We start from the raw sequence: 72,089 nt of genomic DNA on the forward strand, positions 1-72,089 counted from the left end.
AATCTTTGCGTTGGTAACCACATTACAACAGTTTAACATCATTTTAAGCAGACATAAAATACATGTGTGTAGTCAAGTCTTTTTTCTGAGGAATGGAGTGAGTGATGACAAACACTGTGAATTCCAAATCTCCTGGGGAACTTCCAAAAAGGATGACTTTAAGGTCACACAAAAGGTAAATGCAAACAGACCCAATATCGTATTAAGAATGAATCTCCAATTTTCCCATGCATCTTAGTGGTTTCAACAATACACTTAGCATTACAGTTATCTAAATACACATTTTATTTTATTTTATTTATTATTATTATTTTTAGAGAGAGAGCGAGCACAGGTGGGGGAAGAGGGAGGGAGAGAAAGAATCTTAAGCAAACTCCATGCCTAGCACCGTGCCCCATGCGGGGCTCAATTTCACAACCCTGAGATCATGACCTGGGCTGAAATCAAGAGTCAGACGCTTAACCTGCTGAGCCACCCTGGCACCCCTAAATACACATTTTAAATCCCAGCATCATTCATGGATATCAGTGGAAACCATGTTTGTGAACATGAACTTTCTTGACTCCACACATGCCATTAAATCCAAGGGCAGATAATAGACACACTTCGAGGCGGCTATAGCCTGAATCTTGGCAAGCAGTGTGGAAATGTTTTCTCTCCAAATATCTTAAATCCACTTTATTTTAATTAATAAAAAAAATATCTTAAAACTGCAAACTTTTAGCTATGGCATCTTGCATTTTGCACTTTATGGAGTACATGTGAAAAGAAAAGAAGCTTCTCAGTTTTCAAGGTAACACTTTATGAGGAATTGCATTGTGGATAATAAAAACCATAGTACTTTCTGAGTCTCATTTGTGGAAGGAAAATAAATATCTCTCCCAGAACAGTCATGGACATTCCTGTAATACATAGCAGAAACAAGAAAATATATAGAGGTTATTGCTGTGCTGGTTTTCCACATGATCCCTAACTTCTTAGGCTTTTATTTTCTGAAAATTCTCATTCATATCAGATGGTTGTCAGGTGGCAAATATATGTGGGAACTGAAAAAGAATTGCATGCAAATATTGAGAGTTGTACCTCTTATTTCTGACCTCTAGACTCACTATATCAGTCTTCAGTGATTTTTCATCGCTACTTGGTATTCTGAATAAGAAATTTAATTGTAATCAATGGAAAGGAGGTTAGGTTGCTCAACTTAACAAAAGGTTCAAGGAGAAAGGCACAAAGCAGAAAAACACTCTTGTGAAACAAGATTGATATTATTGAGTTGAGATTAAGATAGATGAGAAGTTTCAGAAGATATGTGTCAAAAAGTTAGAAAAAGGCAAATTTTGAAAAACTTTGACATGGATTTTGAATTAGATATACCTTTTACTAATCTTTCATAGATACAGGCAAAGTATATAATTCCATTTTAATTCTTTTCTGTGTGCTTCTTTAGTAATTCAGAGTAGAGGTTTAGACATTTGTCCCCTCAAGATTTTAGAACTTAAGTGTAATACCAACTTATTGATTAAACTTTTGCTTTTCAATAATTCAGAAATCTAAAGTATCTCCCTCATAAAATAGCACACTATTTTCCCCCACAACTTCAAGAACATAAATTCACTTAGGAATTTGGACTTCTTTTTGGATGATGAAATAAGGTCAATATTTAAGATAATTTTAGTTTTCTGCCTTGCTTTGTCAGTCAATACCATAAATTCTAGGATTTGGGAAGCTGCTCTGAAAATCATGATGAGGACACCTGGGTGGCTCAGTCGATTAAGTGTCTGCCTTCGGCTCAGGTCATGATCCCAGGGTCCTGGGGTCGAGTCCCACATCGGGCTCCTTGCTGGGCAGGGAGCCTGCTTCTCCCTCTGCCTGCCGCTCGCCCTGTTTGTGTTCTCTCTCTCTCTCTCTTTCTGACAAATAAATAAATAAAATCTTAAAAAAAAAAGAAAGAAAATCATGATGAAGTTGCCAGTATTATTATTAGAAATTTGGGTAGAAGTGCCTACCTGGAAGTCTGTGGAGCATGCAAATTTTGAGCTCAGGGTCCTGAGTTCCAGGCGCACACTGGGTGTGGAGCCTACTTAGAAAAACAAAAAACAAAACAAAACAAATGAAAAAACCCAAAACATTTGGGTAACTTTTATTACATGATGTCCCATGAATTACATGAATTGGTATGTACACATACTACTATGGTTAGGAAGTAGTTTTGCAATTGTTTACATATGAGCTAGTTTAGAACATAAAAATTCACTGACTATGTGAAAATTTGTAAGGTCCATAGTAGTGGATGTTTAAAGACTTGAGGCCACAAAATGTGTTAATATGTAACACATTTTACTCCTCGGTCCAGAAAATATATATCACTTTGCTTAAGTCAAAGTACATGACAAAACCTGTGTCATAATTCTGCTCCACATTCCTACTCTTCAGTGTCTAGAAGTGTGTTAAAAAAAATGAAAAGAAATGATTGCGATTTTGGTGGATTTTACGTGAAGAATTTATTATCACATGCTGAGGGAAGGGCTCAGACAAACACCATCAGGTATCATATTTAGCAATTAGAATTATAAGAATAAAGTTACTGGGGCGCCTGGGTGGCTCAGTTGGTTAAGCGACTGCCTTCGGCTCAGGTCATGATCCTGGAGTCCCCGGATCGAGTCCCGCATCGGGCTCCCTGCTCGGCGGGGAGCCTGCTTCTCCCTCTCCCACTCCTCCCTCTTGTGCTCTCTCTCTCTCTCACTCTCTCTCTCAAATAAATAAATAAAATCTTTAAAAAAAAAAGAATAAAGTTACTGACAAATTGAAAAAAAAAAATGTTCCTGCTCTCTTGGTATCTTTTGGAGAAGAATGTTTGGGCCAGACTACTAGAAATAACATTGTGCTCTAGGAAAGAAATTTTTTTCTAAAATATGTTCTAGACAGTTTTTATACAGAAAATATTTGAGTGTTCTTAAAAATGGTAAAATGATAGTCTGAACTTGGGTACCAGCTGCTCAGTAGTTGCACAGATATCATTGGAAAATCTAGAAGGATGCTGAGATTCTTTACAGATTCTCGTAGTGCCTGGTAATAGAGCAAGCTGACATTACTGCACAATACAAAGAGAATTGTGATGGTCATTAATCTTACAGAAAACTTTATCTTTTCCCAGTCAACCCTTAATCTTAAAGAATAATCAAATACAAGTCCTTCTATCAGGAGATATAATTAATTGAATTAAGAATAAGAAGGGCGCCTGGGTGGCTCAGTTGGTTAAGCGACTACCTTCGGCTCAGGTCATGATCCTGGAGTCCCGGGATCGAGTCCCGCATCGGGCTCCCTGCTCGGCAGGGGGTCTGCTTCTCCCTCTGCCCTCTTCCCTCTCATGCTCTCTGTCTCTCATTCTCTCTCTCTCAAATAAATAAATAAAATCTTTAAAAAAAAAAGAATAAGAAAAGAGAGAGAGATATTATACCTTCTATCCACTTCCTGGGGTTGGCAGTGCTTGACTAATCCATGGGGCTTTTATTCCTCGTTGACTATTAACCTTCTTTCATACCCACCCAGAACACAGCATTCTGTCACCATATGTGATCTCTGAAAACACAAGAGAGTAGCTTTGGAGGCACCTAAAATGAAATCAGTGTCTAAGTTCTGTCCATTCCTCTATCCTCCCTCTAGGCAATGGAAACCATCCATCTACGTACTTTATTCAAAGAAGTTCTGAAAACAGAGAAGCAGAAATTCACTATTCCTCAAGATTCTCCACCCTCCCAAACTCCTAGACTTTCAGTTTTGCCAGGGTAGAGGACCTGAATATTGGTTGCCTTTCTTTGGTGGAATTTTTTACTAGCATTTTTGTTAGCCTTCAGCAAAGATCATAACAAGAAATTCCAGTTGCTGTTTTGGCACATTCACACTGAGCCAATAGAACAGCAGTTACCCTCCACCCCAAGGAACTTTGTATGGTAGGTATTTGGAATGAGAATTAACAATTTTGATCTTTAAGAGGCAGTCCTCTCTAGTGACTACTCATTCCAATCTCCTAGCTAGTTACTTCTAAAGACTATCTATTCTGCTACTATACCAACAACATGCTCATCCTTATAAAACTCCCAACTCTACTTTCAGTTTTAGCCTCAGTTCTCTGGTTTTTCTGCAATCTCTGTCCCAGAGAATTAGCTATTGGCAAGCTCCCAAGGAGATTATACCACATTAAGGATCATTCCAGAAACTTTCCTCAGCCCCATCCAGCTTCTTTATATGTTCTTTCACACCCATAGGCTTCCACGTGTTTCTCCCATAGACAAAGCTACTGATAAGTTCTTGGGGAGCATACCTGTGAGGAATACGACAAGCAAGTGGGAGCACACTACAAAGATACAGTGCTCAATACTCCCAGCTTCACGGAACTCAACTGTTTTTTAGGTTTGTAACTGCAAACCTAAAGTATTTAGCTAGACTTGGATAACTAAAATAAATTAGATACCTCATCCACTGGATTCTTAAAGGCAAGGACTAATGGGTTGAAGGAAACATCTTCTATATTCTTGACCTGATTCCCTGTATCCAGGGAAGAGTTGAAGTTTGGGAATATAACCACGGATTTTCTCTCTATGAACAGGATATGATGCCACAGAGGAACTACTTTGGCTATTGGGCCTATCAACACTGGGTTATTTTGTCACCAGTGTCATGTAATCACAAATTCTTTGGAGGCTAGAGATGGTTTTGCTCTTGCTTTGTTTGAAATAAGGAAGCTTATCCAATGACCATTGTTACGTGAACAATTTACCTCCTTATGTTTGAGTTGCTTACTTTAGGAGAAAGTGTATGTATATAAATTTTATAGTTTTCTTGTTCATTCCTCAGCAAGTCTACTCCCATTCACTAGTCTCTAAATTTTATCTAAATGATTCTAAGGGACCAGTCAAATTCCTCCTAGTAGTGTCATTAAAGGTGCTCCAGAGAAATCATACAAAATCCCGGTAGGAAGACAAATGCGAAGGAGCTAGAATATAAACAGAATAGTCTTTGGGTGATGCATTTAAATATGAAACATCTCTGTGTTTGCATACTGGCTAATAGAAAAGAGTGCTGATAAAGAAATTAATATGATATTCAAATATTTAACAACTGATCGAATGTGAACATCACAGTGACAAAGCTGGTTCTAGAGGTTTCATTTTATGCTAACCCATTAACTCCTTAAGAATAATAATATTAAGGGCACCTGGGTGGCTCAGATGGTTAAGCGTCTGCCTTCGGCTCAGGTCATGATCCCAGGATCCTGGGATCGAGTCCCGCATCGGGCTCCCTGCTCCGCGGGAGCCTGCTTCTCCCTCTGCCTCTCTCTCTCTCTGTGTGTCTCTCATGAATAAATAAATAAAATCTTAAAAAAAAAAGAATAATAATATTAAGCATGTCAAAACCCTTATATAGAGTCAGAGTATTGTATGATACACAATTTTCCTGTTATCATGCACTAAAATAAAAGTAACCAATGGAAATCAAACAGTAATATGCATAGTTTATACTTATGTTGAGTACTAAAAGTGATTTTTGTATTTGAATTAAGTCATAAATGTGATCTTTCAATAATTTTAAGCAAGAATGCCATCAACAAGAGGTTGTCCTGTATCATTGATTATTCTTGAAATTTGATATGATACAAATGACCTAAGAAGCTTCCGGTTGTCATTTTATGATAACATTATTAAAAAATAGTAGTCAAATGATTGGATTTCTCTAGGGTCTTTGACTTAAAATTTTTGTTTAATGAAAATATAATAAATTACACATGAAAATAACAAGTTCAGTTTATTTTCTGCATACTCCTAATTATCAAAGAGATTACACTTGCTTTAAAACCAAAAAATAAAAATGTGGATAACTGGATTAATTTTAAGATAAGAGAAATATAGAAGTAACAATTTTTTTACATTTTTATATTATTGATCAATGTATTTTCAGAATATTGAAATCATGTTAAATCATTCCTTACAACTTGGATTTAACTTCTATTTTGGTTTATTTTTTAATGGGTATAAATGGGTATAAATAAAAATAATACCACCACCACTGGCATTTGCAAAATACCTACCTCTATTTTGTTCTTTCTCATCGAATATGCCAACATATCATTCAGCATGACATTTTCATGGTTATTTGGAAAGCAAAAATCAATTTTATGTTTTTGCCATTAAAGAAGAATATCTTATAAACTTATGGAAATCACACATTTGAAAAGGAAAAATAACATCTGCAAGTAGTTTGGCTGAGGTGCTGTCTATGAACTTAAGGAAGGAATCCCACCATCCACCACACAATTAAAAACTATCTAGACTCTGTAGGCACCAAACTATTTTTATAATTTGCTTGCTCTAACCAGGGAGCCTCAACTGAGTAAGAAAAAGTTTGGCATAGATATTGGGTAAGGTTCAACCAAAGAAGCAGAATTAATGGGGCAAAAGTTTAGGGTATTTATGATGTAGAGACACAATTTTATATAGATTTATTGCAAGGGATTGGCATATTTTGTAATTGTGAGCTCTGGCTAAGCAAATCCAAAACTCACAGGATTTTTTGTGGACTGAAGTCCTTGTCCTCTTCTTTATTTGTAACCATATTTCAAAGTATACACCTAGAATTTTCTTTATATGAATAATAGTTCTCCGAAGGTGTGCAAGTTCTAGCCTTTCATGCCACTTCCTTCGATCTTCAGTTTACTTCAAAGCTATCAAAAAACTGCAACAGTTTAAGAACTCTGATTGCTTCTAAGGACATTAAGAAGGAGGAGATATTTGTCTTTTAAACTTTCCACCTATTTAGTATTTCTACTTGAAATATGAAAGCTGCAATTCATAATCGTACATTGTAACACCCAGGAAAATTCTTCTCAGAGTAGATGTGAATGTGGCAATTTATGTTGGTGGGAGCAATTCTTGAACATATAAACCTGGCTTTATTTGCTGGACCCAAAGGGGGGTAGTGTTGCTTTATGATTATATTATAAACTTTAGAGTAGGAGAGACACGGTTTCAAGTATTGGATCTTTTGCACATTGGTTGCCTGATCATAAACAAATCACTGTCCCCTGTGATCCATTTCCTCACTGTAAAATAAAAAGGAATAATACCAGTTGTTCAGGATGATCTGAAAATTAAGTGGGATAATTCTTTTTACTGTGCCAAGAAGAGAGAGAAAGTAACTGTTAAATGATAATTTTATTGTGACGTGCACTAAAATTGTAAACTTAATCTTCTTTATGTGAACAACCTGTCCATTTTCTACACAATGAGCTGTACAGTGCATGGGCAAAACACTCATTGCCTAAAAGACACCAAAAAATAAGAAGTGGACAAAAGTATAATATAATAAAAAAACAATAGGTTTAAAGTTTTGGGTTCAGATAACCTTAACTGGCTGCATAACTTCAGTCAAGTCATTTTAATTTTCTGGACTTTACTTTTCTTAATTCGTATAATAAGGATATATATATATATTATGTCTCTGGTTTGCTGGGAAGAGTAAACAAAATAGTAATGAAGTAATGATATAAAGTACTTTATCAAGTATATTGTAGACACTTAAAGTTTTTGTATATTATTTAATACAGAAATCACTTAAGGTAGCGATAGTATTATTTCTACTTTACACTTGAGGGAATGGTGCTTGAAGAGAAGTAAAAAACTTGCCTAACACCACCATACAAGGTAGCTCAGATTTGAATTATGTCTGACTCCAAAGCCTATGGATTTAAGCCCTCCACTAACATTTCTGGCACACTATACTTGATATTTGATAAGCACCTGGCATTTGGTAAGTACTTAATTATTTTTATTAGCATTCCTTTTTCCCTAACTTCACGTCCCGAAAAAAGAAGAATCTTCTGTGTTTGTTGGAAAAAAAAAAATTGGTCTCTCATTATGTTGAGAAAAGAACAACATAACAGACTATTTTTCTGTGGCTGAATCAATAGTCTTTTAATCACTAGCTTTGTATACATACACAAAGATGTATAAATTAAGTGAATGAATTCAAACATTAGCTATTTCTTCGGCATGGAGACAAAACACTTGGTTTAGGTTTACTTTCCCGCTTTAATTTGTTCAACTGTGGTGGCAATGATTATTTTTCTATCATAAATAATGCCATATATTTTAATTCAAGGTCAACCTCCTTATTTTTAATATTTTACATATTAACAAACCAAAATAAAGCTGAACATGAGTAGGAATAGATGCATTTAATTCATTTATAGATAAATGTGTTTTTATTTCTTTAATATATTTCTGGAAGCCAACATAAACAAGTTTCCATAATCTTTACTAATACATGGCATCTTTTTGAGTAATATTGTGTAATGAACTTGTTTTTACATATTTAGTGGTACTTTACCAAACACAGCAAATGGACAGATGGTATTGAAAAAGGCAATTAGGATATATTTGACTCTAACCCTTCATTTACATTTTACAGCTGTTCTGTGTTTGACCAGAACAAGTCTTTTGATGGATGTAACGTTGAAAAATAAGGCATTAAGTTTTTGGTTGGTGTTTTATTTTTATTTTCTTTTTACACCAGAAGTGGCTCCCTCAAGTGAAAAGTGTAAAATTGCTGGACTCTCCGAGGATCCAAAGGAAATTACGTGTGGCACGAAGTGTAGTGATAAAGCACTTTTACTTTTGATCAAGATGTAATCCAAGAAGTCAGTGGGGATACATATGTTTTCGCCATTGCTATTAAAACATAAAACAAAATATCACAGTGACCAGCTATTTATATGCAACTATAAAGAGACCAACGAGAGTGGACTTTCCTGAGGTCTCTAGGCTTCTAAATTGCTCTAGAAATATAACCATATTCCACAGAGGAATGAGAAAAACTCCTTTGATATCTCAGTATTTTAAGACCCTGGAAGTAACTCACATTTAGCAAATTTTAGCTAAAATATAACTTGACATTTATGAGATGCTACATTTGAACCCTAATTTTTATTGAAATCAACTTTCTCCTGTAACACCGCAAGCAATTATCTATTTTACATCTGTAGTGTCATAGCAGTTAAAACACACCTCAGTTTTGTCTATATATAGCGTGACGATATTTCCCAAATTGGCATGTTTAGGGAGACATTGCATCATATTCTTTATGTTATTAAAAAAAATAAACTCTAGCGAAATAAGAGACTGGATGAAGGCTATTTAGTATGATTATTCCTCAGAAACATGATTTCAATTTCATGGTTTGCTGAGGCATTTATGGATTTCAAAATATTTCTATAGTTTCTGGCTACTAGTGTGAAGATGAGGGCAAAAATAACACCAATTCTAATTAACTATAATATCATAGAGTTTAGATTTTACATTATGCAAGCAATTATGTAGTGACAGATGCCATTTTAAGTACTCTTTGTATTGCCTTATAAGGCAACAGTGTAAGGTGAATAGTATCACAATCCAGGATTTTGCAATAATGAAACAGAAGCAGCGAGATTTTAAGTAAATTGATAAAACACAGAGTAAATAAATTGCAAAACTTGCTTTTGTATCCATCCAGGCTTCGTAGTTTCTACTTTCCACATTATGCTGTCTCAGTGTGGAATGATGTGTCTGATAGTCGTTTTGTTGTAATTAGTGTCTCCATCATCTATTTTCCTGGTGTTGAAAATCGATTCCATATGATTTATGTGAAGATAATCCTACCCACTGTCCATGCCGTATAGCTAGACAGTCAAGCTCGGTCTAGTTTTTCGACAGATGTTTTGGCATATGTACCCTGGGAAATAAAAGGTCTCTCTTTCTTGAAGATGAATACTTGTGTCAGTAAGTGGATTGCCACAAATTTCCCTGGTCTGATGAAGGAGTCAGAAAGAAAGAACGTGCAAAGAAAAGCAAAGTCCATGGACAGAGGAAAATATGAGCCAAAAAGACCGTATTTTTGGTCTCGAAATCCAGGAATACCTGAAGTCAGAGTAGCTCTATGTTTTTGTTTCATGAATAATGAATTCTTCTACTTAGTTTAAGGTTAAGAGGGTGCTTACCAGCATCACACTCTCCTACAGATGAGGAGGCAAATTAATAAATGCCAACATAAAAAAAAAGGGAAATGCCAACATTAGCTCCACTATCAGCTCTTTAAAGACAGGGATTATGTCCTGTTCAACTCTGATGTATCAGCACATGAAGTCACTCAAAAATATCTGTGGAGTGAAGGAAGGAAGGAGAAGCTCAAAGCTACTATTTGCCAGTATCATCAGAGGCGAAGTGAGGACACAGCCAAGCCCTCACTTTCAAGGCTGTCAGTAATTGATTACTATGAGACAGTCACTCTATGCTTGCTGGAAATTATACTGAGTATTTTTATCATCATCACCTTTTAAACATCACTGAGGTATCATTTGCATAAATGAAATTAAGAGATATTAGGGACAAACTGATAATTTCTGACAAATGCATCCATCTTTTCAACTCATATCGTGATATAGAACATTCCCTCACCAGAAACATCTTACTGTTTTTTTTTTTCCAGTCAATCCCTAATACTAAAGTTATCTATTTTGATTTCCTCCAGAGGTTCATTTCATTTGGCCTGCCACATATAAACTGTTTCATGTCTTTTTTTTTTCTATCCATATGCTATTAATATCCCTCTTTCACAGAGAAGGAAAGTGAAATAAGGAGAATACATAACTAGTGGCTAATAATTATTAGACAAAGGTCATCCAGAGAGTACATGTCAGAGCTCAGGTTCAAACTTAGCAATTTGATTCCAGAGTTTGTGTCTTTAGTTGTATGTATGTTCAATGCCCCCCGGCTTAAGTTTCCATGTATTTACATTTAATAACAAAATATATTGTCAAAGGTTTAAGGTTTGAATTATTATTCTATATGTATTCTATATTTACCATATGTATAATATGTATAACTGACATGTAGAATATATTTTTTAAAGTATCTAAATAATATTAAATCATGTTTTTTCCCCTCTTATGTTACTTTAGCATATTTTACATATACCAATGAGTACAAAACCAAAACAACTGTCTAAAATTTAAACAACAAAAAAATTGCCTTCAGTTGAATGATCTTACTGTTTCAGGAATTGTGTTTATGAAGGTATTGAAAATTAGTCTCTAGGGCGCCTGGGTGGCTCAGTTGGTTAAGCAGCTGCCTTCGGCTCAGGTCATGATCCTGGAGTCCCTGGATCGAGTCCCACATCAGGCTCCCTGCTCGGCGGGGAGTCTGCTTCTCCCTCTGACCCTCCTCCCTCTCATGCTCTCTGTCTCTCATTCTCTCTGTCTCAAGTAAATAAATAAAATCTTAAAAAAAAAAAAAAAAGAAAATTAGTCTCTAAATATCCTATTATACACCGCATATGTAGACCAGACTTTGTGGGAAAGTACTACGAATAGAAAAGAGTCAAATTATATGTTAAAAAGATAAATGTATGTCACAATATAATTTAAAATGACATTAATAAGCTCATGAATGACAATGACATTAATAAGCTCATTTAATTATTCTGACTGAAGCATTGATATAATGAAATTATTGAAAACAACTGGATTCAACAACATATTATTGTGGGAAGATTTTTTAAAAGACTGCCATTAATTAATTGATGCTATAAAGATCAAGAAAACAGTTTACAGAGGTATTTTCTTATTGAATTATTTGAGTGAAATTACTTGGTGAAAATTTTGGTATAATGATGCCATAAAATATTGTCTGGGAATGAACTGCTGCAAACTCTTCCTGAGTTCCCAAATGGAAGAATATTCTTTATTGAAATTTAAAGTCTCTCACTAAGAACTCAGAAGAAGTGTGAGGTGAAGTAGTCTGTGTGGAGGCCACTATGCTCTTCCCCCAACCCCCTGTGACTCGCCACCATGAGCAGCACCTTAGCCAAGATTGCGGAGATCGAAGCCGAGATGTCTCGGACTCAAAAGAACAAGGCCACAGCACACCACCTAGGGCTGCTTAAGGCTCGCCTTAATAAGCTTCGTAGAGAGCTCATTACCCCAAAAGGTGGTAGTGGTGGTGGGCCAGGAGAAGGTTTTGATGTGGCCAAGACAAGTGATGCTCGAATTGGGTGTGTGGGTTTTCCATCAGTGGGGAAGTCAACACTGCTTAGTAACCTGGCAAGGGTATATTCTGAGATGAGTTCACTACTCTGACCACTGTGCCTGGTGACATCAGATACAAAGGTGCCAAGATCCAGCTCCTGGATCTTCCAGGTATCATTGAGGCTACTAAGGATGGGAAAGGTAGAGGCCGTCAAGTCATTGCAGTGGCCCGAACATGTAACTTGATCATGATTGTTCTGGATGTCCTGAAACCCTTGGGACACAAAAAAGATAATTGAAAATGAGCTGGAACCGCAAACCCCCCGACACTGGCTTTAAGAAGAAGGATAAAGGAGGCATTAATCTCACGGCCACTTGCCCTCAGAGTGAGCTGGATGCTGAAACTGTGAAGAGCATTCTGGCTGAATACAAAATTCACAATGTTGATGTGACACTACGTAGTGATGCCACAGTGGATGACCTCATCGATGTGGTAGAAGGAAACAGAGTTTATATCCCTTGTATCTATGTGTTGAATAAGATTGATCAGATCTCCACCGAGGAATTGGATATCATCTATAAGGTGCCTCACTGTGTACCCATCTCTGCCCATCACCACTGGAATTTTGATGACCTCTTGGAAAAGATCTGGGACTATCTGAAACTAGTGAGGATTTACACCAAACCCAAAAGCCAGGAGCCAGATTATACATCCCCAGTGGTGCTGCCTTACTCTAGGACTACGGTGGAGGATTTCTGCGTGAAGATTCACAAAAATCTTATCAAAGAATTTAAATATGCTCTGGTCTGGCGTCTGTCTATGAAACACAGTCCTCAAAAAGTGGGTAAAGATCATACATTGGAGGACGAGGTTGTCATTCAGATTGTGAAGAAATGAAACCTTCCCCTCTACCCATGTGCTGGGACAACCATAGCAGCTTTTCCCATGACCAAGCACCCTATCCCAAACCCCTTCGAGATTTGGCAGCCAGTGGACCAGGGTTCAGGGGAGGGAGATGAAGGCATCCAAGCTGGAACTTTGTCTTAACTTGGTGTCACCTTGTAAATTCAACTGCATAAAGGACCTGGTAGGCCATCCAGCTATGTGCAAAAAAAAAAAAAAAAAAAAAAAAGAACTCAGAAGAAAATTATTGACATGCTGTGGGACTTTCCAGGGTGAATAGAAATTTATCTGTTTTTCTTCAACATCGTATAAAAAGACATATATAATGAAACAGATGTGAATGAGGATAATAATGAATGCACAAAGCTGCTTTTTAGGGAATTAATTATTCCTTTCAATATTTCTTCAGTCCTTTTAACTACTTTTATTATGGTCATTATCATTTATATATAGATTCATTTAGGTAATATTTTCTAGGCATAAACATATTAAATTATGTCCTACCCAAGTGTGATCTGAAACTCTGTCACCTCCCCCACAAACTGCCCTCTCACTTTCTCCTGTCTGACTCTAATTAACTAAGATGGCATTTTAAATTGGTGAAAGTAATGATGTTTATATAATATATGTGTCAATTAATTGGCAGAGATAGATTTTGCTTTTGTATTAGTCATATTATATAGTGTGATTTGTACCTCATCAAAGGAATTATTTAAACCATGCATTATTTTTTTAACTTCTGTATGTTTTTATTTTTTTCTTTTATTTTTTACAATTTTATTTTATTATGTTAATCACCATACATTGCATTATTAGGTTTTTTTTTTTTACATCATTAGTTTTTGATGTAGTGTTCCATGACTCATTGTTTGTGTATAACACCCAGTGCTCCATTCAATATATGCCCTCTTTAATACCCATCACCGGGTTAGCCCATCCCCCCATCCCCCTCCCCCCCAGAACCCTCACTTTGTTTCTCAGAATTCATAGTCTCTCATGGTTCGTCTCCCCCTCCGATTCCCCCACCTTCATTTTTCCCTTCCTACTATCTTCTTCTTCTTCTTTTTTTTTTTTTTAACATATAATGTATTATTTGTTTCAGAGGTACAGGTCTGAGACATTGGGGAGGGTATGTGCTATGGTCAGCGCTGTAAACCATGCATTCTTAAAGGGAGTCCTATCACCTTTAAGGGAATAAGAATTAGTTCTCTGGAGCCATCATATCTTAGCTATTACAATGGTTTATGGCCTTCCAAAGCACCACAGTACATAAATAGATATACAGTATCTCTGTGGTATTAAAATTTCTTGATGGAAACTGGACAATTAGGGAAAAAGACATATAAAAAGGCTCTGTAGGGTACGGGAGTGGTAATGAACTTTTGTTGCAAAACACTAAACAATGATAGTATGTCAATTCCCACACGAAGGGCAGTTTTTAAAATATTTCTTTATAAAATTATCGTAAGAAGTTTTGGTTTTACAGAAATATATTGACAATTCTTAGCCTTTAGATGGAGGTCAAATTGGGCCACATCTCTCTTAATTCCAAAAAAGGAAGCATCAAAGAAAGATTGTGGAGTTAAATAGGTAAGGAAGATTTTATTTAAGACTATAGCAATAGGGAAGACATATTGAATCTAACTCTGGTGAAACCAAAGGCGGGAGAATTTTTAAGCACTGAGGTAAACTAGTGGAAAAGTACAGGAGAACGTTAGAGGGAGGTTGGTCAATGTGATTAGGTCATCCGATTTTTGCTAATTGGTACTTACCAAATTTAGGCTCCTACTCTCCATTAAACAGGGAGATAGGGGCCCTATTTTCTTGATGATTACATTAAGCAGTTTGCTCCCAACTCTTTGAGAAAGACATAATTGTGTGGCAAACTAGCAAGAGGCTATGAGAAGATTTACATTTCAAAGAAGCATTAAAGGAATTTACATTTGCAAGATTTCTAAAATAAAAGCCCTAAGAAAATGGAGATCAGGGCCTATAATCAGAAGCAAAGCTGTCTAAAGTTTAGTCAGACTGAAGGAAATATTAAGGCCATGTCAGTCAGAAGACTATTAATGATGGGATCCATGACCTAATTAGACCATATTTAACACAGGGATGGAGTTACTATTCAGAGAAAAAAGTCTAAAGTTAATCTTGTTTGTGGTTTTCACTCTCTTTTTGAGACCATGTTTGTTGGTTAATTTATTCTAATCTGCTAACATGGTAAAATGAGTTTGAAGATTTTTTTGTGTTTTGTTTTTGTCCTTTGTTTTATTTGTTTGCTTTTTCATTTCATTGTTTTTCCTCATTGACTAATACAACTCTGCTTTAGGGCCTCATAATAAATATTTTTTTCCTCTGCTACATCAATTTTTAGATTACAGTTTTCTTATGCTTAAGATTTGTCAAGAATTTAGTGAAAAGGAAAAAAATAGTGAAAAGGGATCTAAAGGCCATTCGGTTGGATTTTTGGTACAGGCCTAAGCTAGACAGGCTAAAAGGCCTTTGTCACTCACACATGGCTTGGTCCACGTAGCAAGGAAAGTACAGGGAGCGTGATTATAGTTAGGTGATTATTAAAAGTGCATCAGGTTTTTGTGTTTTTTTTCCAGATATTTTTCCATCTCTACATTATAAATATCATAGTATTTTATATTTCTACTGAGAAACTTTGAAGAAGATATTCTAGATATACCTAGATATATATTCTAAGTAATAAAGTAATAAAGAACACTAAATGTTTTCTTTTGCAAGAAAATATCATGAGACTTTGGAAAGCAAAGTGAAACTTTAAATTATAAACTCATTTACAAACTACACAGTTTTCTGTGATCTAGATTTTCAATAATTTTTTTTAAAGATTTATTTATTCATTTGAGAGAGTGAGAATGAGAGAGGGGAAGGTCAGAGGGAGAAGCAGACCCCACGCTGAGCAGGGAGCCCGATGCGGGACTCGATCCCGGGACTCCAGGATCATGACCTGAGCCGAAGGCAGCTGCTCAACCAACTGAGCCACCCAGGCACCCTAGATCTTCAGTAATTTTAACCAAGTGGTTTGGGTTTCAGTATAGAATTAGCAAGTATAAAAAAGTCATGTTTATGCAAGATAGCTGTGTGGCAAAAGTAACTAGAGATTAGTTGAATATTGGTTAAATGAAATTTAAAGCGTTCTTGTGTTTATTCTTACATATATTCTGATTTTCAAAGAATCACATTTAGTTTGACCATAATCTTCTTTTGATTAGTAGTGACATTGTAGTTACAGTGCTTTATTATAAGCCCATTTGAGTATTTTCTTCGTTTCCGGCATAGTGATTGTTTCCACAAAAGTAAAAGCTCAACTGAAGATTAAAGATAAGGGGGTATCAACAATAGCCAAATTATGGAAAGAGTCCCAAAGTCCGATGAATGGATAAAGAAGATGTGGCGCACACAAACACACACACATACACACACACACAATGGAATATTACTCCACCATCGGAAAGAATGAAATCTTGCCATTTGCAATGATGTGGATGGAACTTATTATGCTAAATGAAATGTCAGTCAGAGGAAGACAAATACCATATGATTTCACTCATATGTGGAATTTAAGGAACAAAACAGATGAACATAAGGGAAGAGAGAAAAAAAGAGAGGGAAGCAAACCATAAGAGACCCTTAACAATAGAGAACAAACTGAGGATTGGTGGAGGGGAGGTGGGCAGGGGATGGGCTAAATGAGTGATGGGCATGAAGGAGGACACTTGTTGTGATGACCACTGGGTGTTCTATGTAAGTGATGAATCAGTAAATTCTACTCCTGAAAACCAAAATTCCCTATATGTTAACAAACTAGAATATAAATAAAAACTTGAAAGAACAACAACAAAAAGATAAGGGGGATACCTCCACAATAAATTTCCCTATTTACAGGATGGGGAATTCAAGTGAAAGAAAAGCAAAGTCACATCCCAGGGAGGCCAAGTTTAACTGGCAGAACAAATACAGATGTTATAGAAGAGGGTGGTCCTGACACCAAACCTCCTCTAACCCCACTACTGTGTTATAGGGATTCATGTTGTGTCAAAAGTGATATCCAACTCCTTCGGTCTATCAGTTGTTCAGTTCTCCACTCCAACAGTATATGATTTGAGAGTTAAGCTTTTGAATTAAATTATCATACTACACTTTCCAAAGTGTGTTTCATCAGTTAAGAATTGCGAAACAAAGGGGTGCCTGGGTGGCTCAGTCGCTTAAGTGTCTGACTCTTGATTCTGGCTCACATCATGATCTCTGGGTGGTGAGATCCAGCCTCTTGTCAGGCTCCAGTCTGGGCACGAAGCGTGCTTTAGATTTTCTCTCTCCCACTCCATCTGCCTCACCCCATCCCCATCCCCCACCCCCCGCTCAAGTGTGTGCATTCTCTCTCTCTCACTAAAAAAAAATTGTGAAGCAAAAATCAGGAAGGGAAAACCTTGAATTGCATAAAATTATTATTATTTTTTTCTTTTTTAACTGAAGGACTTCTGGGACATTTTATACTGTATTCATCCTAAATCTTCATGATGGTGTAACATAATGTGTTTCACTAACATACTTGATTTTTTTTCATGAAACAATGCAAGTAGCACGATGCAATTAAAATCCTATGCTGCACAGTGCCATTTAATATGAATTTAAATTAATTATATTTTCACTTATAGGTTATAAGTCGTTAGAGATAGTACTTCCATATTTTAAGAGTATTTTATATGGTAATTTTTTTTTTTTAAAGTTATACATTCTTGGGGCGCCTGGGTGGCTCAGTTGGTTAAGCGACTGCCTTCGGCTCAGGTCATGATCCTGGAGTCCCAGGATCGAGTCCCGCATCGGGCTCCCTGCTCGGCGGGGAGTCTGCTTCTCCCTCTCATGCTCTCTGTCTCTCATTCTCTCTGTCTCAGATAAATAAATAAAATCTTTAAAAAAAAAAGTTATACATTCTTGGCATACTTTAAGGACCCTCACTAAAGACCCATCTGCCTATTATTTGTCATGAACCTACCCTTGCACTTCTCAAATATCCTGTTGCCATCAAATTCAATTGACTTGACTACCGGAAAAGTGTAATGTGAATTTATTAATATAAGATGACATTTTTTTTTCTTTCTTTTAAAAATTTACTTCTCTCTTGGAGCACCTGGGTGGCTCAGTCGGTTAAGCATCTGCCTTCAGCTCAGGTCATGATCCCAGGGTCCTGGGATTGAACCCCGCATGGGGCTCCCTGCTCCACGGGAAGCCTGCTTCTCCCTCTCCCACTCCTCCTGCTTGTGTTCCCTTTCTTGCTGTGTCTCTCTGTCAAATAAATAAATAAAACCTTTAAAAAAAATAAAAATTTACTTCTCTCTTGATTTAGAGCTATAAATAGTAAATACCTTAAAATACAGTAATATAATAGTAAATACCTTACAGTAATATAATACAGTAATATAAACCTACTCTTCATAGCTCTCAAAAGAAATTTTAATGAAAATCATGTGTTTTTATTTAATGAGTTTTGCCCTTAGCACAGATTTTTATATATTTATATATAAGAATATTTGCAAATTAATTTCCTTTTGATGTAGTTCTTGATTGTGGCAATTGTGAAAATAATGATGGCAGAAAATAGAACCAGCCCAATTCAAGAGTACCCCCTAGAAATCTCCTGATTTAGTTTCAAATTTCAGTCTAGCTTTCATGAGGTAATCAATACCTTTAAGAGAATTAGAATGCACACTTACTCAGTTGATAAATTTCAAATAAATCCCAGGAAGACTGCAGATCAAAACAAACAAATGCAGATGTCTGCCATTAATTACCCCTTCTCATCATTATCCATCTTTTTAATGAAATTACAGAAGGTTAATTGTTCATGTTGTGAATAAGGATCACAACATGTGAGATACTCTGGCCCCTAATGTTGAATGCTTCCAACCTGTTTTGTAGCATTTAATATACTCCTTTACTTTGAATCACTTAGGCTTGTAAATTATTTTGAAGGAATAAACTTAGTCCTTCTTCAAAATTGACAAAAGTTTTAAGGGATATCCAAGGGTCTTCTATTAAAAATTAATTTTTAATTGAATAAAGACCTTCACTATAGACATCCCTGGATGTTCTAGAGCTCTTTTTTTTTCCTTTTTAAATTTCCTAATATGCAGAAGTTCTCCACTTTTTTCTGACTCTGAAATTGTTCTTTAGAAATGTGATGATCTGTGGAACGTTAGAAAGAGAACATATTTATTTATGAATAAACTTGGGTATGCCCATAATGTTTGGAAGTAAGAAAAGTCACACCCCAAAGCCATAAGGAAATCTTATTACCAGTATGATGATACATACCTAACAGAGTTCAGAGTATGCTGCAAAGTCTTTCTTTAAATATCTTTTGAGTAAGCTCTCAACCCATAAAATATCTACCTCAGCTAAATGACAAGAAACTCTCCATCTTTTTCACATCCTTAAAAATACTAGGTCTTCTAGGGGCGCCTGGGTGGCTCAGTCGTTGGGCGTCTGCCTTCGGCTCGGGTCATGATCCCAAGGTCCTGGAATGGAGCCCTGCATTGGGCCCCCTGCTCGGCCAGGAGCCTGCTTCTCCCTCTCCCACTCCCCCTGCTTGTGTTTTCTCTCTCGTTGTCTCTCTCTCTGTCAAATAAATAAATAAAATCTTTAAAAAAAATACTAGGTCTTCTAGTATTTTTATACCACTACTCTCCCTTACCTACCTGGTCCTGGTTCTCCCACAGTGGATCAGATGTAGGAATGGTGGGAATGTTTCAGTTTTGTTTTGTTTTTTTTTTTTTCAGGTCTATCAAATCTTTTTTTTTTTTTTTTTTTTTTTTTTTTTGCCTTTTACCTATTTTATTTTTAGGAATGCTGAACAACAAAGAATATTGTGGAAGATTCCTGATATTTCTCAGAAGTCAGAAAATGGAGGTAATGTAATCACAGGCTTACTTTATTTAATATATAAAGCTGAAATAACTTTCAGGTATTAGAAAACTATTAAAATATACAGCGTTAGAAGCAAGCAAAATATTTCACTTTGCTTTGGTGTATACTCATTTCAACCAATAAAAAGCAAATAATTCCTCAGTGAATCCTCTACTTCCCCTTTTCTGCCCAACCCCACATCAAACAGACCATACTTCAAAAAGAGAAGAGCTTTTTTTTTATTCTTATGTTAATCCCCATACATTACATCATTAGTTTTAGATGTAGTGTTCCATGATTCATTGTTTGTGCATAACACCCAGTGCTCCATGCAGAATGTGCCCTCCTCAATACCCACCACCAGGCTAACCCATCCTCCCACCCCCCTCCCCTCTAGAACCCTCAGTTTGTTTTTCAGAGTCCATCGTCTCTCATGGTTCGTCTACCCCTCCGATTTCCCCTGCTTCATTCTTCTCAGGTCTATCAAATCTTAAAATATTTTTAAACTTAAAAGCTACTAGAATTTCAGGTCCATCTGGTGCATAAATGCTTCTTATGATAAATCTTCATTTCTCTTGTTATTTTTGAACATCTCTTTCATCTGAACTCTTTGCATCATGGAAGTAACAGAGTGCTTCTCTCTTTTTGTTTCCCTACCAAAGATTTACTGAGACTTCCATTTCCTATATTGGCATGGGTTAGGGCACTGAAGTTGGGAGGAAGTGAGGAAAGTGGACTAAATTCCCAGAAAGGAGGTAGGGAAAATTCTGACCTTTAAAAGACTCTCCCTGGAGAAATGCTTTGAATATATCCAAAGTGAGGATACTCTTCCCTCCCAGGTAAGTGAGTGGAGAAGACTAGAGAGTACCTGTAGGCAGCTTCCAGCCACATGTGGGGTGGTGGGGAGGGGTCTCTTACCAGGATCATCATCTCATTTCAAGTCAGAAAAGTGAGTGAGTAGATTTTATGATGGTTTATACATGGAACACTTACTTGTTCCTTATCTTTGGACACCAGGAATCACATATTCTATTTCACTCCCCTCTTTTATATTCCTACATCATATTCCACAACACATTTTGCCACATATTGACCCTTGATGTCCTGAAGTTCTGTGACTGGCCTGTCACTTCAGGTGTTTCTACTAAATTTTTCCCACCAAGTCCATTGATAGACTGAGCAGGGTGAGATTGGGTGGGGGGAGACTCTTTGTAGTTACGTTTGGAGAACTGCTGGGGTATTTGAGCATGGTTATTAGGGTCTGAATTCTAATGTAGGTAGGGTTGGATCTACTCCACTACCCACCATTTCCCTTACTCTTTTAAACAGTCACCATCATAAACCTGTAACTTCTATCTAGTAAGGGTTCACCTTAAGAATGTGGATGATTCTTGCTAACTATAACACTTTGGGAAAATACACATGCTCAAATCTTCTGTTTATTGGAATAGGTTCAAGCCAGGAACCTCAAAATACAGAATCTATTTTTCTTCCTACTATAATCCCATCAAAGTGTTTTGGTTCTATCCCAGACAAATATAGTATAGGTTCTTATGCCTCTTCAAAGAAAGGGGGAACAAAAAGAGTGCTGATGTTGGGGCGCCTGGGTGGCTCAGTTGGTTAAGCGACTGCCTTCGGCTCAGGTCACGATCCTGGAGTCCCGGGATCGAGTCCCGCATCGGGCTCCCTGCTCGGCAGGGGGTCTGCTTCTCCCTCTGCCCTCTTCCCTCTCGTGCTCTCTGTCTCTCATTCTCTCTCTCTCAAATAAATAAATAAAATCTTAAAAAAAAAGAGTGCTGATGCATGTTAATTCTAGTAGCTCTTTAGTTTGAAAATATTTTAAATAGGCGATCTTAGTGTGAAAAATTTTCCTCTGAAGCCAAGTTGAACCAAATTTTGTCTAAGCATTTGCAGCCACTTAGGATGAGAAGAACCATATCCTTATAATTTCTACTTTTTATTCTTTCTGAAAGTGTCCAATGTCCCCTGCATGATCACTAGGATCATACGGAGTTTTTCTTTTTGTTTGTTTGTTTTTGGTGAAACAGCACCCATATCTTTCTTAGCTCATTTAAAGAGCATAGTAAAAATCTACAATCTGCATTTACATAAGTCTTTTTTTTAAGATTTCATTTATTTATTTGTCAGAGAGAGAGAGCAAGAATGAGCAGGGGGGAGGAGGCAGAGGGAGAGGGAGAAGCAGGCTCCCCGCTGAGCAAGGAGCCGGATGTGAAACTCAATCCCAGGACTCTGGGGTCATGACCTGAGCAGAAGGCAGATGCTTAACCAACTGAGCCACCCAGGCGTCCCTACATAAGTCTTTATCTATAAATCTTATAAAAATCTTTATCTATAAATCTTGTATGTATGGGGAATGTTTGCACATTTCAAATTTCACATTTCAAACTTTTATCCAGGTGTTGTCCCACCCTATGCCTACTTTCATTACTCTCTTCAATTCTATCTTTTCCCATTGATCAAACTTTAATCCCCATCTACAAAAACTTTTATTCCCGGGCACCTGGGTGGCTCAGTTGGTTAAGCGACTGCCTTCGGCTCAGGTCATGATCCTGGAGTCCCTGGATCGAGTCCCGCATCGGGCTCCCTGCTCGGCGGGGAGTCTGCTTTGCCCTCTGACCCTATCCCCTTTCATGTGTTCTCTCTCATTCTCTCTCTCTCAAAATAAATAAATAAAATTAAAAAACAAAACAAACAAACAAAAAAAAAACACTTTTTTTCCTGTCAGCAGTGCTTTAAGGCTATATAATTTACATCTACTGTGGCTGTAGCCTCTAAGTAAAGTCATAGTTTGTCAGACTGGGTTCTTTGAATATTTGGATTGGTTCCTCTCTTGCTCAGCCTACATTCCACTCATGGAGTAAAAAAGAATACCTTTCCTGTGATGTCATATTCAATTATCTGAAAACTAGAAATGATTGCATTGCAAGTATAGAGACTTCCTTATTTTGTATTGAACATAAACAGAAAATAAGAAACATGACTGATTATCCCTCCCTTACCTACATACAACTGGAACTAATCAAATTATAATTTTCTGATAGATAATCTTAATGAGTTTATCCCATGTGCTGATATTTAATGGGAATGGATTAGAGTCAGTAGGGGAGTTTAACTCTAATGCTGTGTGGGGCTCATTGATTCTATCTGACATACTAAGACATTTACCCTCAGTTCTAAAGCCTTCCCAATAGTAAGGAGGGGTTGCTTAAAATAGGAAGGAGGGGTGTGGTCCAGGGGAAGGCCAAGATTGAAATGGTGGGAGATATCTTCCTTACTTGGGTGCAGACAACAAAGGTATGACATATTTTATAGAGAATTTATGAACACAAATAAAACTAGCTGAACATTGGTTAGCCTTATATTATCAACATGCACTGGCAATTTTAAATAAAGTAAGTGACAAAATTAATGTGCTATTTTAAAACAAACACATATATACCTATATGTGTACATATACTTGTGTGCGTGTTGTGTGTTTTAAATAACACATTTGTTTTGTTACATATGCCTTAATAATTTGGAAAATTCCCAGTTATACAGTTAGTCCTTGAATCGCACATATTCTGCTTTTTAAAGAGTATGTACATTTTTTAAAGAGTAAATTCATCAAGGTGTAGCTGGGTGGCTCAGCTGGTTAAGCGTCTGGTTTTGGCTCAGGTCATGATCCTGGAGTCCTGGGATCAAGCCCCACACTGGGGCTCCCTGCTCAATGTGTAGTCTGATTATCCCTCTCCCTCTCTGCTCTCTTGTGATTTCTCTCTCTCACTCACTCTCTCTCTCAAATAAATAAAATCTTTTTTTATTTTTTTAAAGATTTTATTTATTTTTTATTTATTTGACAGAGAGAGACACAGCAAGAGAGGGAACACAAGCAGGGGGAGTGGGAGAGGAAGAAGCAGGCTTCCCGCTGAGCAGGGAGCCCGATGTGGGGCTCGATCCCAGGACCCTGGGATCATGACCTGAGCCGAAGGCAGACGCTTAACGACTGAGCCACCCAGGGGCCCCAATAAAATCTTTTTTTAAAAAAAGAGTAAATTCATCAAGATTTGAACTTGTTTTGGCTCACTTAAGACTCACTTTTATCTCCAGCCCCTTTGGTGCTACATTTTCCTACATTTAAACAGTGGATTTAAAGTAAACAGCGATAGGGCAGTGATTATAAAGATAATGAAACAGAAACTTGAGTTATTTCAATTCTATGGACCACTTGGAAATTACGTTTAAAATTTAAAACCATGAATAAGATTGTGGATTATGAAGTGTAATAAATGTGTTTGGTAAGTGCACATTTTATTTTTTTATTTATTTTTTATTTATTTATTTTTTTAAGATTTTATTTATTTATTTGAGAGAGAGAGAATGAGAGACAGAGAGCATGAGAGGGGGGAGGGTCAGAGGGAGAAGCAGGCTTCCCGCCGAGCAGGGAGCCCGATGCAGGACTCGATCCAGGGACTCCAGAATCATGACCTGAGCCGAAGGCAGTCGCTTAACCAACTGAGCCACCCAGGCGCCCCTGGTAAGTGCACATTTTAGATCATATGTTTAATCTATTTATGTTATCTATGAATGGGAGTTTGTCTGTATTGTTCACTGCTTTACCACACAGTGTCTGCCATGTAATAGATTCTCCATAAATACTTACTGAGTGAACAAATAAATAATTGAATGAATGAGTGTCTCTTTACTCTTCTAAGTGTCTACCCTGCTGAAGTAAGATTTAAAAATGACTAAAATATAACGCTAGAGCTCTGTGACAATTTAAGCCTTTAATTTTTAGTGTCTGTCTCATTGTCTTTTAGTAAACTAAGATATTTTACTTTGGAATCCTATGTGATTATATTAGGGATAGTCTTCTATGTCAGTAAATATATGAGGAAGAGAATTAACATTTATTTAGCGCTTGTTATTTTTAAGGGATTATAGAGAACATTTAAAATTCATGTTTTATTTTAATTTTCACTATAACCTTAGGAAATAGCCACTATTATCCCCTTCTTATAAATGATGGAAGTGAACTGAACACTGAGTAATAATAAGTGTCCATGCTTTTTCTTCGCTGATTTTCAAACACTATTGGGGCCCGACTCGGTATAGTCTATACTCAGAGAACGTTGATGAAGTCCAAGAAGCACAGTGAGGATGGTAAAACAAAGTGCATCCATGTTTTAGCCAAAGCAGCAGATGTATGTTTTGAACTTACAAGTGAAAATTCATTTGAAGAAAAGTACAGATAGCTTTAAAATATTCAAATGGTTGTACCATGGCATTTTCATATCCCCACAGCAATGTTCAACAATCCAGACAATTTCAAAACAACTCAATTGTTCCTGGATGAGTTCGTTCCTCCCCAGTTAATCTTACCCACACACAGAGATCTTGAAAGATAAAAAGAGGAGGAGTAAGAACTTGCAAGTATGTCACAGATGCCAGATACTCCAGGTAATTTTCCATGGATTTAAAGAAAATACACTGGGAAATACTCATATCCCTGGAATTCTGGTTTGGTTATTCACTTCTTGTCTATATTAATAATAAAACCAACAAAAGAGCAAGGGAAAGAAAAGGTTCTGATTGAGGAAGATCTCTGAACTTATCAGCATTTGAATAAAAATCTTCCTAAGTGATGAATTTTACTGCTGTGTATTTCTAAAATAAAGCAGCAGTAGCAGCACATTTGTGCCATTCATTTCCATACAATTTGTAAAGTTATTACCTATTTGGAATATTACCCACTTCTCTTCATGTACAACATAAAAATTTATGATGGATACCCTTTAAATGTGTATCTAAAAGTATGAATTACAATAAAGTATGATTTGTGATGGGAATAAGCATTGCATCTTCATTTTTAATTGCCTTTCTCTTATGGATGAACTCAGGAAAATATCAAAGTAAAATGTGTCCCATCACAGAGGAACACATTAGGATGACTTGCATACTATATTAAACATTCTCCATATTAATGATCAGAATTATTCCTCTACTAAATAACTACAAGAGTCTGAGTTCAGGTTTTTTTATGGAGATGATTATTGAATTACACAACCTATATTCTTTTGCTTGTTATTCTGTGATGTAGTATTCCGCAAATCAGAAATATTTGTAGGATTTAAAATATGCCCACTGAGTTCTGAGAGATTCTTTTATGTATTTTCTATTATCTTAGATGGCAATTATGTTCATATATTCTGGGACACTAAATGATTCATAACTGCACTACCCCAAGAGATTTTATTTTGTGTCATAAAATGTGGAAGGGTCTGAAATAAAACTAAGCAAGATAGTCATCTTATGAAAATGAACCTTTCCACTTAAGTTTGGGAACTACAACTTTATACATAACATGCAATATCAGCAAGTTTGTAAAGAAATAAAGTTCAAAAATACACACAAAACACAATATTCAGAAAAGAGCAGAATGTTAAGTATACATATTCCTTCACTTTGTGATATGTTTACAACTTATAGTAGAAGTCAGCAATAGATTGTGTAAGGCTAGCCATACTCTAGCAGTGTAATCAAGTCATTGCCAATCCACAATACTTGGGAACATGACTCAACATGCCATCTTCCAGGTGGTATTAGAAATTACCCTCTCCAAGAATGCTCTTTTCACTTCCTTTTTTAGATGTAAAATAGCTCCCCAAAGTAAAGAGGACTTACGGTATTCTCAGGAGAATACTGAACTACCACACTTTATTTCTTATATGTGTCAAATCTAATTCATGGTAGTGAAAAAAATGGAAATCAAAACCATGCCAATCTCTTATTCCTTAAATGCAATGACCAGTCACAGGGGTCTCACATATAGGATGACCCCAGAGTCAAGGAAAGAAACATAAAGTAGGTTTAGGGGCTCAAGTTAGCTAACTCTGAATGGCTGCCATCCTGAGGAAGATATTTTCATTTCAGTGCAGCAAATGGAATTTTAATCCTTGGTGAAAGCAGGCAATTTTTATAAAATATCTGGAGGAAATAAGGAGGGGGGTGGGATTAGTCTGATGCCCTTGGGTATGTTAGGAACAGTGACTTACCAGAGTCCCTGCGTTATTGAGGAATATTAGGGCAGACTAACATCTTGCAGATACCCTCAAACATTAAATAGGGAATAAAAATAGGATCTTCTCATCATGTAATCCAGAAATGACCAATTATTATATGATAAATGAATGCTAAAAAATGGATATGCTTATTTAACATGTAGTATTTTAGATGTTTTTTTTTTTTTAAGATTTTATTTATTTATTCATGAAAGACACAGAGAGAGAGGCAGAGGGAGAAGCAGGCTCCCAAGGAGCAGGGAGCCCGATGTGGGACTCGATCCCAGGACTCCGGGATCATGACCTGAGCCGAAGGCAGACGCTTAACCATCTGAGCCACCCAGGCGCCCAGTATTTTAGATGTTTTTAACACACATGAAATTTCAGTTCATTAGAAAGAAGAGGAAGAGTTTCCTCTTTATTTTTTCTCATCTCACTTCAATAATAATCTATTCTAGCAATTAATATATACTATTTCTCATGTTTATTTCCATAGTTCTAATTCTTGACTTATCAATATTAGATACTGATAATCTACTGACTTAACTACAAAAAAGAGATAGAAATTCATCTTATTAAATTCATTCTGTCTACCTGTTTTTATTTCATCCAATATAGAATATTTATGTTATTTTTAAAACTTCCATTGATTTTTAATTAAAATGTCAATTTTAGACAACTTTTAACATTATCCACTGACTCATCTTCTTTTTTTAATTTTTTTTAAAGATTTTATTTATTTATTTGAGAGAGAGAGAACACATGAGAGGGGATAGGGTCAGAGGGCAAAGCAGACTCCCCGCCGAGCAGGGAGCCTGATGCGGGACTCGATCCTGGGACTCCAGGATCATGACCTGAGCTGAAGGCAGTCGCTTAACCGACTGAGCCACCCAGGCGCCCACTGACTCATTTTCTTGTAAGGTGAGGATACAAGCACTTGTGTTCTTTCTGTCATTAGCTCATATGAGCTATAACTTTACTTTTATTTTGACAAGGATGAAAACAACTTTTTTCTTTTGCAGCGATAGTTAAGTCTTGTGTGCTTTATTTGCTAATATCAAATATTACATATCAACACAGAGATTTCACTTCCAAGTATGATAGAGTAAGTGATATTGGATTAGACTTTCTACTGTAAACCAATAAAAAAAATCAGATAAAAACACATAAGGCAACAGTTATTATAAACTGTGCAGGAGACAGCATATAACCACAAAATTTGGAAATCATGAGATGTGCTCCACAATCATCCTTCGACCAGTAGACAGTTTGCTAATGATGGCTCAGCAAGTTGGTCTTCAAGAGGAAACACTATGCTTGAATTAAGATAAGGAGGGAGAGGTCAGAATTCTCAGGAGCACAAGTAGCTGAATTCTGTAGAAAAGACTACTGAAGAAGAGGGAGTATGCAAAGTGGATTTCCACAAATATGCATGAAGTTTCCTAACTAGTCATATATGGAGGACCAGGTCTCACACAATGGAAAATTCTACACAATTTACCATACAGCACTGACAATGGGGTTGAAAGTGAAATAGGCACTAGAGATCACAGAGTTCTAGGACACATTGGGAGCTCCATCCAGCCAAAATGGAGAAATCTTATTACCACCTACTTCACATCTTATACTTCTAGATGAGACATCAGAAAGACCACAGCTTATGAGAGAATATGATGACCTAAGTAAGGCCTACACTATATTTTTCCTAACACAGCCAAAATCAAGCTTTGACAAGGTCCACAGGAGAGGCAGAGTTTGGAGATTGAATCCTACCAAGTTAGAGGAGCTTGAGAAACACCTTAGACTTTTCACAGATCCTTCCCAGGAAAGTGTTAACCAGGCCTACATAAGGGTAAGGTGATCAGCCAGTAATTCAACTCCCTACCAGCAGAAAAAAAAACATACTTAAGAAAAAGTTAACAGAATCTAGAGTCTCCAAAATGTATGATCAAAAATTTTCAGTATAAAATAATTTAAATAATAGTACTTTAAATAGTATAGGATAATGGTATAAAATAATAATTTTAAATAATTTTAAAAATTAGATATGCAAAAAAAAACCAAACTATATGACTAGTAGTCAATAAAACAAGCAGTCAATAGAAATCAAACCAGTTATGTCTTGATGTTAGATTTAGCAGACAAGTTTAAAACAAGTATTATTTAGTTCAAAGAAGTAAAGTAGATTTTATAATGATTTTCAAAGAAATAAACAAAAGTAAACAAAATAAGCTGATAATGAATGCAGCCCAGAAAAAATGGAATCTATTTTAAAAATTGAAAATTCTAAATCTGAAAACTGTACTAACCGAGGTGAATTTTTTTTCTGTGCTACATAGTAGGCTGATGATGAGAAAAGACTCAGTGAACTAGATCATGGATAAATATATATATATATACTCTCTGAGTAAGAGAGAGAAATATGATTGAGAGAAATATGCACAGAATAGCCAGCAATTATCAGACAAAGTAAAACAATCTAACATACACATAATAAGAATTCCAGGAAGAGAAGCATGTGAGAACGGGGTATAATATTTTTGAAGAAACGATGTAGAATAATTTCCCAAATGTAATAGAAACAAATCAGCTTGCAGATCCTAATAGAATCAAGCATTCTGAGAAAAAAAAGAAATACCACATACAGGAAAACAGTAATACAAATTTTTACTTAATCATCATCAAAAATAATGGAAGCCTGAAGAAAATGGAGTGATATTTTAAAAAGCTAAAAGAAAGAAAGGAAAACATAACCAGGTTCTGTCCATCCACTGTTCCATTCAGTGACAATATCTTTGAAAACAAGGGTAAAATAAAACCTTTTCAGATAAATGAAAACTGAGAAATTTGGTTGCCCAAAGACCTGCACTATGAAGAAATGGAAAGGCTCTTTCTCAGGCAGAAGGATAATAACACTGAACAGAAACATAGATCTACCAGAAGGAAAAATGAGTGCCAGTAAAGTAAACATGTAGGTAAGTATAAAGAACTGTGTATTTTTTTTTTCTTTTCATAATATTCCTCAGAGAGAACTGACAAAAATAGAACTAGTAAAATGTAAAATGTGATTTATAATGCACATTGAAATACAAGATATGACAACAATCCTTGGAATTATTCTTCCATGTAGATATAAGGGTAGACATAGGGAATTATACTCCTGAGACATTATTTCATTGTAGAACTCAGAAATGGGAGGTTGAAACTAAAAATTGACAAGGGTGAAGTGTGAAGTAGGAAGTATAAAGAGTAAAGTGTGAAGTATAAAGTTTAAATTCTGAATACCCTTTTAGAAATTAGTCATGCATATTTTCAACTCCAAAACAGGCACTAATTTTTTTTAAAAGAGATATACATAACAAATATATTAAGAAAAGATACAGCAGACTACAAAAATATTAGAATGTGTGCTGTCATCTGTGTTGAAATAATGGTACTTGACTTTCCCTCTGGCCTAAAAGTCTAAGAAACTGGACAAAATTAAAAATAAATTTTTAACCTGGGTCTTATTCTTTTTGGATATTACTTTCTTGTATGTAAAATGAAAGATTTTTTCTTGAACAGCGATTTTCAAATGCATTAATACAGACTGGCTATGTCAGAATTATCTGAAGAATTGGTTTAGTTATCATTTATTTATTTATTTATTTATTTTCCTTTTGAAGTTTAGCTGACACACATTACATTAGCTTCAGGTGTACAACATAGTGATTTAATGAGTCGACATGTTATGCTATGCTCACAAATGTAGCTTCCATCTGTCATCATACAATGCTATTATGGTATCATTGACTATATTCCCTAAACTATGCCTTTTATTCCCACGATTTATTCATTCCACAGCTGGATGCTTGGACCTCCCACTCTCCCTCACCCATTTAGCCAATCCCCACATGACCCTCCCCTCTGGCAACCAACAGTTTGTTCTCTGTATTTATGAGTCTGTTTCTGCTTTTTGTTTGTGTTGTTTTTTAGCTTCCACATATTAGTGAAATTATATATTATCTCTTTCTGACTTATTTCCCTTCACATATTCTTGCTTGAAAAGAGACTTACTGAATAAGAACTTCTAGGAACCAACATATTCTAATGTGCAATCAGGTATGAAAACTACGAAACTAAATGAGCTTCAGTCTCTCTTGCCCCTCATACATTCTAATTCACTGAAAAAATTAATTTTAAACTTATTTACTTGCTGTCTTACTTCCAATAATACCTCTTTAAGGATTTTTCTTATGAACATGCCATTAAAGCATCAATTAAATAGGCTTGCTTATGAATTTAGATGTTTAATGACCTTTTCAATGAAATGTTCATCTTAATACCCTTTACTATAAATGTCTCATTAAAGGGAGAATACTCCCAGGAGCATATAGAAGTTCTGAATTTATAGGGTCAGAACCACAAATGATAAATAGCAGCAACTGGATAGACGCTCCAAAATAAATCTTCAGAAACCCAATAATTAGTAGCACAGTTTTTTAAACCAAATAATACGTTTGTTAACATAAACACAAATAATTATAGGCCTAGGAATAATTGCAAAATTGTGGACTGTTACACAATGAATGATGATGGTCAAGAATGGTGTGTATTTATCATCATTTCTTTCCTATTATTTATCAAAGCATTAAAGTCCACCTGTCAATGGGATGCTACCTTAAGAGCCCATTATCTGTTCCAAAAATTGATTTTCAATTAATCTGCATCTCCACTTCTTACCTTAGCCAATATACCTCCAGGAAACACTGTTCACTGAGAACATTATTTCATGAAATTTGATTAGATGACACTTAATGGGTTCAAATTGACACTTCTTTCACCTCCTTGGGACATGTTAGTTACACATTTGGTTTCTGTAAGTATATATAACTAAATATAACTCTTAAGACTGTTTCACGTATCATTGGAAACCAGGTCAAACCAATTGATGACACTGTGCAGAGAGATGAAATGCCCACCTGTGTGTCTGTGAGGGACATGATTTGAGTAAGACCGGTTATTTCTTCCCCTCAAAAAAAAAATCTTTTAAGATATTGCCTAGTGTAATTTCTTCTCAAATACAAATGTGTTAATCTGTAAATGAATATAAACAATAAGGTCTATTCAAGTGAAACAAACACAAGAGAAAGGAGAAAAATTACATATGCCAAAATGATCAGTATTCACCTTTCTCTCCCTTTTGCTATGCCCCTCTTCCACATATATAACACAAGTGAGTCAATGTTGTGGACACACCAACATAGATACTCACAAATGACACACAAAGTGAATCCAGTGACATGTAAAGAAAAGTTATATAGGCTTCCAATTTTCATTGTTACACAATGTAATGACAGTGTGCCTTTATGTCTAACCTGTTGGTAGTCTTTCCACATCTATTTCTTACAAAAGGGAGCTGGATTCCACAGCTTTGGAACTTATTTTTAGCCATAATCTTTTCTCAACCGTCTTTCATGCCAATTTTGGAGGAAAGGGTTTTTAATCAAGACTATTATAGGGGCGCCTGGGTGGCTCAGTCGTTAAGCGTCTGCCTTCGGCTCAGGTCATGATCCCAGGGTCCTGGGATCAAGCCCCGCACTGGGCTCCCTGCTCCGCGGGAAGCCTGTTTCTCCCTCTCCCACTCCCCCTGCCTGTGTTCCCTCTCTCGCTGTCTCTCTCTGTCAAATAAATAAAATCTTTAAAAAAAAAGACTATTATATATGTTACATAAATAATATGTATCAAATTACTACATAATACATTTTCTCCTTTTGACTTAATAATTTTGTTTTGAATAGGCACAATTTAAGTATAAAATATCTATTTCAGAAAACGTAGACTGAGTAATCAAACAATTTAATCTTTAGGCAGTAATATTACTGATAAATGAGACTGTTAGGATTTGAGGGCAATAGATTTAGAGGCTATAGATTCTAAACCTACTGAGTAAATGGGGTCCTTATTGAAACCTGCGGACTTTTTTTTTTTTAAAGATTTTATTTATTTATTTGAGAGAGAGAATAAGAGAGAGAGAGAGAGCATGAGAGGGAGGAGGGTCAGAGGGAGAAGCAGACCCCCCCCGCGCCAAGCAAGGAGCCCGATATGGGACTCGATCCCAGGACTCCAGGATCATGACCTGAGCCGAAGGCAGTCGCTTAACCGACTGAGCCACCCAGACGCCCGAAACCTGTGGACTTTTTATCATACATTTTCCTTTAACATTAGTTTTAAGCCCCCTAACCAATTATTTTTGGAGTCAATTATAATTAAAAAAAAACATTTTATATTTGGCCCATTTTTCCATTTTCATAGTTCTTTCTTATATGAATCTAAATGTCTATCTGCTATCATTTTCTTTCTATCTGAAGATTTTATTTTCATATTTGTTTTAGTGCAGGCCTTTTGGCCATTAGTTCATCCAGATTTTGTCTGAAAGTCTTTAAATCCATTTTCCTTTGGAACAATATTTTCAATGGGTAGAGATTCTCAAGACGGTAAAAATTTATTTCAACACTATAAATGTCATTCCATTATATCTTTCTTTATTTCTTATGAACAATATGCAGTTATTTTTTTATTCTGCATGCATTGTATTTTCTTTTTTCTAACTTATTTCAATATTTTCTGTATCAATGGTTTGGGGTAATTTCATTATGATATGCCTTGATGTATTTTTCTTGATGTGTTTTTATACTGTTTGAGGTTTGTAGAGGTTCTTAAATACGTGATTTTGTAATTTTCACCAAGTTTAGAAAATTTTGACCATTACAAAACAGGCCATATTTATATTAATGATTAAATTGAGATTATTAAACTCTCAATTGTAGGTTCCCCTTGCTGCTAGTGCCACTCTTCAGTTCTATCAGCTACTCATGAGCCAATAAGCTCATATCTTTTCCTACCAATCTCTTCTCCAAGTCTTACCAACTCTTCTGCCTCCTGAATCATCTCATTCCAGAGAGCTGGTCTTGGGACTTTCATAGACATTGGGGAAAACAACTAGAGAGGGGGATATGGTTCTCTCCCTCATACATCCTATCTATAGAACTCTCCACTCATTCCCCACACTACGGCTGGTACCGCAGGTGTAACCTTTCATAACACCATTCAAGATACAATGATAGTAGGTGTAAGGAAGGCACATAAAATTTCTACTAGGTATGATTGATTTTTGTTCTTTTTTTTTTAAGATTTTATTTATTTATTTGAGAGAGAGAGAGAATGAGAGACAGAGAGCACGAGAGGGAAGAGGGTCAGAGGGAGAAGCAGACTCCCCGCCGAGCAGGGAGCCCGATGCGGGACTCGAAGCGGGACTCGATCCTGGGACTCCAGGATCATGACCTGAGCCGAAGACAGTCGCTTAACCAACTGAGCCACCCAGGCGCCCTGATTTTTGTTCTTACAGATGCAAATTCAACTCCAACACTTTCCTTAAAGGTGTTTTTTTTTTTTTTTTTTTTAATATAGCCTTCAATTTTTGCTAATACTTCCTCCCAATAGGATTTTGTAGATATATGTCTTGGGAATCAGTGTTGCTCACTTAAAGTGAATATAGTACCACATATTTCCAGGCCAATTTGAATTTAGGAGAGGACACATAACTTGCTCTGGAAAATGGACTCTAAGTAGAAGTGATACACATTCTATATATGTATGCTTACTCTTCCCCACAATGACCAAAGAAGTGTATTTGATCCCAGCTCTGTGTCCGAGTGACTGTGTAGAGTAGACCCCTCCTAATGAGCCTCGGTGGATATATAACATGACAGTTAAGCAACTGAGAAGTTGTGTTAAGCAACTGAGAATTCAGCACCTGAGGAGGTCAGTTACTGCAGCATAGCCTGTCTTCTCTTGACAAATCCTAAGTTTAGCAGTTTGTTTTTACTACTGAGAGATCAAGTATATCAAATAATGGAAAATTTTAAAACAGTGTGGATGGACAATATTTAGAATAAATATTTTATAATATGATGTGCTAAACTGATTTTGAATAGTATTTAATGGCACATACTGAATCTAAAAGAATCCACACTGTTTTCCAAAGTGGCTGTACCAACTTGCATTCCCACCAACAGTGTAAGAAGGTTCCCCTTTCTCCACAACCTCTCCAACACTTGTTGTTTCTTTCCCTGTCCATTTTGGCCATTCTAACGGGTGTAAGGTGGTATCTCAGTGTGGTTTTGATTTGGATTTCCCTGTGGCTAATGATGATGAACACTTTTTCTTTTTTTTTTTTTTAAGATTTTATTTATTGGGCGCCTGGGTGGCTCAGTTGTTAAGCGTCTGCCTTCGGCTCAGGTCATGATCCTGGAGTCCTGGGATCGAGTCCCACATCGGGCTCCCTGCTCTGCGGGAGGCCTGCTTCTCCCTCTCCCACTCCCGCTGCTTGTGTTCCTGCTCTCGCTATCTCTGTCTCTGTCAAATAAATAAATAAAATCTTTAAAAAAAAAAAAGATTTTATTTATTTATTTGCGAGAGAGAATGAGAGACAGAGAGCACGAAAGGGAGGAGGGTCAGAGGGAGAAGCAGACTCCCCGCCGAGCAGGGAGCCCGATGCGGGACTCGATCCCGGGACTCCAGGATCATGACCTGAGCCACCCAGGCGCCTGATGAACATTTTTTCATGTGTCTGTTAGCCATTTGTATGTCTTCTTTGAAGAAGTGTCTGTTCATGTCTTCTGCCCATTTTTTGACTTGATATTTTGTTTTTTGGGTGTTGAGTTTGAGAAATTCTTTATAGATCTTGGATACCAGCCCTTTATCTGTAGTGTCATTTGCAAATATCTTCTCCCATTCTGTGGGTTGCCTCTTTGTTTTGTTGGCTGTTTCTTTTGCTGTGCAGAAGCTTTTTATCTTGGTGAAGTCCCAAAAGTTCATTTTTGCTTTTGTTTCACTAGGCTTTTATACAGTATATCCTGAAAAAAGGTTATTAGCCCCAGAAAACATTCCAGTTGCAATTAAAAGAACCAGTGTTGTTGACTGGCTATTTTCCAAAGTTGGCATTTCCTTTTAAGCCCACAGTTGACCACATTTCATGTTTTTCTTGCATCTGAATTTTCATTTAATGGGATGTGGGAAAAAGTGATGGAATCCACTTCCAGGCCAAGTTTCTCTCTTTTTGTTTTGTTTTGTTTTGTTTTGTTTTTAATCTAATGTGATCTGCACAAAGTGGAAGAAGGTAGAGCCACCTTGAATAACTCTATCATTCTGGGTTCCTAAATAACTCAATTGAGCACAAGCCCCCTATAATAAACTTTATGTGTGACAGTGTTAAGCCACACTTCTCAGTGTTAATGAACTAACTCACTTAAGATGCTGAGATGTCAGGATTTATCTGTAATAGCATTTAACTTACTTTAACAAATTATTTAACCCACATAGCTTCAGCTATTCTTTTTTTTTTTTTTAAGATTTTATTTATTTATTTGACAGAGAGAGACACAGCGAGAGAGGGAACACAAGCAGGGGGAGTGGGAGAGGGAGAAGCAGGCTCCCCGCAGAGCAGGGAGCCCGATGCGGGACTCGATCCCAGGACCCTGGGATCATGACCTGAGCCGAAGGCAGTCGCTTAACCAACTGAGCCACCCAGGCGCCCAGCTTCAGCTATTCTTAAGTTCAGGCAAACACAGGGCAAGTTTCACTCCTAACAAAAGTAGGCATTGCACAGAAAAGACTGAAAGCCCAAAGTGCAAAAGTGCTCTAATTAATCTTTTTAAATGGTTTCAACAACTGATATTTTAATGCCTCTGCTTATCAAGGGATTTGTTTTTACATCTCAGAACAAGCCATCTTCATACGATTTCTCTGTTTCTCAACAAGGTATTCATGACTTCTTTTATGCTGTGTCTTTGCCCCTAGGGCTCTTCTTTAAAAACCAAGTCTTGAATATTCTTTCAAGATTTTGCTTCAATGTTATCTGATTGAAAAAGTTGTCTTTAATCACCCTATCAGAAGTTATGTCCCTCCCTTTGATTATTCAGTTTGGTTGTTTTAGATGATAAATTGTCACATTTGCAGTTATTATATTTGTTCTTTTAAGTCTATTTCTGAATCCAAAGTAGAAAATAAACTACCCAAGGGAAAGCATCATGTCTTCTTGATTTATTATTGGAGTCTAAGTGCCTAGCTTTGGAAGATATCTTGGATGATCATTTTGAAGTAGTATAGAGAATAAATCGTTCAAAAGTGTAGTATGAAGCAAAATGTAGGAGGTGGGGGGGGCGGCTAAGTAGGGGCAGAGGGAGGCTATTGCAGATAAGAAACAAATAAATGTTTATCAGTGCCACAAATAAGTATGAATGAATAAGATAAATTTAAGTATTCCCTATGTTAACTGAAATTGAATAGTAATCAAAACAATGACCAGGTATCATCCATGGATTAATCCCTGAGTAATCAGAGAGAAATAAGGTGGCATCTAGTAATTAAAGAAATAGCAGATACATGTTACTTTTTTTCCTTTCTCTCTTTTATACTAGTCCTTCTCTGGCAGAAATAGTTTATCAATGATATTTGTTAAGAATAGAATCCTGAAGCCAGAATAGAATAGAACAGAATCCAGCAAGCCAGGATGCAGTTTTTTGGTGTTGCTCCCACGAGCAGTACAGTGATAAGAGTAGAAAAATTGTGTGCCTAGAATAAGAAAGTGATTTATAGTAGCAGCACTAAGAGCAACTCAGTTAGCATAGAGTGTCTGAGTGCAAGAGATATTTGTCTGTTTAAAGGAGATCACTTCATAGCAGTAGAAACAGCAGGATGGCACGAACAAGAAATCATAAAACAGAAGGAAACATATGCAGGAAAATACAGTGAAGTGCATAAAATCAATAAGCTCTGTTAAGAGGGCCATCCACCAGTGGTTAAAACAATAAGAACAACAACAACAACAACAAAAACAACCACAGATTTATAATAAATTTGCAAAGTCCACATAGACATAATGATGTTTAGATTCTGAATGAGTATAAAATGTGTTTCTACATTCCTTACAACACAAAGAAAGATGAATAACACTATGATCCACTTCCATAATTCCGGGTATGCATAGAGACCTATCTTCTATTTTATTTTATTTTATTTATTTTATTTTTTCAAATTAATGGCCCAACTCTTTCCTTGATTAAATTATCATGAAAATTAGTACATCTTTCTTTTGAGTTTTGTTTCTTTTATTCCTCTTGAACTATAAAAACATTTTAATGGGATTTATTCATTCCAAAAGAGTTAAATATATATATATATTTTTTCCTGAGTCATCATCTTTTTTTTTTATTCTTATGTTAATCCCCATATATTACATCATTAGTTTTAGATGTAGTGTTCCATGATTCATTGTTTGTGCATAACACCCAGTGCTCCATGCAGAATGTGCCCTCCTCAATACCCACCACCAGGCTAACCCATCCTCCCACCCCCCTCCCCTCTAGAACCCTCAGTTTGTTTTTCAGAGTTCATCGTCTCTCATGGTTCATCTACCCCTCCGATTTCCCCCGCTTCATTCTTCCCCTCCTGCTACCTTCTTCTTCTTCTTCTTCTTTTTTTTTTCTTAACATATATTGCGAAAGGGTACGTGCACCCCGATGTTTATAGCAGCAATGTCCACAATAGCCAAACTGTGCAAAGAGCCAAGATGTCCATCAACAGATGAATGGATAAAGATGTGGTATATATATACAATGGAATATTATGCAGCCATCAAAAGGAATGAGATCTTTCCATTTACAACGACGTGGATGGAACTGGAGGGTGTTACGCTGAGCGAAATAAGTCAATCAGAGAAAGACATGTATCATATGACCTCACTGATATGAGGAATTCTTAATCTCAGGAAACAAACTGAGGGTTGCTGGAGTGGTGGGGGGTGGGAGGGATGGGGTGGCTGGGTGATAGACACTGGGGAGGGTATGTGCTATGGTGGTGAGCGCTGTGAATTGTGCAAGACTTGAATCTCAGATCTGTACCTCTGAGTTAAATATATTTTTAACCACCAGATGAGAGAAAGTCCTGGAGTAAGAACTCAATACCTTTACTATAGAACCATGTATTACCTGCTGCCATTTCCATAATGTCCATAATATGTCATTTTTGTATGCTGGTTTCCCACTAACTGGGGCATTCATCCCACTATAATTGCTCTTCCAGATTCCTCCATAAATCAGAAAAAAATGGCTATACTTGGGCTTCCAAGTTAACCACTCTTTATTTTATATTTAATATGAATAGTAACAGTTCCCAAATTGTTAACAAGTAAAAAAAAAAAAGCCCACATCTAGGGTAAATGAATCTAGGAGACAGTGGTAGAAAGAATGATAGGTTTCTAGCCTCAGTTCCACACTCAAAGAGAGACTCAATCAGCTCTGCACATTCCACTACGATAGGATAGAACCAAATCTGCTCCAAGAAAAATTATTTTTCAATTTTAAATGGTGTTGTTTATCAATAAGGTCCATATAACCTGACAAATTAGTTATGTTGTAAAAGTAAACATAAAGAAAAAAACTATTTTTTTAAAGAAGCAAAGAAATAAGAGAGATCACTTGACAAGTCAGCAGAAAAAATAAACTATCCTAATAATTACCAGACAGAACACTCTCTGTATAAGCAAATTTGTTGGTTAAAACAGATTTTATGTATAAAATTATACATTTACTTTCTTTTTGGTGGCATAGTTATTATCAAGTATCTCTTCTTTGCTAAGTATTACTGTTAAACACCCTTAACCAACTACGGCTTATATGAAATACATATATAATATGACAGATACTGTTAAACATTATCACCTGAGCTCCTGCTAAATTTAGGGAATACCAGACTGGACTGGGCATATTTAAATCCTCCCAAGAGAGGTGCCTGGATGGCTCAGTTGGTTAAGCATCTGCCTTCGGCTCAGGTCATGATCTCAGGGTCCTGGCATCGAGCCTCGCATAGAGCCTCGCATCGAGCTCCCTGCTCAACGGAGAGTCTGCTTCTCCCTCTGCCCCTCCTCCCGCTCATACTCCCTCTCTCTCTTAAATAAATAAATATAATCTTAAAAAAATAATAAATAAATAAACAAATAAATCCTCCCAAGAAATAGGGCACTTCTGGTGGTAATCATATTGTAATTTATAAATGTATCAGGTCAACAAATTGTACACCTTAAATTTACACGTTATATATCAATTATATCTCAATAAAATAATTAATTTTTTTTTCAAATTGCCTGGACCACTTATCTTATACAATACACAAAAGTTAATTTAAAATGGATTAAAGATTTGAATGTAAGACCTGAAACCATAAAACCCGTAGGAAAAAACATAGGTGGTAAGCTCCTTTACATTTTGGAGATGACTTTTTTGGATTTGGCATCAAAAGCAAAGGCAAAAAAAACATAAAAATAAACAAATGGGACCATAGCAAACTAAAAACCTTCTACACAGCAGAGGGAATCATCAAGACAATGAAAAGGCAACCTACTGAATGGGAGAAAATATTTGCAAATCATCTATCAGATAAGGAGTTAATATCCAAATATATAAAGAATTCAAACAATCCAGTTAAAAAATGGGCAGAAGATCTGCTAGACATTTTTCCAAAGGAAACATACAGATGGCCAACAGCTACATGAAAGGATGATTAATGTCACTAATCATTAGGGAAATTCAAATGAAACCACAATAAGATATCACATCACACTTGTTAAAATGGTTATTATCAAAAAGACAAGAAATAAGTTCTGGCAAAGGTGTGGGTAAAAGGGAATGCTTGTGCAGTGTTGATGGAAGTATAAATTGGTGCAGCCACTGTAGGAGCAGTATGGAAGTTCCGCAAAAATTTAAAAATAGGACTACTCTATGATCCAGCAATTTGACATCTGGATAGTTATCCGAAGAAAACAAAAAAAATACTAATTTAAAAATGTATATGCACTCCATGTTCATAGCAGCATTATTTACAACAGCCAAGATATAGAAACAACCTAAGTGTCCAACAATGAATGAATGGATACAGATATGGTGACTGTGTATATGTACACAAACACAGATATATATGAATATTACTCAGCTATAAAAAGAACGAAATCTTGCCATTTGCAATAATATCGATGAAACTTGAAGGCGTTATGCTAGACAGAGAATGGCAAATACCCTAAGATCTCATTTACAGTGGAATCTAAAGGAAATAAACAAACAAAACCAAGCTCAGAAATACAGAAAACAGATTGGTGGTTGTTTTCACAGTGTTCAAATCTGTACTTTTGTATATAGAGGGAATTAATTTTCTCAGCACTAATCACTAATAAGTATTGTATTAAATTGTCAAAAAATAAAACCAAAACAGATTGGTGGTTACCAGAGATAGGGAGTGAGGTGGGGTGAAATGAGTGAAGGGAGTCAAAAGGTACATACTTCCAGTTATGAAATAAGTAAGTCATGGGGCTATAAGTTATAGCATGGGAACTATAGTTAATAATACTGTGTATTTGAAAGTTACTGAAAGAGTAGATCTTAAAAGTTTCATCATAAGAAAAATACAATTTTCGTAACTATGTGTGATGATGGATGTTAACTAGGCTTACTGTGGTGATAATTTCACAATATATACAAATATAGAATCATTTTTATGTTATACACTTGAAACTAATATGTCATATGTCAGTTGTACCTTCGTAAAAAAACAAACAAACAAGAAATTTAAAAGGATTTCATTCACAAGAAACTGCCTTTCTCAACTATATGGTCACTATATGCTTGATTCAGTATGACTTCAGATGCTAAAGTATATTTATTAAATCAAACAAAACAAAATGTAAAAGTTATTTCAAGTTAAAAATGAAATTCTTATTTTAAAATGCACTTATATTTTTTCATTATATATTCTGATATCAGGCCTCGTCAGAACATTTTCTCCCAGTATTTAGCTTGCCTTTTTATTTTCTTAACAGTTTCTTACTATTGATCTTTACTTATTTGACAATGTTGTACCTTGTCCTTTATTTTTTGTACAGCTAAATTTCTCTTCAGTTCCCAAATGACCTTTCCACCTAAAAATATTTATCCTTTTAAAATTCTTCCAAGTCATCACAATAAACTTCTTTAATAAAAAAGATACAGACCTTTATTTATTTATTTTATAGAGAGAGAGCATGTGAGCATGCGTGAGCCAGGAGGAGGGGCAGAGGAAGAGGAGAGAGAGAATCTTATGCAGGCTCCAAGCTCAGTGCTCAGCACGGAGCCCCACGCGGGGCTCACACTCACAACCCTGAGATCATTACTTGAACCAAAATCAAGAGTCAGACACTTTAACTGACTGAGCCATCCAGGCGTCCCAAAGATTCAGACCCTTAAAAGCCCAAGTACAGTTGCTTCTTCTGGATAGAATTTTACTTAGCTGCCATTTAACCGTTCTCTTTTCTGATCAAATATTTCCACATTAGTGTTTTCACAAGTAGAAGTAGTCATTTTGTTTCCATTTTCTCCTTAGTATTTTGCCCTGCACAATAATCATGTATGTTATATGTTTAATAATAAATTCAATTAATCTCCAAATTTTCTATACCTTATATGCATAGATTTATTCAGAGCCTCAAATTTTCAATTTCAACACCATAATTTTGACTCCATGGTTTCGTTCCCTCTAATAAGATTGTTTCAAGCCATGTATGATTCAGAGTCTTTAAATGGTCCAACCTGAAGAAAAAAATAGAGTTATCCTACCAATAATAAATAGTAATTCTCTTACAGTAAGCCTTGTTCCTGAAATTGGTGAAAGTTTAATTCATACTCAAAAGTGCTTTCCCAGCCATTTCTGAGTTCAGAGTTGGGAGCGTCAGTTTTGGATATGATTCTATTTATTATTTAAAATCTACTTGCGCTCTACTCTAAACTCCCTTTCTCTTTATGGCCTTGATTGCAGAGGTACCCAGTAAGATGAAATTCTGTGAATCCACCTTCATTATTAAATATATTTTTTCTTGTGTTCAAGGTCAAAGACTTAAGACCATGAACACTATCTCTTATTACTTCCTAAGTCCTTGGTGCAGTTTTCTCATGCTTGCTGTCACCTTCTGCTGCTGAAGGTTCTGCTATTGGGAGCCTGAACTACTAGTTACCATGTCTCTTCCTTTATAATACAGTTTTATTCCAATGAACTCTTATTGTGTGTCTCATTCTTTATTTTTAGATTGTTTATGACAGTATTTTTTTATTATTATGTTATGTTAATCACCATACATTACATCATTAATTTTTGATGCAGTGTTCCATGATTCATTGTTTGCATATAACACCCAGTGCTCCATGCAGAATGTGCCCTCCTTAATACCCATCACCAGTCTAACCACCTCCCTCCCCTCTAGAACTCTGTTTGTTTTTCAGAGTCCATAGTCTCTCATGGTTCATCTACCCCTCTGATTCCCCCCCCAGTATTTTTAAACTTCATACACAGACTCTTGTCTATAGTAGTCACATTACAAATAATAAATGTTGGTAGCTTAATTCTGTAGACCTTTAGGTGCAGAGAAGTAATCATTCATCTGTTTTAAAATTAAAAATTTTTCCTGGCATGTTATATTCTCCCTTTTACTCCAGCTTTTATCTTTACTCCCTTTTTCTATTCCATTATTTTATATGCCTCATTATTTATTTAATGACATTTCATATCATATATAGATACACTTTTCTGATGTATAAAAATAAATTTATCTACTTGGCATTTATATCTATCTCTGGTTACTTAAAAGCTATTTGAAAGCAAAGTGTGATCTAGACTTGTTTTGTGAAAAATAAGTCCTTTCCAGTGATTCATGGCATATTTTCAATAAATATTTTAAGTGGACAAAAGAAAATATTTTAAATTTATTATAGGAAAGCACATTCAAGTTTATTAATTTTAATTGATTCATCTACTGATCTGATGAAACACTGCTTTCTTTCAATGCCAATATCTCACGTTGGTATTTTATCTAAAACCCTCCAATGATTGTAGGCACCAAAATGGTTCTTTGGTAAAAGTGAGGCACTCTCAGTGAGTATGAATGCTATGTCCAGTATCACATTGGCTGTAACAACAGGTGTTTAAACAATCATTTAACATACGTAAGCCTTGGTTTCCTCATTTGTGAAATGGTAACATAAGGATCCACCTCAGAAAGTTCCTGTAAAATTAAATTAAATTCTATTTGTAAATGACTTAGAATAGGTTGACACATATAATGAATTAAATAAATGATAGCTATCATTACTGTCATGGAGATCTCCAAAAAGAGTAATATAGAACTATTAAAGAAAGCCTACAGATTCTAAGTGAGGTAAACAAGTCCAATTTTTATTGTAAAGTGGTAAAGTGCAAAGAGTAATTTCCTCTTGGGGGAACAAATGGGCTATTTTCAAGGAGGGATACACAAGAGACCTCTACAGTGATAACAATTATCTGTTTCTTTTTTTTTTAAGATTTTATTTATTTATTTGAAAGAGAGAGAGCATGAGCAGGGGGGAGGGGAGGAGGGAGAGAGAGAGAAGCAGACTCCCTGCTGAGCAGGGAGCCCGATGAGGGACTCGATTCCAGGACCCTGGGATCATAACCTGAGATGAAGGCAGAGGCTTAACCAACTGAGCCACCCAACTATCCATAATATTATGTTTCTTCTATTGGGGTTTTATGAGTGGTTAATTTGTAATTATTTGTTAAAATGCATGCCTAAGTGGCATGATTCTTTCTACAGGAATATTTCACAGTAAAATTATTATATATAAACATACATATTTATTACATATGTGTATATATTACATTATACACACATTATTCTATTACATTATATATCATTTATATATTATATATGCTATTCTATTACATTATATATACATATATAGTCTTAGTGATTGAAGTCTGCATAACAATATATAAGCTATTTATAGAAATGATATTGATACCATTAGTTTAAAATGCATTTTATTGAAAAGTTTTGAAGTATGCTTAAAATCAAGGAATAAAAAACATATACAAATAAAATATATTAACTGATTTGCAGAAATTTCAGGCATTCATAATAAGCACTCTCGATCATTCTCACATTAGGCAGATGACAAATGCATCAGGTAAAGGTTAAGTTTCAGTGGTACAATAAAGATAAAAGAATAAGTAGTCCATTAAAATAAAATAAAGTCAATATGGAATTTTAAAAATAAAAATAACCAGTATGCAGAAGCCAGATGATGGAGGAGAAAAAAGAGCTACATTTTTTCTAGTTGTATGGAACATCATCTGAGTGATATTTACTAGCTGAGAAAACTATTGCTTACCCTTTTAAGCTTCAGTGATCTAAAATTTATAATGTGTTCAAGTGGCTATCTAATTGTTTAGACTAGTTAGCAAGTCTTTTCTGATTTAGGTCTGTATTTGCCAAAATAACTTGTGTAATTTTTAACTCATATGCTGTATTCCATCATTTTGTTCTCTTTAGGTAATTAAACTTAATTTTATTTAATTATTTTTTTAAGATTTTATTTATTTATTTGACAGAGAGAGACACAGTGAGAGAGGGAACACAAGCAGGGGGAGTGGGAGACGGAGAAGCGGGCTTCCCACCTAGCAGGGAGCCCGATTTGGGGCTCCATCCCAGGACCCTGGGATCATGACCTGAGCCGAAGACAGACGCTTAACGACTGAGCCACCCAGGCGCCCCTAAACTTAATTTTAGATGGCATTAGAGCTAAATTATATTAGTAATTATAGTACAATGATAAAACCCCGGGCTATTGATCCAAGGATATTTGTACATTCTTTTATTCAGTGCACTGTTTGAAACATGATTTATTACAGCCTTAGGCAAGTGTTGATAAAATGAAAGATATGAACTTAGGATATCCATTAAGATCCTTTGGGGACCTGAAAAGATGTCTTCAATCTTTGTCCTAAGATCATAGTTAAAAACACTAATGAAGGAAATTGATGTTCTTCATGTTAATTTAAATGAGTCTTTTTCCAAGATTTAGAAGTGAAGAAGGGAGAAACAAAGAAAATAAGAAAAAAAAAGATAATGAAGAGGAAGAGAAAGAAAGAAAAAGAAAAAGGAGAAAGAAAAAAGGGGGGGTGGAGGAAACCAGGAAAGAAGAAGAGAGGTATAAATAGATGACTCTGAAGTAGAAACAGCAAGAGAAGGAGCAAGAGTATGAAAAGAAGGAGAGAGGAAGGGGGAAGAGGGAGAAAGGAGATGGATGAACAAGGAAAGAAGGAGTAATCGACACTTTTTTTTTTTTTTTTTTGTTATGAGAACAGCACACTCAATTTAAAAGCATTTTGGAGGGGCACCTGGGTGGCTCAGTAAGTTGAGTGGCCAGCTCTTGATTTTGGCTCAGGTCATGATTTCAGGGTCCTCAGCGGGGAGTCTGGTTGTCTCCCTCTCTCTCTACCCCTCCCCCTGCTCTCTCTCTAAAATAAATTCAAAAATCTTAAAAAAAAATAGAGTAAGAGCATTTTGGAATTTATTTACAGTTAATCAAAGCTCTAATTTATTGGGCAATGATTTTTCTAGCTAATTAATTAATGCATATAAATGGCCATTCAAAAATAGTTGTTCAAAATACCAATTTTCAAGTGGCATGCACATTTCCAAATAAAGATGGAATCTCAAAAATTCTATTTCTGATAAATGACTAACTTATTCACATAATAGCCAAATCCATCTCTTGATTTTATGCTCGTTTTTACTTATCTGTTGTTATTGGCTGATTATACTTTACAGCTCAAAATGTATCAAAACTTGCGCTTCTGTAAAAATATTCACAAATCCCTAATTTTTAGAAAAATTTTTTAGAGAGAAGAGAGAGAGAGAACACGCATGCATGGGGGGAAAGGGGGAAGGGGGAGAGGGAATCTTAAGCAGACTCCATGCCCAAGACAGAGACTAATGTGGGGCTTGATCTCATAACCCTGAGATCATCACCTGAGCTGAAATCAAGAGTCAGACACTTAACAATCTGAGACACCTTAGGCGCTCCTAAATTATTATTTTTGTCTTATAAAATCCCACTAGATGCCAATCACTAAAGTTCATCATACAATGTGAGCTCATGAAGACAGGAACTTAATTATCCAGAACAATACCTGGGAGGTAATAGTCACTCAATTAGTATGTGTAGAATGACTGAATGCAAGGGAAGAAGAAAATGAGGAGGAGTATGAGCTCAATGTCTTTTCACCAATACAATATAGTATATTCAGTATGTATTATTTTGGTAGATATATCATCAACTGTATGATGTCACTATTATTTTTATTCATACTGATTTAAAGATATGCTTCAAATGATCAAAGATGTAAGTAGAAGAAATCAGAATTCTAGAAACTGAATGTCATCTAATCCAAACATTGTTCTAATGTGAAATGACTTAGAACCTATGATTTCAGGGTCCCTGGGTGGCTCAATCTGTTAAGCGTCTGCCTTCGGCTCAGGTCATGATCCTGGGGTCCTAGGATTGAGCCCAGTATCAAGGTTCCTGCTCAGCGGGGAGCCTGCTTCTCCCTCTCCCTCTGTCTGCCTCTCTGCCTACTTGTGCTCTCTCTCTCTGTCAAATAAATAAAATCTTAAAAAAAAAAGAGAAAGAAATCTATGATTTCACAGTTCTTATCATTGTTAATTAATTTTAGGTAATGAATAAGTAGAAATATGTAGACACTAAATTGTTCAGTTGGTAAGTTAAAATGTTGGATGTTCTGTACAAATGCACAAAATCAGTGAGCTCTTAAAACAGTCTGAATCATTACGTTAAACTCTTGCCACTGACATAACGGTTTTTGCTGCAGGCTGTCTGTGCCCTACTGTAAGTATAAAATTATTTTTTAAATCATCAGTGTTTTTTAAGAAAGAAGAGCATATTTACATATTGCTTTCTTCCCCACAAAAGACTACTTATATGAAGATGCTGGTGGATAATATTTTATTCAGCCTACTGTCCTTGCAAACCCTTAAGCTTAACACCAGTAGCCATTTCTACTCATTAGAAAGTTATGAGTTCATTAAATGTCATATTTAATCAATGACATTCCTAATCAGTGATATTTGTAAATACAGCATCTAACACAGAGACCACAGGCCACTTTTACAATGATCAATTTTGAATTTTTTTTTCTTTAACATAGCTTAATACTTCAAGTTAAAAAAATTAAAAATTGTCTAAAATAAATATGAAAATACTTGTCACCTACTTTTTCTTTCACTCTTTGGCCCAAGAGAAAAAGTCATACAAATTATCCTTGCTTTCCATTCGGTGGGGTGATGGGCAATAATATAAATCATTCAAATGAGTAGCTGCCAGGCTATTTCTTCTTACTTTTCCATTAGATTTATTAGCGGATTGATGGCCCGGGACTTTTTCTTTTTTAATGCTCACACATTCTTAGTGCTATTTTTTATCTACTTAACTGTAAAAGAGCAACAAAAAAACATGCCTTCAGTGATAAGATGGAGCCACAGGCTCCAGAGAGGCTTTTGATTTGATGGACCACTTTTCTTCAGCCTGTGCTTCCTGTCACATGTCTAATGCCTGCAACACGCAGTTTTCAGGCTTTCTGCATTTTTCACCTTTTTTACTTCTCATGCAGTGCAGTAAAGGAGAGGGGCTGCATTTCTTCAACTTGTTCTTAAAAAATCCCAAGGTAATGGGCGCCTGGGTGGCTCAGTCGTTAAGCGTCTGCCTTCGGCTCAGGTCATGATCCCAGGGTCCTGGGATGGAGTCCCACATCGGGCTCCCTGCTCGGCGGGAAGCCTGCTTCTCCCTCTTCCACCCCCCTGCTTGTTTTCCTGCTCTCGCTATCTCTCTCTCTGTCAAATAAATAAATAAAATCTTAAAAAAAAAAGAAAAAATCCCAAAGTAATAAACAGAAGCTAAATTAAAAATCTACGCCATTTAGTCTGAATTTTAATGTGAAATAGGAAAACACTCAGAATAATAGGAGTTTATTTTGCTTCTTATCTTTTTCCTGGAATAAGGGGAACAAACAAATAAAACAAAAACTAAACTTGTTTTCAGAAGTTCTACCTTCCTAGGATTTTTTTTTCTTCCTTTGTACCTACTTTTACTATGCTTACTTAGCTACTTAGTTTACTTCGTTACTTAGTTCGTTATGGTCACCACCTGAAACTTTGGATACCTTTATCCTAGATTGCAGATTTTTTTTTAAGAGGTGTCATTATGGAAAAACTATGGAGAAGGTAACAAAAACACTCTGCCATTGTTGCCTTGTTAATTCAGTTTTCCCTATATGTCACAAGCTGTATAATATATGGTATGTGTATGTGTGCACATCCACTTTTATTTAATGAAGTGGATTATAACATGAATTTCAGCACTGAGCGACATAGTCCAGTACATAGCACAGAAGCCCCACGTTGGGTGTGTTTGGATTCCCTGTTCATTAACTAGTTCCCTTTCCTTCAGATTTGTGCTCTCTTTCTCCATGACTTATTCTTCTAAACCTCGTCATGTGAACCATCACCTTTTGCTATTGCTAAAGTATATAAAATTCACATAGATATGATTTGTTTGAAAACCATAGACTCACCACCAAAGGTCTGAGTCCTTCACTCTGGAATACAACCTCATGGAAGTAGAAGGAAAATCAGTCCCTCAGAAGTCCAGATGAGTGACTTTTTAAACTTAGGGGCCCTTTACTGCCTTTATTGAGTTAGGCCTATTGGGGGAATATCCTGGGGATGCATCTTTAGAAAATTTTTATTTACTTTTTCTGTGTCTAATTAAATAAGGTCTTTTGTCAGGGGAAATATTAAGTTGTCTAAGTAAACCATTTCTATCTGAAATCAAATTTTTATTTTGATCAATAAATGATGCCTGTCATTATTTCTCAATTGTTTCAAACTGGGGAGAAGGTGTATGTCTAGCCCTCATGGAGGAAACTTCTGCTCCCAAATTAGAAAGTGTATACTCATGACACTGAAGAGGAAAAATCAAAGAAAGTAACTCTGCCAAGGGCTGACCAAAGGTGGCATGATTTATGTGGGAAAAGGTAAACCCAGATAGGAAACAAATAGTAGCACATTATGAAATAAAGCACCAAAGGGGCATGAAATTACCACCAAAATCTCTGTTAGAGATTTTTGATCCCCTTTAAAAGAGCATTATGATTTAACAGAAATATGACAAGGAGGGCGCCTGGGTGGCTCAGTTGGTTGGGCGACTGCCTTCGGCTCAGGTCATGATCCTGGAGTCCCGGGATCGAGTCCTGCATCGGGCTCCCTGCTCAGCAGGGAGTCTGCTTCTCCCTCTGACCCTCCCCCCTCTCATGTGCTTTCTCTCATTCTCTCTCTCAAATAAATAAATAAAATCTTTTAAAAAAAAAGAAAAGAAATATGACAAGGATACATTGTAGACTAGGAAAATGATGACATGTGGGGGAAGGTTAGGTACAGAAAGGGGTACAGGTTCAAATTCTCAACATACGGTTTGTATTCCACTTTGTTTTAAACCACATGCATGTATTATATGGAACATTTAACATTAAATTTAAATGAAGAAAAAAAAGAACTAAAACATATCAATCCATCAAAGTGGTTCTATATTAACATGACATAAATAGCAATGGATGCTCCCCATTTGTAGGCTGCTTATGTAATTTCTTTGCACTTACATATTTCTGTCTGTGTCTTTGCTTATGTTTATGCTTTTCTATTCTTTCCACCTTTTAAAACATTTCCTGGAAGACTTGAATTGTTATTCAAAAAGTAACCCATAATTATTTCCATAATGGTGATGCTTTTTAAAATTTTCACAATACTTATGACCAGTGTATATTTTACTTGTTATAATATTTTCCATGCATAACTTTGTTTTCCTAAAATAAATTGCAATTAACAATATTTTGGTCTGTTTTTGGATATAACATAACTTTAAATGCAGAGAATGTCTAATATATGTAGATGAGTGGACCAGAGAAATAGAAGGGTCAATCAACTGGCATTGATTTTGAAACTATAGAGAATCTGAGATTCATGGAATGTCAAATGGAATATCTTTCAGTTTTGTTTGTTTTCTGCATTTTTCAAAAATTTCTCAGAGCAATGTTTGCATAATTACTTTTCAAAGTTCTATGTTTCCCTCAATCTCATGTTTTCCTACAAAAATGTTCCTATCAGAGAGACCATTACAAATTACCTCTTGGTAATGGGAATGTTAACCATAATTTGAATAACATTTAGAAAGCTCCTCAAGCATTAAAGTACTTCCCCCCACCTACTTTCCACGTTTTAGATTTATTCTTTTCCTCAAGCATTAAAGTACTTCCCCCCACCTACTTTCCATGTTTTAGATTTATTCTTTTTTTTCTCTTTTATATAATCCAAGATCAGTTTCAAAGTACTAGTTACCGGTAGAACCATCAAGAACTGCCGATTATAACAGGCACACAGGTAAACCAATGGCTTCAGAGCAATACATTGAGTATTGTTTCAATGAAATTTAGGAATAGTTTTTGGTCAAGTGTAAAGAAATGTTTGTTAAAGTCATTGACAGCTAGGTACATCTCCCTTAAAAATAGATTTTTTCCTAAATTATTTTCTCTAATTACATGTATGTGCTTAAAACAAAGGAAAAAAAAAAACTTTATTATAGGAGCAGTTATACATTTAACAGATATCAATTAGGAGCACTTTGTGTAGTCGTAGGTTCAGTGTTGTTTTTATTTTGGACTGCATTTGATGACTAACATATTAGTGACAGGTCAAATGGTATATTTTAATGGTTCTTTGTGAGTATTATACTGGCTATGAGTAGAATTAAACAAATCCAGGATTTGTAATGAAGTCTGATGGGAACAATGTATTATTATGTTTCCAATTCACTGTTCCTACGGCAAGCCCTGGACTTACATATTTCCGTGGATAGAAAGTGATAATGTCTTGCTGTTTACTTCAGTTGTGATGTTGTAGCTCACCACAGGGACGATGTATACACACACACACACACACACACAGAAAAGCATCCCAACGTTATTTACATTAAAAAAAGATATTTTCAGATCTTAGAAACTATTCTTTTGATCTTGTCAAAAGGTTATAGGACTAGTTTATGTCCTTCTGGTTCTTCCTTTAACCAATGATTTTATTTATTTTATAAGAACATAGATTCCTTTAAATCTCACTACCATCCAAATGTATATTTCCTAAAAACAAATAGCATGCCATAGTTAGACTCTGGTAATTATGTAAGAATGGCTTAAGTATGCAACTAATGAGCGCTAGTAAACAAGAAAAAGATCAAAGCAACATAAGATTATCTGCATTGCGAGGAATATTCCACTCTGCACAGACTACCTAAATTTGTACAATACATTTGTTGTTTATTACCAATTATATATACTTATACAGACAGTAGTCAAAATCCATTTATCCCTTAAAAGATAACTAAGGTTGTTTTTCATCCATCTTTATAACTGAATAACTATTAAGAAATTAGAAATCAGGTGGTAGGAAAGAAATGAAATAAATGAATCAGAAAAGGTTCAACTAACAAAGAGATGTAACACATATAACACATTATCTGTGATACAAATTTAAAAGGCAATACGCCGTCATGATAGATATAAGTGCTGTGAGCTCAGAGATACAGATGACATTGTGATATCATAGATCATATGAGAGACATCAACTTATTGTATCCACCGTGTTTGTATTAGAAATCTCTCCTCAGTTTTGATTAGTGACTCATGTTTGGATTTTAGGATATTGTTTCGGGTAACTCTGTGATTATAGAATTTTTTACATTTTTGGTCTTTGTTCCACATTTTGTCTACTATTTTATAGAAACTAGCTCAAAACTGTTAGAGTGACTTCAAATGTAGACATCACTTGGTGAAATAGAGGAAAAATGATTTAAATAAAAGATAACTATCTTTTCACAGTTTTGTACATATTACAAAACATTACACATAAATATATAATAAATGTCTAATATACAATGTACTGTGGGAGGTCACATGAGAATTTTCTACTATGGAATAAGAAAGGTAAAAATGATTACAATGTAGCATATGTCCTGCTTCCAGTTCTTGAATAATGTAGAATTATCTCCAATCTAGAATGTAGAACTATAAATCATGATATCTGCTGTTCCAGAAGGGAAATGAAATATGCTTTCAGGTAGTATAGCAAAATAGCTAAGTATATTTAGATCAGATATCTTGATCAAATAAATTGGCTTTATTCTTGAATGAATTTATAAGAATTTCATCTCTTTAACTTCTCAAAGCTTTGCTTTTATTATTTCTAAAATGAAGATGGTAATTCTTCAGAGAATTGAAGTTAACATAGTGTATAAGATAAAAAGGCAGAGGTGATAATCATATTGTAAGCACATTTAAATATATATGTATTATACATTTTAGATTAGAGAGATAAGCATATAAAATAGAAATCTGCACCAAATCACTATTATTAAGAAATTTAAATAAATGGAAACCTTAGAGAAATATTAATATCACTAATTAAATGAATTGGCCAGGCATACACATAAATTTGAACTATTTAGTGATGTAATGTGAAATTAGCATAGCTGTTAATTGATCGAGTCTGTATTATCATTTTCAATAATGTGCTCAGCATTTTCTAGAACAGCACTTCTTTAAGTATGTAGGCCTTTTATGATCTTCACTTAGAAAATTTTTTAAAGCGTAGATTCTTGTGCCTCGAGCCATACTTACAGAATCAGATTCTCTAAGAATGGAACCCTGAAATTTGCATTTATAGCAAACATGCCAGTTCATTAGTATATACACTAATCATTGAAAAGCATTTAAGTGCTATACTTGAGAACTCTAGCAGAACCACTTAGAGTAGATATTAAAAAAAAATAAATAAATGCAAGCATTCTTGGTTACATCTTTATGAATACTAAACAAATTAGGTTCAATGACTGTTACTTTATTTTTAACTACTCAATATCCATTCTACTTCCTTTTAAAAGCACACTGACATCCTTAAAGGCATGGTTTGTTCCTTTTTGAATTCCGTCTACTGCATATATAAAATGTGACTGCAGTTAGAATAATCATATGCTTCCTTCTTAATTTGAATCTTGAGACGAAGAGAACCGCACAGAGACTGAAGAAGTTTAGCACACCTTATCTTTCTGGTGGTGGCATTCTGAAATGACGGTTCCTGCTTTGACACCCACTACTGTTGCCTTCCCATTCCCACTTCTCAGCTTCTAGAGCTACAATGGGGATTTATCATTTCCAAATCTATTTTCCAACTGTTTATCAGGTTTGTGAGAACTTAATGCATTTTACTTAGGCAACACTGATTTCTGTTGCTTATAGCCCCAAACAAGCAAATAATAAGAAAATAAACTAATAACATGTTCCTATAAGAAGTGGGTTCAGATAGGGAAATATGAAGTATTTTGGAAGAATGGAGCTGAAGACAGTGAAGCTCTGTTCAAATTCAGAAAAAAACTCCTGGCCACCATGCTACCCTATGACAAAACAACCAAGTAAGTTATTACTGGCGGTCTCCTGTAAGCCAGGAAGGTCAGGCTCTAGGGGAATCACAGAGTACCATATTATTAACAGTATGCAGCAGTCAAGACTGGGATGTTGTGACCTTTTATTATGACACTTACTGCAAAAGAGTGATAAATGCCAATCTCTGAATTCTCACTTCAAGGAGTGATCTGAAACTCAGAGATATTCTATGTCTATGTTGAAAGAATCTCTTATGTATGTCTTTACTCACAAGGCTGTGGTAGCCAAAAAATAAGCTTGGAGTTGGTTGAGTTACATTATCAATTCAATTCATATCCTTACTATCCTCTAATGTAAAACTTGAGGCACTGATGGAGGAGGAAGGCCTCTGTCATTAGGATCGAGCTACATGAAAGGGTTTGAAGAATTCAGAGCATCCCTACACTTGAATATCTCTGAAGGCTCCAGATGATCCTCCCTTATCCAATGAAGCAGCTCTTCCGTCTTCTCTGATAACTGGAAAATTTCTCTAGGAGTTGAAAGTCAGTTATATTCTGTGACCTCCTACCATTGACACTGGATCAGTATAGAAACTCTCCTTTTATGGGGAATCAGCCTCATATAATGGTATCTTATTGAGTGTCTAATGAAATTGATGCTGTAAAACAGATTTTAGCAACAACCAAAATCCAATTAGTTCTCTTTTTTCTAAAATATTTATCTTCTCAGCATTCTTAAATTTTTATAAATGTGGATGTGGCTCAGACCAAGGCACCATCCCATATCCATCCAAAACTCTTGCTTTTGTGGCTTTGTAATAGTTTAACTTGCCTAGGTTGCACTGCAAGGCAGGATCACCCTTCCCTAGCCATGTCTGGATACAGTGGAATACAAAAAGGCATTCTGTGTAAGGTTTGGCATGCAGAGGTGAAGCAGTCATACTGGACAGAGGAACCAGATGCCGTTGTATGTAGCTCACACATGTCTCTTACTTGCTGGATCACTTTGTTGATGTAAAAAGACTGCTATGGTTCCAATACAAGTTGATATAAAGAGTTTTTCTTTTAGATATTCTCTAAATGACCTTTAGCCATTGGCATGAATTATTGTGCACTGAATAAAATAGGACAATAAAATTTTCCAGGGGACATGAAGACAGTAGTTTAGAGCAAAATAATTCCATGATACTAAGAATACCATTATGGCTCACTGGTAGAAGTGAGGGTTTGATTGAAGATCTCAGGTAATGAATTTTTGTATGTTTGTTTTGTTTATCTTATTCCTCTTCTTGCACCTTGATGCAGTTATTGATCTTGTACATGATTGATTTTTCCCTCCATTTTGTTAAAAAGAAAATAATTGAAGTAGTTTTCTTTTACCCATCCAGGGACATATTTTAACCTCACTATTTTATCTCATGGATAAATCAATACCCCTTCATAGTTAGAATACAACACACATTGACTTTTAACCTATTAATGCCATTCCTGGGAAGTTGGAAATACCAGGTATACTATGACTTGTTAAGGCACCCGTGTGGCAAATTATGTGTTTATATTATTTACAAATATACATAAATAGACATAAATCCCATGTAATATAACAGTCTGCTATATTGTGTAGTTTTGGGGACTTTGTGGCTTAAGTAATATGGAACTACTTCTCTGAAGCAAATAACACATTGTTGAATTTATATTTCCTAATACTAACTTAAGAGATGCAATATGGTCTTTGAATTATGAAGGCAAAAATTGGCATAGTTGGCTATCCAATTTTCACTCATTTCCTATATCTTCCCAAACCTGTCAGCTTTGCATAGGACTTAGATCAAGAAAGAGTGTTCCAGGTGGACCAAAGAGCTCTATTGCTAAATATCTATGATTATCCATTGGGCATTATAATGTCTGTGGGATTCTTTGTAGACCATAGTAAGTTACAATAGGATAATCATAGTAGAGACCTCAGAGTCTTAATTGCAAGATATTTCCTCTTAATAGTGAAAAAGACTCCTTTTAAGGACGAACTCTTGCTATTAATCCTGGATGAAAATTGAAATTGAAAAAAACAGCCACTGTTCTTAGGAAGTTAGGAGACTTTATCTGTCTCCAATGAGTTTAATATTACCTAATATGACTGGCCTTATAAATATGAGTGCCCAATAGCATTCTATTATCAAGTGGAAGAGTTATACATAAGCTAAGACCTAAACAGATTTTCAAAGTCCAAATGAATTTCAAAAATAGTTTGTTCACCTTCCATCATGTCTCTTTTTTCCTGTCATTCTGCTGTCTCTTCTTCAACCCACATCTAAGACCTCATGTGACCTTTTCGTGACCATTAACAGAAAGAATCCCCAGCATTTCATGGTATTAGATCCTGGCTTAATGGGGACCCAGAATGACTATGGAGAAGGAAAATTTCACATTGGCAGAACTTCAACTATTGTATCACCTTTCCTATTATGTCGGAAAGGAGAAATAACTAGAATAGGTCTCTGTCAACTTATAGTAGGGAGTAAAGCGTTGTCCTGAAAGATTGCAAGTATATTTGTCTATTACAAGGTTCATTAATAATATTCTGTCTGGAGAAGACCCTTTATACCTTATTGGGATAAACAAAACAACAACAACAACAACAACACAAAACAAAAAAAAATACACTCATGGGTATCAGTTAGCCACAAAAGACTTCACCAATAAAGTAAGTATGGTGGCAATATTGCTGGTTATGTTTGAGATCAAAAACATGTTCTACTCACCAAAGCTAAATTGGGTACAAACCCTGCTAAGTACCCAATTTTCCAGCAACAACCACCAACTCTTAGCCACCAGCAGTATGAAACCATAAGTAAATAAAACTAGGCAAGCAACCTGCCACCAATTTTAAAACAAAACAAAAAAATGATTGATACTCTGAATTTAGATTCTTTTTTCCTCACAGAGGACATTTCCCTTTTGTAAAGAATTCCACTTCTTGGAGGTCTGAGATAAAATGCGGAAGAGACCACCATCACTCTACGTTTTATGTAACATTATGCTCCTGGGACCCAAATCGTTTCTGCTTGGGTTACAAAATTTTATAGATTTTTGTTGGCTGGTTTGTATAGATAAACAGCTGTTGCAGCTGTTAATTACAGCCCTCTCTCCTCTTAGGAACCAATTATGTGCCCATGAGGGTTGGATAAAGAAAGATTAGAATTATAGGCACCAGGCTATACTCATAATTGTCATCCCATTTTGAAAACCATAGATCATTTCTTGATTAATTGTATTGTACTATTCCATCTTTTAGAAAAATTTCCTACTCTTGTACTCCCCAATTTCTTATTCAAACAGAGTGATTAAATAATGTTAAATCTTTTCAGTCTACTCTAATCTTTAACAAACTTCCTAAGTGTGTAGGAATTCCAGGTAAGGCTCCAGCTAGTAGAGCGTCATATAGAGAAGAATTTGATGTGCTCCTTCCATACAAAAGCAACCAGAAAATCCAATATTTTCCTATTGTATTCTTATAAAAATGCATTTTCAAATCTCAAAAGGTGCCTCACATCAATCTATTGAATAAATACTTATTAAGCACTTATTTACAACAGGAATGTTCTAGACTTTGGGACTATGTCGAGAATGGATTAATTATATAATTTTCTATAGAACAAAAAAAGTTTGAAATTTTCAGAGATGAACACGGAGAAGCAAAGTAAGAATGAAGTCTAACACAGTTCTGGAAGTTCGGCTCACAGTATCTATTCCAATCTTCTAGTATGTCTCCCATTTCTTGTGGAAGGCAGAAAGCTAAAACAAAAATGTCTTTAATGCATTTTCAGTTGGTGATCCAAGCGTGATTCTGGTTCCACATCAGATACAATCACATGAGGCTTGAAATTTGAACTGGGGTAAAACACATGCCCAACATCCCATTTATCAATGTGGAGCATAGCAAACGTGGCACAGGTCTGGAGTTAAAATCAGTCTCTGAGGCTTGCTGATTGAGCAGAAACGGCTTTTTTTTTTTTTTTAATAAAATACTGACTTTTTTTTTATTCTTATGTTAATCCCCTACATTACATCATTAGTTTTAGATGAAGTGTTCCATGATTCATTGTTTGTGCATAACACCCAGTGCTCCATGCAGAATGTGCCCTCCTCAATACCCACCACCAGGCTAACCCCTGACTTTTTTTTTTTTTATCTATGTGGTTACCTTGGCTGATTTTTTATGGTCTTTTAAAAAAATTACTGAAGTACAGGGGCGCCTGGGTGGCTCAGTCGTTAAGTGTCTGGCTTCAGGTCAGGTCATGATCCCGGGGTCCTTGGATGGAGCCCTGCTTCAGGCTCCCTGCTGAGGGAGCTTCTCCTCCTCCCTTCTCCCTCCTCCCCCACTCACTCGCGCTCTCTCTAATAAATAAAATCTTTAAAAAAAAATTACTGAAATGCAGTTGACATATCATGTTATATTAGTTTCTGTGTACAACATAGTAATTCAACAATTCTTACATTACTCAGTGCTCACCACAATAAGTGTAGTCACCATCTGTCTCCATACAATGTTATTACAATATTACTGACTCTATTCCTTATGCTCTCCTTTTCATCTCTGTGACTTATTTTATAACTGAAAGTTTGTACCTCAGTGCCCTCCACAATCTCACCCATCTCCCCACCTCCCTTCCCTTTAAGGTGGCATGATGTGGGACCCTGAAGCTATAGTGTTAACTTCCTGATTTTGCACATGAGGTGATGCTGTTCTGGAACTGGTAATTATACCTAATTTAGCATATCAGACTAAGGCAGTCTTATTATTTATATATATTCTAATAAAAGATGTCTCCTGACTTGACAAGCAGCTTCCTGATCATGAGTAGGAGAAACAGTTCCTTTGGCAGCATGATTCTGAAGTACAGCTTTGGGATTCCAGGCTCTCATCCTACAGTTTTCTATTCAGCATCTTAATAGTTTTGTAAGCAATATGGTATGCTGTAATAAATCCTTTGTATTCAAATTGTCTAGAGTGGAACTCACCCTCTGCATCAGAATATTGACCAAAATAAACTCCAAAGAGAATATACAGAACACATAAAATGATTAGTTTTTAAAGGCTATTTTTTACAGCCAATCAAATAATTGAGTTGAATAATAAATAACTCTGACAATATGTCTCCTATTGTGATTTTTCTCTTTTTCACTCCCATTCATTTTTTACTTCCTTCTTTCTATTCCTCATCTGTTGACTTGCCATTTAGAGGAAAGGCAATAATAGACTATACATTCAGCTACATCTGTGAAGAAATGTTCTTTTGGGGCGCCTGGGTGGCTCAGTCGGTTAAGCGACTGCCTTCAGCTCAGGTCATGATCCTGGAGTCCCGGGATCGAGTCCCGCATCGGGCTCCCTGCTCAGCGGGAGTCTGCTTCTCCCTCTGACCCTCCTCCCTCTCGTGCTCTCTGTCTCTCATTCTCTCTCTCGCAAATAAATAAAATCTTAAAAAAAAAAAAAAAAAAGAAATGTTCTTTTGAAATGCAGTGACATATTTCTAATTTGCATTGTTTTATTCCTCTTCAGTATGATGCAATGATCTTAATTCAAATCAAACTCATTTTCCACCTTATTTTCAAGTGTACATTCTTTCTTCTTTTATTTAAAAAAAATCCTTACTGCTACAGTTCCTTCCTATTTGTCTTCATTCCCTTTCCCTTCCCTTTTAAAAAAATGCATTTTTAATATGCTAGCATTCTTTGTTCTTGCAAAATTTTTGATAACTTTTATTTTTATAAGATAAAATATAAGAGTTTAAGACTTTTTCCAAATTTTTTTTCTTACAAACACCTTGTCTGCTTATTGCTTTTCAACACATGATACAAGTCAACCTCCCAGATTATTGAAATCTACTTTTTATGAAACTGAATTCATAAAACTGAATTAACTTTAATATATTGACCTAAGTGTTTTTACAGAAGATAACAAAACTTACATGGTATAACTATAGCAGTCATTAATATGTAAATTATGGCTCCAATTTGAAAACTGGGTAAAATTTTGTTAAGTGCCAAAACTCTGGCCAGACTCAGGGATCATTAGCTAACTTCTCTTTTTATCAGTTTTCTCCTCTGTAAAGTGGGCTAAAGATAGTATATATTCCACACGGTTGCTGCAAAATTAAGTGAATATTCCCACAGATATCACACAAGGTACTTGTCACACCACAGACGCTATACAACTATTAATTATTATGCTGTTGCTGCTTTCTCAGTTCTTTGTTTGAGTTGAAGAGATATTACTGACTGGAATAAATACATGGTTGAGTGCCAACATAGTCAACATAGATAGTCAATGTGATTTTATAATCTCTGGAACTCCCAATGTTGCCACATTGTTTTCTCTCTTCTTAAATTCACAAGAGTGTCATAAACTAGAGCATGTGGTTTGGATCCCTCCACCAGCATTCCTTACCAGAGAGAGAGGCTGATAACTCCAGAGGAAGATGAGTCCACTCTTGAAGAGAATTGCCATAAAACAGAAGAGTTGAAAGAGATAACCAAATAAAGTAATTACTGGAATAGTTGTACTTGAATTACCTTTAAGAAAATAAAAATTAACTGCAAAGGAGTAAGGGAGCATGTTGATGATATGACATAGGAATGAATTTTCATAAAATAGAACCAAGTGAAAATAAGAGCTGCATGGGAGAATTAAGTAGACAAATCGTAAGTCAGAGAGCAGAACACAGACAGGAAAGAGCATATTAGTGAGCTGAAGAATTAGATGGATGAACTCCCAAAAATACATTAGAAAGTTTAAGAAATAAATGATTCAAATAAAATTATGCTAAGAGGCATGAAGATTATAAGTATCAACATCCCAGATAATAGGAGTCCCAAAAGGAAAGAGAAACAAATGGAACAGAGATAATATTATTGATGGCATATTTCACATAATCAAAGAATGATAAAAGAATATACATTAAGGAGAGCACATGATGTGATGACCATTGGGTGTTATAGGCAACTGATAAATTATTGAACACTACATCTGAAACTAAGTATATACTATATGTTGGTTAATTGAATTTAAATTAAAAAAAAAAAAAGAATATATATTGAAAGGGTTCCCAAAACGGATACAAAAGAAAAATCTGTACCTAAAATTTGAAAAAATTTGAAATAACTATGGACCAAAAATCATATTGAGGGGGAACGAATCTTCATAACAAAAATACTGGCAATAAAAGTGGAGCAAAATTTTCACATTATTAGACCTTTACTCTCCATTTAAATGGTCACTTAATGAAAAATACAATAAAGATATTATTTGTTAAGTTCTCTTGTTTTTCTACCAAAAAGCATACTTGAAAGGAATTATGGGGGGAGGTTGAAAATTGGAAGAATAATATAGATGATGCTGGAGGAAATATGTAAATTGAATATAATCGAAGAACCAAACAAATGTAAAGAAAAACATACATCCACAAAACTCCACGTAAAGTTGTAGAAAAGATCACTATGGTGTTGGAGAAAGAGAGAAGATAAAAATAATGTGAGACCACATATCTTGTCTTCATTTAGAAATTTATATATTTTGATAAATTACATAAATCAGCAGGGGTAAAAATAGCTTAAACATAGGCCTTAACTAAAGAATTACAAAATATATAACTTTTTACTCAGTAGCAGGAAAGCTGACATATACAACTGATGTACACAGGGGTGCCTGGGTGACTCAGTCATTAAGCGTCTGCCTTTGGCTCAGGTCATGATCCCAGGGTCCTGGGATCGAGCCCCACATTGGGCTCCCTGCTCGGAGGGAAGTCTGCTTCTCCCTCTCCCGCTCCCTCTGCTTGTGTTCCCTCTCTCACTGTGTCTCTCTCTGTCAAATAAATAAAATCTTAAAAAAAAAAAAAAAAAAAAAAAAAACCTGATGTTCACAAATGCATACACTTCAAAGCTGGCAAGAAAAATAGAGAAAATAAATGGAAATATGAAATAGCATCTTAGAAGCAAGTCTGAAAATAATGGTAATTATGTTGAGTATAACTGGTTCAAACACATTAATTAAAGGATAGAAATTCTAAAATTCACAAAAATAGTGAGTCACCAATTTGTTGTTTACAAGAGATACATTTAAAAGTATACAGAAAATATGAAAATATAAGTTGGAAAAATATATGTGGAAATTAGAAATATTTTTAAGTTGGGTATGCAGAAAAAAACTGGATTATACTAGATTAATTTTTGTTCCTCCTTCAGTGCAGTGTGTCCCTCTTGTCTCCTCGATCCCCATCACTTGCCCAGTGGTGAGCCCTACTTCTACCAACTTTGCTTCATCAGCTAACATCACCAAGTGTCCCTATTCTCCAAGACAGGGACCTGACCTTTGGTACAGCTTCCATCAGAACTTCTGCAGAGGACAACAAAGTAGCTCTGGCACCCTGCTTTCACCGACTCAACTGACAGAGTAAATGGATCCTCCCACCAATTCCCAATTCAGATAAGGCATAAATTCTGGCTACAACCAAGGTGGCTTGGGCAGGGTTACACATGATGGACGTGTAGGACACTTAACACCATGAGGCAAATTAGAAATATGAAAAGTAGGAGAAATAAAGTGGATAAAGTAGTCTTATTTTCTCCTGACGGACAGTTACTAGATGCATTCACCTAGTCTGTATTTTCTTGGGAAGCTTGGTTAAAGCGCCATTTTGTATTTGTTCCCCCGACTTCTTTGTTTCATTTCAGTTTTTCCTATCCAAGACATGCTCCAAATAAAGCATTAGTACCTATATTTTGCCTTGGCCCTTTTTTCTAGGAAATCAGAACTAAAACATTTATTACCACAACAGGCCAGAATCTTATTTTGGAGCTAGCTTTCCCACTTTCCAAAAAGAAATGAGGATCGGGTACCTGGGTGGCTCAGTTGGTTAAGCGACTGCCTTGGGCTCAGGTCATGATCCTGGAGTCCCGGGATCGAGTCCCACATCGGGCTCCCTGCTCAGCGGGGGTCTGCTTCTCCCTCTGACCCTCTTCCCTCTCGTGCTCTCTGTCTCTCATTCTCTCTCTCTCAAATAAATAAATAAAATCTTTAAAAAAAAATAAAAAAAAATAAAAAAATAAAAAAAAAAGAAATGAGGATCTTTATTTATGGTTGTCATTAGGGTGGGAGTCAACCTTGGTTTTCAGTGACCACACAACACTTACCTGTGGTCAGTTGGAATGAGGTTCATTGTGAAAGTTAACACTTTGGGGGTTGGGGGGTGGCTGGTGTACTTGAAGAGTAGAGTGGCAATGATAATTTTTCTGTAGAAAACCAGCTTTTTATGGCACTTGGGGCTTTGCAAAAAGAAACCGTTAGGTCCAGAGTGTTAATTAGCAATTTAAATCATGCTGTGAAAGTGAGAATATCCTTATGATGCTTCAGTGGAAATTCTTATATTCTATAGATAATGGTCAGACCCTGCTGAACAGCCGCTTCAGGATCTAATTACAAAGAGTAATTTGAAGTTATGAGATTTACATTATATCTAAGTTTGTTCCCTCATCAGGTAGGAGAGAATCTTTTAGTCCTAGGATAATAGCCTCTGAGTACACAAATCTGGGAAATCTGAATATCTAAAAGCTCTTAAAACTCCCTGGCTAACAGTAACATCCTTTCTCCTTTTCCAGAAAAATAAAATAAAATAAAAATGACAAGCAGATTTGCTTGTCTGCAGACTGCATAATGACTCCACCTAAAGTAGATACCTCACATGATAAAGCCTGTTCTCAAGATATTCAACACTTATTTATTTATTTATTTTTGCTAATGACTGCGATGAGAAAACAGCACCACTCTAATTGGGAATATGGTTTCTGCGCCATAAAAAAAGAACATTTCCGTTCTCTTACCATACATGGGGAAAATAGCTTATTAAATGTGTACTAGAAGGAACCTGGGTAACTTGAATGGGGATGTGTCTTTAGGGGGTTAGACCTGAGTAGGAATAACATAAGGCAAGACAAAGAAGTATACACTGAAAAATGGACTTGATGCTGGCTAAAAATTCAGTATTCTGGCAAGTAAAGACAGAGCTAATCAAATATACTGCTGTAATATCATCTTGAACCCTGAACGTAATGATGCCTTATGCTAAATGAGATTGAGATGTTGGTTTGTCTTTAGTGTTGCATTAAGGAAGACTTCTGCAGTTTCAGAGAGTAGAGGATGTTACATTTACTATGTAAGAATCTCAGTTCTACTTATTATGTTCTTATTAAATTTCTACTAATTATATTCCTTGGGAAGGCCCAGAGATCATTCCCTTTAATTAAGCAGTAAGGACTGGACTGGAAAGGAAGATGCCAATATCTTTTGAGAACTTTGGTATTGTCTGTCTTCTAGCTAAAGTTAACAATAAAAATGTTTCCATGAACAGAACTTCCTAATTTCAACAAGGATGACAACATTACAGAACGGCAATTGTCAGATTATAACACTCTTTTACCTTAACTTGTAAGATGGTAAGATGGTTCCTAATGTGCAGTAAGACTGTGGGACTAGCACTGTGCTTAGACTCTCAGGACAATATACTGACCTTTAGTAGTTCATAATATTCCTGGAGGCATAGGTAGGCAGCTGACTAGAAGGCTGCCTAATCAATATAATCAAAATAAAATTGAAAGTCAATGAGAAGGTCAATATGTCAGCTACCACAATGTAAAATAATGATTCATTATCTTGTTTATACAAGTAATCTAGTTTTCAAAACCAGAACCCAGTGATTGAAGAGTAGGCAAACTCATCTTAAGGAAAGATATTATAATACCACTATAAATATTTATAGAAAATATTCCTCTGATCTTGCAATAAAGGAACCTGTGGCAATTTTCTCAGATGACTGTGCACTTGAGAAAGGGGCATATCCAGAATTTCAAGAAGGGGAAACAGGGCATCTGTGCTAACATGGGTATCAGGTGAACCACAGAAGTTATAAATGGAAATTCCCAACTGTGCAAATGAAATACATAGCAGGGGAACGTATGAGAAATCAAGCAATGAATCCGCATTTACATGCAAAGTATTTGCCTAATATGGAGCTTTGGGATTTAGGAATCACATGGGTAACAAAAGGCAAAACTTTGGGCTTATGCAAGGTAAGGAGTTAAGAGAGGAACAGGGAATGAAAACTCACTTCCTTTTCCATGTAGGGCCAAGACCTTTGAAGAAACACAGGCTCAGTGAAAGTACAGTGAGAGAAAAAAAATCTGCATTTCTAGCAAAGGGAGACACACACATATATAAAAAAATGTCTGCTTTGCTTGGGTTCTGGACAGAGGTTTTTTGTTTTGTTTTGTTTTGTTTTGTTTTAGTATAAGAATTTGTAAATACAGGTCTGTACTTATAATGATGTGGGGTTTTAGATTATTTGTTGGTAAAGCCCATCGAAACCAAACTAGGAACATTAATTTAAAATTTTTCTGGTGGAAACTATTTGGAGTGCTTGACAGAGCCAAAAACCAATCTCTATGAAATACCCAGCCTCATAGGAACTACCTGCCCAGCCAATCATCAATTCACATGTAAAAACTCATCAAGGGGCACCTGGGTGGCCCAGATGGTTACGCGTCTGCCTTTGGCTCAGGTCATGATCCCAGGGTCCTGGGATCGAGCTCGCATCAGGCTCCTTGCTCAGCCTGGAAGCCTGCTTCTCCCTCTCCTTCTACTGCTCCCCCTGCTTGTGCTCTCTTGCTCTGTCAAATAAATAAATAAATAAATATTAAAAAAACAAAAACAAAAACAAAAACTCATCAAATGAGCCAAGTAAGAGACAAGAGAAACAACAGAGGGGATTAAAGGCAACCCTATCTAAGACCATAAATGCCAAAAAACAAACAAACAAAAACACCTTAAAGGCAGATATAAATTAGAAAGCTCTATCAATGTAACAGATTAGAGAATAAAAAACTAATTCTCTCAATAACTGGAAAAAAAAAATAGCCCTTGTAATGTCCTCTGCCATTCATAAGCCTTTCTCTATGTGCTTCATCTACTAAAGAGTAGTTACCAATATCTCACAGCAAATACCATTTTTAAGGCTGAAATATTAGGACCATCTTTTAAATCAGAGATCAGACAAATCATTGACATTTAACAATAAAATCATTTTCAAAAATAGTTGAGTTATTCAGTTGGTAGTGAAGGAAAATAATTCATCCTGACAATAAAATTGAAAACAATATTAATTATTCACCATGTAAACATATTTGCTACTTAGTATATCTTTTACTGACATAAAGTCCAGCATACATAATTTCTTCTTATAGCAAACATTTTAAAACACCTTGGGATTTTATGTAATTGCTAAAACTATAGTTTTTGTTTTACCTTCAACCTACATAATTGTCAGTCACTGTGATCCTGTTACATACATCTGTGATTTATATAATCAATTTCAGTATTATCCCTCAGACATGAATATGCTACTTATATTAGTACATAACTGTCTATTTTTCCCAACAGTTGTTCATAATAATGTGTGGGAAGAATACAAAATATTTATGTCTAAGTACAGGAATAATAATCCATTATCATAGTCTCTTTCTAGTCTAGTTTAGTTTTTTAGATAATACACATTACATTATTCTTTAAAGATTTATTAATTTATTATTTTAGAGAAAGAGTGAGTGCTGCAGGGGGGAGGGGAGGGAGAGGGAGAGAGAGAATACCAAGCACACTCCATGCCCAGCATAGAGCCCTAAGTGGGGCTCCATCTCACAACTCTGAGATCATGACCTGAGCCAAAATCAAGAGTCAGATGCTTAACTGAGTCCCCCAGGTGCCCTGCATATTACATTATTTTAACCCATTATTTTTACTGGGAGTTCTATAAATTAGTTGTTTAAGCCTTAACTAGTATATTTCCACTTTATTTCAATCACTGGGATATAAGATCTGTAATATAGCAACACATACACATTTTATAGAGAAATTATTCTTTTTTTTCTGGTATAACAGTAATATTATATTTTTCTTTGTCATTAGAAGTAAAATTTAAGACTATAACATATGGATTCTAGGTTCAATGAAACTATGTTTAAAGAAGCAGGAAATAAATCTCTGTAAATCTCTGATTTAGACATGGATTTGATCCAAACACCTATTTTTAAGTTGACGGATCCAAATTCAGAAAGATTTTTCTCTTGAGCTAGTGTTTTCATAGAAGCTAACCCACAAAAGCCATATATCATCTGATGGGGGCTGCATACTATATCTCTTCATTGAAGTCAGAGAAAATTATCTCTAAAAAATACTAGTTTAATAAAACAGTAATGTTTTCATTGATTGCATTTTGAATTTTATTTTGAATATTGTTTTCTAGAGAGAAAACAGTTTCAGAATAAATATTTAGATAGAAGTTAATTGAAAATTATCATGAAAGTGCTTATCTCATTCAGGAATTTGAAAAATTAATGATTATTTGATGTCATGCCTAATCTCATTTAATAATTTTCATGTAATTGAAATATACTTCATTGTTTAAGTTCTAGACTATGATTTTGAAATTATTTGGGTTACTTGTGAAATTAAAACTATGTGTTTTCCTTAAGTAATTAGGAAAAAGGAGAAGTTTGGGTTGTGAAGTAAAAAAAAAATAAGTAAAATATTTGTATGCATATGAAAAAGAAATAACTTGAAGTTAAATTAGCTAGCTCAGGGATAAAAAAGAAAAGGGGAAATCTTTTGTTTCCAGTATTAACAACTTCCTTTAATTATGCTTTATGCTTGAGTGACAATAATTTTAAAAATAAGATATTAAAACAAAAATAAGTTATCAGCCTCCCTCCCCTGCTTCAGGCGCAGTGGAATACAAAATACAGCCTCCCTCCCCTCCACATGGCGCAGCGCTTTAGGGAGCATATTCTTGCCCCCTTTAGTGGAATGACGTCCCTCCAGCTGTGCCACCAGGTCAGGCCGGGTCATCGGAGATCTCAGCCTAGAGCCTCTGCGGAAGGTGGGCAGATGCACCTGATGCCCGCTCGGCTTCCCTGGGCAGTCCTGGGCTTGTCCCCATCTACAGCAGGCACTCAAGAGTGGATGCCACTGCGGGGAGGAGGTGAGCCTATCCTCACACCCCCAGGAAGCACTGAACAAAGGCCGGTTCTACAACTTCACCCAGAGCTGAGGCAGCGGCCAAGCCCCATTTCCCATCTTTCCCTGACTCCCGGCCAGGACCTCAGCTTCAGGCTGGGGTCCACCTAATTTATGAATAACCCGTCTCTGGAAGAGCTCAGGGGAATCCAGTTGGGTTTGGGAGAAGCAAGGTTGGTAGGGCTGCTGAATGCTGCCCAGGGAGACTTGGGCCCTGGGTGTTGAGTGGCTCCCTTTGTGCAGCCTGCAGGATTTCCTGAGGCTGAAGAGAGGACAGGCTCATGTAGAACAAGTGCGACTTTCCCTGGGAACTGAAACATTTCCTGGCAGTGTGCAGGCAGCAACCCCCAACCCTATCCACACTCACCTCCCCACCTCGCCGCTGCAGACTTTGAGGAGAGTCCAAAGAGAGTCAGCCAGGGAACTGGACACCTTAGTGTGGGCGTGGTGTTGGCTGTGGGTGGTTTGACCCTCCGGGTGTGAGTGGTACAACTCAGGGTTAGATACAGCCTTCCAGGCTCAGTGGGGTGGCAGGGCATTCCCCTCTGCCATGGTTGCACCTTGCTCTGAAGACACTGATTGGAGACTGCTTGGCCTCACCTTCTCAAAAGGAGGGGGAGACAACCTTGCTGAGCTGTGAAACACTTTGAGGTTTTTCGTCCCTCTTCTTGAAGGATAACACAAGTTCACAGCTAAATAGCTCTATTGTGCAGTCTTGTAGAATCCAGAAGTCGGATAGCCTTCCTCCACTTCTCTGGTCTTGATATCCTTTAGTCAAAGCTGTAGTGTTTCCATTGTGTAATCCTATAATCTCCTTATCCAGTGATAGCCCTTGGGTGTTCTCTTTAAAACACTTACTTTTTGCAAGAGGGATAGGCTGAGCGTTCTCTAAATCTCCAAGTTCTGGTTCCTTTTTGCTTAATAATTTTCTTCATCTCCCACATTTTACTAAAAACAGCGAGGAGAAACCAGGCCGCAGATCAACACTTTCCTTAGAAATCTCAGCTATTAGTTTCATTACTCCTAAATTCTGCCTTCCCCAAAACACTAGAATGTGGTTCAGCCAAGTTCTTTAGGGCTTTGTTTAAAGGATCACCTTCTCTCCTGTTTTCAAAAATCTGTTCTCATTTCTGTCTGAGACCTCATCAGAATGGTCTTCAGGGTCCACATTTCTACCAAAATTCCATTCAGGACTACTTATGCATTCTCTAACAAGATGGAGGGTTTCTCCACAGCTCTCCTCTTCTTTCTAATACTATACAAAATCACCTTTAACATCCATATTTCTACCAACATTCCCTTCCAGGCAATCAAGGCTTTTTCTCCAATGCACCTCAAAATTCTTCGAGTCTCTACCCATCACCCAGTTCCAAAGTTGCTTCCACAGTTTTAGGTATTTTTTACAGCAGAACCCCACTTCTTTATATCAAAGTCTGCCTCGACTACTATAACAAATACCAGAGGCTGGGTGGCTTAAACAACTGACCATTCACCATTCTGGAGGCTGGAAGTCTGAGGTCAAGATGCCAGCAGGGTTGGTTTTTCTTGAGGCTTCTCTTCTTGGCTTATAGATGGCTGCCATCTTGTTGTGTCTCCACATGGTCTTCCCTCTGTCCAAAATTATACTTGGAAAGTGCTAATTTACTATCTTCCAATTTTATTGATGAAAATCATGTTAATTTAATTATCTCCTTTTTGTTTGATTTATCCCTGGTATCTGAGAAGATTCTCTCTTCATTTTTGGGTCTCTGATATTTTGCCATAATATAACTAGGAGTCTTTAATCATTGGTCCTATTCAGCAGTCAGTGGGTTCCATTAATGTAAATATCTTTGTTCTTTCCAGCTCATGGAAAATTTTATTAAAGTGTTTCATCATATCTAAAGGTGCTGTTGGCTGTAAGTCATACCATATTTTGTGTACTATTAAGAAAGAGAAAACACTGCCAAATATATGGATACATGCCAGTAATCATAGGATGTATTCTAACTTCTGAGCAATAAAAATGTGGAAAAAAATGTGAGTTCTAGAATCAATGAAAACGGTCTTCACTTTTGTATCTGTTCTCCCTGTTTCTTCAGTTAATCTATCCCCATATCTCTGAATTCTTTCCTGCCCCACTCTCCTTATTTATACTTATTTCTGTGGATATAACTTAGTATTATAATATTAACAATGTCTATGTTGTGTTTTTTCTATATTGACACTTTATAAAGTGCTTTACTTTTTATACTCATAACAACCCCATTGTTCCCCATGTGCAAAGCAAATTCTCAGTGTATTTAAAGCATGCTTATGAAGAGAAAAACTGAAAAATATTAGAAAAAGTATATGAAGGACTAAATTCATCTTAGGTGATTTTTTAGAAGTACTAAAAAGCAGAAATAAAGAGTGATGAGACATACAAATAAATTAAATAAATTAAAAGCAAATAAATTAAAAGATGCTCAACATCACTAATCATCAGGGAATTGCAAATCAAAACTTTGATGAGATATCACCTCACATGTGTTAGGATGGTCATTATCAAAATCAAAAAAGAACAACAAACCCCAAAGCTAACAGGTGTTTGTAAGGATATGGAGAATTTGGTAACCTTACACAGTATTGATGGTCATTTTTTATGCATTTCAAAAAAATACCTTCTAACATTGAATACCTTATATATTTTAATATGTTTCTTAAGACCTTAGAGAATATTTAACGCCCAGTGAGAAAATATTCCACTTTACCAATAAATAAAAAAAGGGCTAATGAATATCAATTCAGTTTCAAGGTGCGTGATTTCTAACATTCGTCAAATTTCTTGCCTATTCAGTAGTACCTGTTCATTTGGTGATTTTTTTGTTTTTACTCATCTTCTCACATGATAATTCCTTTGAGATCTCTCATATGTCTTTTTGGGCACTGGATGGAAATACAGTGTATGCTTCTTTGGTGTATATTCTAGTTTTTTGTTGTTGTTTTTGTTTTTGTTGTTGTTTTAAAAGACAATAAGATTGGGAGGGGTGCCTGGCTGGCTCAGTTGGTTGGGAATCTGACTCTTGGTTTCGGCTCCAGTCATGATCTGAAGGTCCTGAGATCGAGCCTGCATTGGGCCCTGTGCTCAGCAGAGAGTCTGCTTGAGATTCTCTCCCTCTCCCCCTGCTCCTACCCCTGCTTGAGCACTCTCTCTCTCTCTGTCTCTCTCTACCTCTAGAATAAATAAATAAATCTAAAAAAAAAGAAAAGAAAATAATATTTGGAGATTGCATTTACTATATGGAGTATTTTGTTGTCTATTCACTTGGATGGAGGTACTCCACTTTTCCTTCATATATAGCGGGCTATGCGAGACATTGCTCTTTCTTCAACCCCAACCCATATAGTCATTTCTCCTCTGTCTGGTCCTATACATTATACTGCTGTCAGGATTGAAGCTGGTGGGGAGATAGAATATGCAGGGTTTGATTCTCCGGGAATCATACTGCATATGCTTTACTATTACTGATCTTGAGAACTTTTCTCTTTCTTATATCCACACCTACTTATGAAAAGGACTATTGATGCCTCTGGCACATAATGCTAGATATCAATCCAATATCCATTCTAG

General features: G+C 35.9%; 1 pseudogene; it reads left to right on the forward strand.

Moving 5' to 3' along the window:
- The first annotated feature begins 11,875 nt into the window (after positions 1 to 11,875).
- LOC118022423 lies at positions 11,876 to 12,950 on the forward strand (annotated as a pseudogene).
- The last annotated feature ends 59,139 nt before the right edge of the window (positions 12,951 to 72,089 follow it).

The sequence above is a fragment of the Mirounga leonina genome, unplaced genomic scaffold, assembly GCF_011800145.1.
Source record: "Mirounga leonina isolate KUSES-001 unplaced genomic scaffold, KU_Mleo_1.0 Mir_176, whole genome shotgun sequence".
In the NCBI taxonomy this organism is placed as follows: domain Eukaryota; kingdom Metazoa; phylum Chordata; class Mammalia; order Carnivora; family Phocidae; genus Mirounga; species Mirounga leonina.